This window comes from Pelodiscus sinensis, chromosome 1 (assembly GCF_049634645.1).
Source record: "Pelodiscus sinensis isolate JC-2024 chromosome 1, ASM4963464v1, whole genome shotgun sequence".
Classification (NCBI taxonomy): Eukaryota; Metazoa; Chordata; order Testudines; family Trionychidae; genus Pelodiscus; species Pelodiscus sinensis.
In genome coordinates, this window is record NC_134711.1 from 163,910,989 (window position 1) to 163,981,167 (window position 70,179).

A 70,179-nucleotide genomic window follows, 5' to 3' on the forward strand; every position below is an offset into this window, starting at 1 on the left:
GCACTATTTTGGGGAACCCGTTGCTCACCCCATATCTATCACTAAGTTGTTCTCTGAGAACCGTGGGAACACCCTGTTTTCTGGTTAGATGATAGATCTTGTCTGTGATGTACATTCAGTAGCTGTTTTTCAGCAGAGACAATCTAGTGCAAGGACAGGTGGTTCAGAGAAACAAATTATTTTACATTTTCTCTTTGGCCTTTTTCAAATAGCCCTACTTTTTCTGAATCTGGCTTTAAGGCTATTGTCAGCTTTAATGCAATTATGCTCGTTTTTATTCAAACCCCAGTGAACCAGACCTTGGCAGCAAGACCTAATAAGCCTCCTATATGTTTTAAAAGGCAAACCACATTGTGTTGGTCCATGGGAAAGTGTCTTCCTTTAAAATCTCTTAATCTCTTTCTCCTCCTCTTTTGTGTATGCTACTATAGCTGTTACCATATATGGTATATTCTGACAAGTAGTTAATATGTGTCACATACCTAGTAAGACAAGTACTTTTATTTGATACATGAGTATAATATACCAAAAAGGTATTTCTGATTACTTATAGTAAAGATATTATTGATCTCATGGTTTGCTTAATTATACTGTAAATAGAAAGTGTCTCAGTGATTTTCAATTGAGTTATAAAGAGCTTTTTGATGAAGGGAGATATGACTGCTCACTATAAATACATCAGAGGAACAAACACCAGAACGAGGGGAAAGAGGAGGAGTTTGTTGAGTCAGTGCTGACACAAGGACAAATGTGCCATCAATAAATTTAGGCGTGAAATTAGAGGAAGGTTTCTAATCATTCTAGTGACATTCTAGAACAACTTTGCAAGGGGAGTAGTGCGTGTAAAACCCCTACTTTGTTTCAAGACTGAACTTAATAAATTTAGGAAGAAGAGGTTATGAGATTTCCTACAATGGCAAATGGCCTATTGTTGAATACTATTAGCAAATATCTCCAGTGGCTGGGGAGTGCTCTGAGTAACTACAGAGAATTTCTTCCCAGGGATCTGCTGTGGGCATCACCCATGTGCTCAGGATCTAACTGAATACCATATCTGGGGAAGTCAGGAAGGAATTTTCACCCAGGAATTTTTATGTTGGCTGAGACCCTGTTTTATTGTATGTATGTATGTATGTATGTATTTGCCTTCCTCTGTTGCTGCGAACAAGAGCAAATAGTGGATTCTCTATAACCTGAAATCTTTAAATAATGATTTTATGATTTGAAGGCTTCCGTAACTCAGCCAGAGGTTATGGTCCTATTACAGGAAAGGGTGATGTTGTGGTACCTGCAGTCAGACTAGATGATCATGATGGTACTCTTTGGTCTTAAGTCCGGGACACTCCGCACAATTCATACACTCTGACAAGAAGCAATGGGCTTTAACTGCAGCAAGGAAGGTTTAGATTGGACATTAGGAAAAACTTCCTAACTGTCAGGGTGGTTAAACACTGGAATAAATTGCCTAGGGAGGTTGTGGAATCTCCATCTCTGGAGATATTTAAGAGCAGGTTAGACAGACATCAATCAGGGATGATCTGGACGGTGCTGAGTCCTGCCGTGAGGGCAGGGGACTGGACTTGATGACCTCTCAAGCTCCCTTCCAATCCTAGGATTCTATGAATTAAGTAGGCTCTTAGCACCTTTCAGGATTTGGCTCATAATGTTCAGACCTTTCATAATAAACATTTAAAAAAATTCCTGAAGATAAACTCCAACTCCATGTTAATACACCTAAATAAGTGGCCTGATTTTCAAGGTTGCCAGGCACTCAGAAGCTCTACTGAAGAAAGTTGGAGCTCTGGTTGCTTGGAAGTTTTGGCCATCAGTTTTACCCCAACTTATCCATATGCAGATATGGATACATAATTGTAGACACCTATTTTGAATCATCTTAAATGTATTCTACTCCAAGATATATTGATTTAAAATAGAATTATTATTCTAGAGCATCTGCAGATACTATTCCTGCCCCAAATGCTCTTTTATATTTTTACTTCTTGCAAAGGTTGTGTTCTTATCATTTCTACCTCCTGTGAAATAGAATCTCAGTCCTGTATTAATGGTAATAGTTTCTCTTTTCCCATGTGGAGTATATTACAAACACAAAATATTACATTTATGACCTTGAAGAGGTTGGAGGAAGCAAACAGAATTATTGGTTGGCAAGGTAATATCTGAACAAGTTTGCCAAGAGTAGAATTAAATAAATACGTCAATTATGTATAGTATAACATCATTGTGTTAGTAGGCTATTCATAAATAGCAGAAATTTTCCCAAAGTAGTATCACACAATGATAGAGTGGAGACTGTAGAAACAGCATTTGTATAGTATCTGCTGTTAGCAATGTTCAGTTCTGCCAAAGACATCAGTCTTGTGTAATTATCATGACCTCTTTCAAGGTACAGTGAAATCTTCTACAAGCTTGATTTTTGTTTCTGTAGCACTGAATACCCTGCAGCTCTCATTGACATAAGTCACATTTGTGGCTGCTAAGCAACTCTGAAAATAAGACCTAAAAGAATGAAGTTCACACATGGTACAGAGAGCCAGAATATAGCCCTACACTTAATAAGCTCCAAGCTCTGCTTGTGCTTGGTTGGCTAAGTAGCCACATAGGGTACATGTACATCCTCTGTAATTCATAGGTCTGGTCTCCTATGAAGGGATGGTCATCTCCTTGTGGTGAAAAATAAGTGTCATGTCATATGGTACAAGGTTACAAGACATTTTAACCAGGAAGAAGAGATGGATGAGGTTTTTTGATGTTGCTTTTTGTTGTATTTTTTAAACAACCAACAAAACTGTTAAAATCATAACCCTTTGTTATGGGCATGGAGAATTTCAATTAACATCTACTGTAAAAATAATACAGCAGGGCACAGATTGTCTGACAACTTCCTGGAATGCATTGGATGCAACTGTTTGTTAAAAAAGGTGGATAAAATGCTGAGGGGAGATATTGTTTTAAATTTGATTCTAAGAAACTGGGAGGAACCAGTTGAGAATTTGAAGTTGGAAACCAGATTGGGTGAAAGTGATCATGATTCTAAGGAATGGTATATGGGAAAACAGCAGAATAAAGACAATGGACTTCAAGATGGTAGACTTTAGCAAACACAGAGAAGTGTTGGGTAAGCTCCTATGGGAAGCAAGTCAAAGGGAAAAAAATTCAGAGTGGTTAGCAGTTCTGTAAAGAGCTATTTTTAAGGCAGAAGAGCAAACTTTCCTAATACATAATAAAGATCAGAAGTATGATGACAGACCACCCAGGAGATATTCAATAATCTGAAGTTCAAAAATGAATTATACAAAAAGTGGAAACTAGGTCTAATTATGAAAGATATATATAGATAAACATAACCATGTAAGGACAGACCTAGAAAGGCTAAGGCACAAAATGAGATTATACTGAGTATGGACATAAAGGGTAACAAGAAAATATTTAACAAATATATTATAAGCAAGAGGAGCGACAGAATAGGCCAATTAGTCAATGAGGAGGGAAAGACAATCACAGAAAAACAGCAATGGGCAAATGATTACATTCCTTTTTGGCTTGTTTTAATGAAAAAGATTAGCAGTAATTTGATAGCTAACCTAGTGAATGTCAGTGTAAATGGGGTAGGATCTGAGGTTAAAATATGAAAAGAACAATTTAAGAAAATATCTTCAAATCTACAGGGCCTGATGAAACTGGCTGACGAGATCTCTGAAGCATTGATGATTATCTTTGAGAACTTGTGAAGACAAGAAAGATCCCAGAGGACAGAGGAAAAAGGCAAACACAGTATCTATCTATAACAAGGGGAATGAGAATAACTCAGGGAATTGTACACCAGCATCTGGAAAGATAATGAAGTAAATAATCAATCAGTTTGTGATTACATAGAAAATAATAAGGTGATAAGTAACAGTCAGCATGGATTTGTCAAGAACAAATCATATCAAACCAATTTCCTTTGACAGATTAACACTCCTGTAGAAGGGTAGCAGATGTGATATATCTTGTTTAGTAAGGCTTTTGATACTGTCACACATGACCTTCTCATAAAGCAGCTAGGGAAATGTAGCCTAGGAAAACGTACAGAAAGGGTGAGTACATGACTGAGTTGAATAACCTTAGTGAGACAGTAGTTATCAGTGGTTCTAATTAAACTGAAAGGGAATACTTAGTGAAGTCCTACAGGTCCAAGGTTAGTATTCAATATTTTCATAGGTGATTCAGATACTGTCATAGAGCATACATTCATCAAGCTTGTGGGCAATACCAAGCTGGGAAAGATTGCATTCACTTTGGAGGACAGAATTAAATTCAAAATGATCTTGACAAACTGGAGAAACTGTTTGAAATAAAAAGAATGAAATTTCAAAAGAAGAAATGCACAATACCTACACTTAAGAAGGTTGCACAAATGCAAAATAGGAAAAGATTGCCTAGGAAGGAGTAAGGCAGAAAAGAATCTGGGGGTTATAGTTTGCCATAAGCTAAATACAAGTCAACAATGCAATATCGTTACCACAAAAGTGAACATCATTCTTAGAAGTATTAGCAGGAGTATGGTAAGCATGACAGGAGAAGTAATTCAAGACTAAAAAGATGTCAGTTGGAGTCCAGTTCTGAGCCCCACACTTTGAGAAAGATGTGGACAAATTGAAGTAAGTCCAGAGGAGAGCAACAAAGATTAAAGATCAAGAAAACATGTCCTATGAGAAAATATTAAAAGAACTGTGTTTGCTTAGTCAGTGGAAGAAAAGACCGGGGAAGGAAGGGAAATGGTAACAGTCTTCAAGTATGTGGTTACAAAGAGGAGGTTCTGTTTATTCCCTGAGGACTAGACAAGAAGTAATGGTCATAAATTGCAGGTTAAACATTAGGAAAAACTTCCTAACTATAAGGATAGTTATGCACTGGAACAAATAACCTAAAGAAGTTGTGGAATCTTTGCCATCATCAGTTTTTAAGACCAAATTGGCCAAACTAGGCCTGCCAAGGGGGCGGAGGTGGAGGAGAAGGAGGGGAAAGAGCAAAAAAGGCTCCCAGCAACCAGAGCCACAGGCCCTTTAAATTGCCATCAGAGCATCGCTCCACATGGCCCTGAGGCCTGGGGAGAGAGCACAGTCATCTGGGTGACACTCAGAACTGGCTGCTGGGCCCTGTCCTCCTGTCTGAGGCCCTGGCCCTTCCCGGAGCATAGAGCTGTCCCCCCGCACACCTTGCCTTGGGGGGGGGGGGGGGGCGAGGAAGTTGTCATCTCTCCTGTACTTTGTCCTGCCTCAGAGTAAGGACTTAACTAGATGACCTTTTGACATCCTTCTAATCCTACATATCTGAAGGGCCACATATCAAAGGGATGGATTGTGGCTACTGTTCTAGCGGCAATTCTGTTGCTTCTGTTACAGTTCTCACTGAGGAAAGCATTCATTTCAATATTTTATTCACTAAGCAGAAATTCACTTTAACCTATGTGCTGGAGTTGCAGTTATAGAAGACTTGGGTCAGAGGAAGTGTATTTCATTTCCCCCACCCTTTGTACTTCACCTCTACAGAGCCCAAACATTCAGGTTTTTCTGTTCATGAAGTGAATTTCTGCTTAGTGAATTAAATATTGAAATGAATGCTTCTCTCAGTGAGAACTGTAACAGAAGCTGCAGAATTGCCGCTAGATTATTACAAAATCAAAGAATATTTTATAAATTCTCCATTATTCAATAAATTGTTTTAGAGCCCCATTAACTCCGATGATAACCATTTTGATGAGCCAGGATATTACACATCAACTGCTGAGCAGTGAAAAGTCAGTTAAAACTACTTTTCTTAAGACAGATGCCCCTTCACGCTGTTAAAATGACTTTAAGCATTAAGGTCATATCTGCTGGATGTAAATTATCTTCTGTCTTAGTTTTCTTACAGCACTATGCTCTGGTCCTGTGTCTATGTGGATCATAGAAATTGCTTTTTTTTTTAAAGCAGTTAAATAAATAAAATGCATAGATTTCTGATCCAGTCAGTACTTGTCAGTCAATGTGAAATTATTCACTAATTGCAAGTTGGATCAAGCTGAGAATGAATTAACTTAGATGACAATACATTTAATTTAAATGTTTCTTATACTATCACAACACTTGTCCTTAAAATTTTAATATTTACTGCAATGCTTACACATAGATTTATGTGTAAAAACTACTTAAGTAGTTACGGGCTTGATTCTGTATGTTAGCTGAATCCCATTACTAAATTTTCCTTTATGCTATAATACTTTTTGAAATGTCTTAATACTAAAGACAGACTTATGAGAAAATGTGAACTACAGTATCTACAAATATGAAATTGTTTGGAGGATTTTGGAGATTTTTGTCTACATGACCTTCCTCTGAACTTGTACATACTCTAAAACATAATGGTATGCTACACATCTGAAATAGGCACTTTTAGGGGAGATATCACATATTCAACATATTGATGTTCAGCCAAGTAGCCTACATACAATTATATCCTGGCAAATTGGCATGCATATATATATTGAAGCAATATGAAAGCTCTGACCCACCCACATCTATTCTTAAATTCAGCAAACAAGGATTAGCCATGTGTTTTTTAAAAAAGTAAAAACTTCTAAAAATCTTCAGAAACAGCTTTATAGCATCAAGAAGGTGAGATCATTAGCTTCCCAATGAGACGACCCAACATTTGCTTATTCTAGATCTGGAGGAGCTTAAGAGAACAGTCATGGCATTTTATGAAACCACAAAGCTACTAAAAGTGATTTTTAGACTTTTGATGCATCTCTGAGCCCTGACCTGTTGGATTAGGGCAGTTTGGCATAGCGGCATTGATTTCAATCTGTTTTCTGTAAAAATATGGACTATACAGAACATAGGCTTGTGTGGTTTGGTATGAGGGCTTTCTCTGCACTTTTTATGGGATGATCTGCCACAGTCCCTGGGGGCTTTACTACTCCTGAGTAACGTGGCCATTCCAATGTCATGCTAATAAAACAGATTGCAAAGGTGGCTTCTGGGGCAAGATTCATTGTTTAGTTCCATATTTCTATAGAGCCTAACACAGTAGGGTTGAGATCCTGGACTAGGGGTTATAGGCAATACGATTATACAAATATGTAACAAATAAAAAATGTACAAGTGCTTAAATTTCTAGTGTTTGTTGTTTTCTTTCGGAATCTTAGAACAATATGTTCACACATTTTCAAGAGCAGATATACGTTAGCTTAGATCAGTGGTTTCCAAACTTTTCTAGCATACAGACCCCTTTTCAGTCAAGTAAAATTTCATGGACTCCCACCTCCCTGGGGGAGAAAAAGAAAAGAAAAGTACGGATCGGGCCCGTTTTAATCTTTCCTATGACCCCCCTGCAGTACCATCACAGACCACCAGAGATCTGCAGACCACTGGCTTAGATGAACAGTGAGCAGCCTATGCTTACTTACGCAAAGTTCAGAGTCTCTTTGCTGGATAGACTCATCCTATGGCACATAGCACTGATTTAGGCTAACGTGACAAGTCAGCTGCCATTCATGCAGCTTCTTGGTATCTGATTAGTTGAGCTATACATTCTTTCATAGACTTTTATTTGATTTCTCTGCCAAGTAACCATCAAAACAATTCCAGTGTGAGGTTTTTGGAGCAGGTGTTAGCTATAGAAAGCTACTTAGTATTAACCGTACCTGTCTCACCCCTAGAAACTTTGTAGACACCTTTTCTTTTCCTGATTATTGTTCTTTCACAAAAGGCCTGATTTAAAGTATCTGTCAAATCAAGTCTCTGGTTTCCCTCTTCTTCCCCCATTAATTGGGCATCTATTGTGTTTGGGTGGGAAGAAAGGAGGCTCTTGGCTAATATAGCAATACCGCTGGGAAAATAACATTAATATGGATAAAAGGATTTCCTAGGGGTATAAATACCTGCACACGACCTCCCTGTTCTCTGGAGCCCTTGTTTATGTATATATGCAAGTGAAGAGAACTGGAATAGAGTCTGAGCTGCTGTTAATCAATAAGGATACATTTTGTTAGAAAATAGAGGAAGGGACGGTGCTCCTTTGTCTTTTCTCCGTTTGTGGGAATGAGTTGCCAGGCATTTACTTCAGCTGACGCCTTCATCCCCTTGAATTCTGATTCTTCTCCTGCTCTGCCTTTGATAATGCATCATAGCGCTGCAGAATGCTTGCCCGTCTCCAACCATTCTACCAATGTCGTGTCTACAGGTACTTTTTTACTAAAACAATTACACTCTCATTAATTTTCTTTTAAAATGCTTTTTCCTCTATTCTGTAAATGTTGCCAAATTTAACACTGTGTTAGGGAAACCCAGGAGGAGCTATTTCATATCAACTTTGCTCTGGTTGGGACTACCTTTAAAGCAAGAAAGTTTTCACAAGGCTATATACAAATGAATACATCAAGAGTGACCAACATGTCTGCATTTTAGCCAAGTTTGTAGCTATCTCTATATTTTGTTGGGTGAGGTATTTTACCAGCACGCTGACTTACTGGCTACAGATACTATTAAACTTTTGTAACGCCAAATAGACCTAAGTGATACACATCTCCGAAAATAAAACAAATTATATTTTGCTTAAGAAATTGTAGTTTATAAATATCTTAAATATATGGTTTCAAACGAGTGAATAGTTAAAATGGAGCAGATGCTGATGCATTACTTGGTGGAAATACCCATTAAGCGGAGAACTGATATTTTATTACACATAATAAATACTGAGTAAAGACCCTAGAATTTGGGTGAGATGCTCAAAAGCACCAAAGTAACTTAAGGGTACAGGACCCATTCTTCTGTGTTTTGGAATATGGTACCTTTATCTGACCAGGAACTTTACTATGATTATTATTACACTGTATATAATACATGAGTATGTTCTGGGGTAGATTTTACTTTTAAAAGTATCTTAGCAATGTGAGACTTCACTCCAGTGTCTGCTATTAAAATATTGCCAGGAAGTTGGAAATGCCAGTCTTTTATGTCTGAGAAACATGGAATGTGTGGATTAGCAAGCAGCAGCTTGGCAAAATGTAACAATAAACAAGTGATTCAAATTAAGTCTTTAACTTGGACTTTGTCTAAGAACAAAAGTTGTACAGGTTCAACATATATAATCTGGGACTCTCTGATCTGGCAGGACCACAGACTGTTGATGGACCAAGGAGCCCCAGTGCATGGCCGATGGCTTCAGGGGAGCCGCAGTCAGGGAATCCTCATCCTGCAGGGATTCCCGGTCACGCTGACTGCAGTTGGGCCAGCAGTAGCTGGGGGTCCCCAAAGCTGGAGATCCCTGGCTGCGCTGGCAGCATCAGGGTCTGAGGCAGCTGTGGATTCCCGGGACCAGGACTCCCTGCCTGGGCTGGCAGCAGGCTGGGAGGCTGGTGTCAGGAAACCTTTGCTCGTCCGGCAAAATCCCTTGTTCAGGACCAGTCAGGTTCCAAGAATGCCAGACCAGGGAGGTCCAACCTGTATACTGGTGTAGTTAGAGCAGTGCTGTCCCTAATGTGGATGCAGTTATGTTGGTGTGAATGTGCTTTACTAGTATGGCTTATTCACATATAGAAAGGAGAATAAGCAATCCTTATCTAAGGTCCCTGTATACCAGTATACGTGTGTCAACACTAGCTGCTGTACTGTTATAACTATATTGGTGGTAAAAATGACACTGTCTCCTCCCCTAACTAGCATTGTTATACTAGTGCACATCATGTGTTTACATTTTAAAAGTAAAGTTCTAAATCTCTGAACTTTGATGACCATGACAGCAACAATGTAGTCCACCATTAAAATATCATAGATCATCGAGTTGACATTTTTTCTATACCAGATAATTTCTTCTGTGTATACAATTCAGAAGAATCAATGCATCCAGCATAGTTCTATTGTCTTAATGACAATTCATATGCAATCCATGCTTTAAAGAAACCACCTCTTTGTATCTATTTTTTATTTTTAGTCCCAGAGCAAAAGGGAAAACAGTACAAATTTCTCCAGACTGTTCTAATAACATGCTTTAACTTTGATATAGAAGAATTAGCCATGAATAGTCAACAAGTCATGCCGTTCTCATGTCTTCCTTGTCTCCATCTCTCTGCTGAGACAGCCAATGTAGGAGACTTTTTGTGACTAGGTTTTCTGTGATGTAGACGCATGTCCAATAAGAAATGAACAAGTATCACAAACTCAGTTAACTCATCCCGCTGAATTGCCATCCCGGTACTAACGTAACCAATATTGAAATTACACTTAGGGCTACCCAGCTTGAGTTGTCATAAGTTCCTGAAGAAGCCTTGTTATGGAATTCAGTGTTATTGGGGCCATTTGGAAGCTAGCCGAATTTCTGAAAGGGTCAAAAGCACAGCTTCTCTATTGTTTGAGGGAGGTGACTAAATCCATTATTTGTCATTAGACTCATAAACCTCTTTCATGTATCAGCTACTAGAGGGAGATAATATATGGTCTCATTTTGTGTAATTTAGCACATCTCCACATGTCTTTAATATACATCCTTAAAAAACAAACTTCCTGCTTTGCATGCATGAAGAAATGCATGCTTTTTTGGAATGCTGGCACTAAACACTATAGAGCAGAGTTCTAAATCTTCAATCTCTTCTTTAGAGTCAGCCAAAAGTTATTCATATTTTTCTTCAGAGTTGACCACAAAACCCCAACGTTTGGGGATACAGAAAACTTTACAGAATGTTTTGTCAGTGTGAAATGTTACCTTTTAAGGCCAGTCATTTTATTATTGAAGGTTATGCTGTTTCTTAACTCTTTACATGGCTTTCTGAGATGCCTAGTACATAATAGTGTAGTCAAGCAAACAGTGGACTCAATTTTCTTGTTTTTGTCTTCACACTTTGGCCAGCCATCCTGCTACCTGCCAACCCTCTGTGCAAATTGTGGAGACAAAATGCTTGTGGGTTTACTGCAGCTACTGTCGCAAAATGATGACTTAGGACTGAATTTTCAAAGGTTTGGTGTCTCTACTTGTGAATGTAGATCTGGAGACACCTTAAAGGTCCCTTGTTTTCAGAGGGTGGATGCTAAGCATATCCGAAAATGAGACTCTTTTAAGGTACCTCCAGCTCAGTGCCCCAAATCACTACATGCACAATTGTGGGCTTTATCCTAAATAGAAAATTGTCCTCTCGGTTATAGAATCATAGAACACTACAACTGGAAGGGATCTCGAGAGGTCATCGAGTCCAGTCCCCTGCCCTCATGTTATATAAGCTTCTGTTAGAATTTCCATGGGGGGGGGGAGGGATGGACTTTTCTAGAACTTACAAAATTATTAAAGTAAAAATAGATGGAGCCATACTGGGGGCTTTAACTCCGTATGCATGTAAAGAGAACTTCTCAGGGTGCCCAAATGATTAGACTTCAGATATTAAATTAGGAACTTGTCAAGAAAAATAATTGATCTTGGTTAAAAGATAGTTAGCCAGTTTTCCTATAGATATAACTTTGAGAATTAAAAAGCAGTGTTGAATAGTTAGCATGCAGACAGAAAGAAAGTACAAAAATATACACTACCTCTGGACTGAAAGGATGTATCTTGAATCCTCATAAATTTTCTTACCAGTCCCGTCTGTTTTGTCTTTGGTCCATACTCCTAAATGTTCCCACGTGCACTTCTCCATGGCGACTTTGGGAAACACATCTACAGGTCTTCATTATTCAGTACCTTCCTGTCATTATGGAAACCAACCGTCTACCTATGGGGTGATGGCAGGTAAGCTATATTCACTCTAACAGGATAGTTATTCGCATGATTATTTGGGGGGGATTTTCCTTTAGAGGGGCTGAGGAAGTGGAAGTTAATGAAAGGAAAGATGGCTTCTTGCATTGGGGCTCTCAAGAACTGGGTTCAGTTTCATGATCTCCCACAGCTTCTGTCTGGGATCCAGAGCAAATCACTCTCTCTGCCTTACTTCCCTGGATGTGACACTTCGATAAAGTTTCCTTTCTCTAACTCACTGTCTGCCTAGTAAACTTAGATTGGAAGTTCTTTGGGGGCAGGGATTGTCTTCTGCAATTTAGGTATGTAATAGTGTAGTCGATTAACCGATAAGTAAAAGCTTATTATAGGTTAATGCTATAGACTACTAGCATTTTCACCTGTTCCCCCACCAGTAAATATTTTAGCAGACTGGGCAGCAGCCTGGCTCAGTCCCGGCTTGCGCCGGGTCCGGGACCTATCTCTGCAGCAGCTCTGCATTTAAAGTGTATTAGGAGTCAAGCGGGCAGTCAGCCCAGTTAAGTTCTGACTTGCAATAGGTCTGGGAGCTCAGACCTCCCTCATCCCCCAGACAGGGGCTGCTGCCACCCCGCGCTGCTGCCTCTGTATCGGAGGCAGCAGTGTGGGGTGACAGGCAGCCAGTCTGTGAGGGGAGCTGGTTTTTAAACTGGCTTCCCTCGTGGACCAGCTCCCACCTGGCACCCTGTGCTGCTGCCTTTGCTACAAAGGCAGCAGCACAGAGTGGCAGGGGGCTCCTCAGGAGTGGGGCTGGAGCACACTGGCTGACAGACTCACCTCTAGGGACCATAGAATAGTCGAGTAACCAATAAGAATTCATGAGGTTAATCGACTATTCAATTAGCCAATATTTAACATCCCTACTGTGTATAGTGCCCAATGCAAAGGGGAGCTAAATTCAGCACAGGGGGAGCTGCTTCAGAATCATTCACCCATGATGAATGCAATTAAAGAAACAAATATAGTGCCATAAAACTTGAGATAAAAGAGGAAACATTCAGTTAATTATAACTCAGGTTTTGGCTTATGGACATTCTATTTCCCAATCTAGAATCCCGACTCATTTCTCTGAAGCTGATTTGAAGCAGGTGGGGAAGAAAAAATGAAAAGTATTTTCTAGAGAGTATTTTTTCAAGTTGTTTTTCCCTCCACTCTCTCATGATATTAAGGAAAGAGTCTGAGATCACACCCTAACACTGATAGCTGTGGGCCATCAGGGTTGTCCCTTATGCTCATAATTTTTTAAAAATCACATCATTGGGTGATAGTGGGGCTACTGTATATGTGGCATCATTATGCCTTTGTTATCAAAGAGGAGTGTCCGGTTCCTGATTTAATAAATATGAGAAGCATTAGACTTGCAGAGTCTGATGCAAGCTTTAAGATCAATGAAGGGATGGCTAGCTTTGAAAAAAGAGCTTATGTTCAGTAACAGCAACTTGTTTTCGATGAGAGTAAACACGTCAGAAATGTTACAGATGTTAGTCTGTAATGGAATAAACTTAAACAACAAATAGTCTTGCAGCACCTTAGAGACTAAAAAAATATAGATGGTATCATGAGCTTTTGTGGGCACAACCCACTTCTTCAGATGAATGGAGTTAAGAGTTCCAGGGGACAAATAAATAGCAGAGAAGAGAGGGGACGGGGAAGGAAAGAGAAGGAAAAAAAACATATTGTCAGAGTGTTCGTGGTAAATGAGGCTAATAGAGTGGGTTCTAAGTACTCTAAGGGTGTGTCTAGACTACAGGGTTTTTTCGAAAAATCTTCCCCTGCAACTAGACTGCTGCCGCGTTCTTTCAAAATCGAGAGAATGTGGCAGTTTTTTTGACCACGGAAAACCTCGTTTTACGAGGAAGAACACCTTTTTTCAAAAGTGCTCTTTCGAAAAAAGGAGTTATGTAATGCAAACTGTGCTTTTTCGAAAGACAGAATCCAGACTGCCTGGGTACTCTCTTTCGAAAAAGCAGCTTGCTTTTTTGAAAGTACTGGTTGTAGTCTAGAAGCTTTTTTTGAAAGTACCTTTTGAAAAAGCCTAATTCGAAAGAGGTTTGCAGTCTAGACGTAGCCGAAGTTTCTTTTCACAGAAATACTACAGCTGACGTGCAGGGATGTCAGTCCTTCAGAGTGAAAAGAAATGTACGTGAAGGGCAGAGAGAAATCATTTAATTCAATGCACACTTTTCCAGATCTCATTCACCAATATGGAGTGTTTTCACACAGAGGCTCAATAGACATTATGGTATAACTTGTAAAAGATTTTTAGCTCCCAATGTAGCAATCCTCTAGATACCACTGGAAGAGGGAAGAGAATTTGTTCAACAGAAAGGTGTTAAAGTCTAATATCAACCAGCAAAATAATACAGTGATGCCAGGATAAGAGTCTTCCCTGGAAATAATTATGGCTCAAAACAAATCCAAAATCAAATACAGGAAACCCCTGTGTTACAACGGCCCGAGTTGTGGCCCCCCCGTACTTATGACCATTTTTGTAAGTGCAGAAGGGGCTGAAAACCCCCGACTTATGTCGTCATCCTGTATTTACAATGGCGTACAGCGCCTATCATAAATGCGGATTCGAGTTACGACACCCTGGACTTGCGATGCTTCTCCAGGAACTGATCACATTGCAAGTCAGAGGCCGCCTGTATACCATTTTACTTCATTAAGAAGGAGGGAAACGTAAAAATAAATCAGCATAGGTAAAACTTTCCTCATGATGGATTTTCTGGAACAGCACATCAGACTCTTTCTTCACATGGAACAAATGCTCCTGGTTTTCTTTCTTTTCTTGTGTCCTTGGTACAGAAATTCTTGTTCAGATCTCTATAGGAAGTCTACAATAGAAGAATCATTAGACAAGGAGGAATGGATATTTCCATTCAGAAATATCAACCTATTTCTATATCAAAAGTATTCCATGTGCTGCAAGCTTTTCTTTTTTTCCCCACTTTCTTTTAGGCATCAAGCCTGCAACTCCAGAAATGCTATCAGCAAGTCTCTCTCAGAGTCGCATTTTACAGACCTGCAGCATGTCCCATCCCAATGTGGTGAATGGTGTTAGCACTCTGCAAGGCAAGTCCCTCCCCTTTTTTAGTCATACTGCATGTAACAATATACCAATAGGGTTAGAACCTTCATAATGCTCCCAACAACCAGGAACAAGACCAGAAGAACAAACAAGTTCAAAGAGAAAGGAAGGATGGTCTTGTGGTTTAGAGGCCAGGCCTCCAAAAATGTAGGTTCAATTCCAGACTTGATTAGAGAATGTGATTGGGCACACAAATTACTCTCTTGATTCCCCCATCTCTAAAATAGAATAAATATTATTCTTTTCTCCTGTGGTTCATCTGACTTGTCACTTCAGAGAGAAAAGGTGGGTGAGGTAATATCTTGTATCGGCTCAATTTTTGTTGCCCAATAAAAGATATGACCTTATGCACCTGGTCTCTCTAATATTCTGGGATCAACATGGCTACAACAACAAACCAAACAACAGTGGAAGATGTCACATTTTGCCTTTTCAGGACAGGGACTCTCTCTGTTTGTTCTGTACCTACCGGAGTCGGTACCTCATCTTGGTTAAATGGCATGGTGTAGTCCAATAGAGAACCACATGTTGCATGAAGTAGTTCATCCCTGTGCAATTACTTTCAACTCTAAAATTATAATGTACAGATAATATCACTCATTGGGCTTTACCCTGCATCTTTACTCTAGGAAATTTCTCATTGAAATAGGTTGCATAGAGCACTGCATCTTCCTATCACATCTAGTTTATAATGTAATATTGTTAGTACCAGAAAACAAATACTGACATAGGTCCATTGACTTCAATGAAGCAATGAACTAGTTGATACTTTGGTACAATATAAGGCCATGTCTTCACTCTGGGGAAGATTGAGACTGCCACGATTGATCTTTTGGAGTTCGATTTAGCAGATCTCGTAAAGACCCACTAAATTGAACTCAGAAGATACCTCTGTTGGCAGTCAGTACTCCTTCTCTTGCGAGGAGTAAGGGAAGCCAACAGGAGCATTTCTCCCATTGGACTCCTGCTGTGGGGAGCAGCAGGGAAATTGAACCAAGGTACATCAATTCCAGCTATGTAATTAGCATAGCTGGAGTAGCGTATCTTGATTCAACCTTCACCTTTAGTGTAGACCTGGCTTAAGTCTATCTAAGGTATGTATATGGCCCTCAGCACGTTCACTCCCATATTATAGATTAGGAACTGAGGCAGAGAATGACAATGCAAGGAATTGGACTCTGGTCTCCTAAAGTCCATGCTGATGCCCAAACCACTGAACTATCCTTCCTGGATATAGTACATAATATTTCATTGCTTAACAGTTGATAGATGGCCCAAAGGTTTACTGTGCAATGCTGGAGAATTATTGTATCAAGTTCTTTTATTTGGCTTCATGCAGGTGGCCTGACCCCTTGCCTTTATAAATTCCCTGAACATGCTTTGAGTGCCAGTTCCTGTGCTCTGGGGCATGGCTTCACACCTATGCACCAGTCCATCCTTGGAGATGATCCTGTAACCGCTGACTTCAAGCAGGAATTCCGCAGAAAAACCAAGTCTGTTGAAGAGCCCATAGACATGGATTCCCCTGAAATCAGGGAACTTGAAAAGTTTGCCAATGAGTTCAAACTAAGGAGAATTAAGCTAGGTATGTATTTTGTACTAGCCAACTATAGCCTGAAAATCCAAATGAAGGCTCAATTATTTCTGTATATTTTATATTCTTTATATGCTTTATAATTCAAAACCTTCCTCACATTTACCTAGAAGACTTGTTTGGAATTAATGACCTCAGACATTTTATAACTTAGAACAGTAAATGATTTTAAAACTTTCTACCACTTCTGTCTTCCTCAGAGGGCAAATTATTGTTGATTATCTGTATTCCAGGGCAAAGAGTGATCAGTCACATAAATCATACTGTGAAGTTGCATTTAATTCAGCCTTTCAGGATTGTGATGAAAATTTTGCCATATAAGTCTCAAAATCTAAATTTTACTATGATAGTGAAACAGCTAAGGATACTTTGCCTGTCAATAATTATTCACCATGGCAGTTGTACAAGTTGGAAGGCTGATGTAATGTATAATTTACATTAAAAATGACACATTTTGAAGTGATTTCAGTGGAGCTGGACAGGAAATTATTTTTCCCCATGACAGAAATGGATGAAAATTAAATATTCATTTTCATCAAGTTTTTGGTTATTTTCAGGGCTGTTCACCACTCTGGCACTCCGAGTGCAGAAGGTGGGGTCCACAAGGGACCTTAAAAATACTTTGTGTCTCTAGGCTCCGCTTACAAAAACTTCCCAGAGTCACAGATTCTCTGCCACCATCAAGTGAATTAAATCCTGGAAACCAGGAAGAAACACTTGAATTTCTTCCCCAGGGGTACTCCAAGCTCTTTTGCCACAACAGAGCTTGAAAAAAGACACAAAAGAACACAGGAAACAAATTGTGTCTCTGATAGCTGACCTCTCAGGCTAGGCAGGCACACACACAGTTCTCTTGTTACCTTCCACAACACAAGAATCAAATCATGATCTTAAAAAAGGTAATTTTATTAACAAAACAAAAAGGTATGCTTGATAAAGCATACTTGATTGCTAATGTTACAGAGCAACTAAGAAAAGAACAGATAAAAACACAAAGAAACACAGTCTCTTGGGCTGCAGCGAAGGGGGGAGGAAAGGCACATGGAATTCACATGAAGACGTTTAACCAAGCTTAAAACAAAGAAAATTACCCGATCACAACTAAACATACATTCTCCTCTTTACTCATGATCCGTACTGATCTGTACTTCAAGGACCAGTCCAATCCCATGTCCAATATGTCTTGTAGGCATGGTATTTCTGTTGATTACTTCATCTTGCTCGCTCTAGCCCTTAGAACTCACACACACAGAGAAACAGCAAGGTATATGTTTACAATTTAAATTTCAGCACAGTATCCCATCATTCTTCTGGCTTCTTGCCAACACCCTTACCTACTTGAGTTTACCCCTTGAGTCACTGAGTGCTGGCCAGCACGCCTCCTATCCATCACAGTTGTCAAAGCCAGAAAAAATTCATTTTAAAATTATACAGCCCATTTTTAAAGAAAGAAAATAGCTGTTTTAGAAACAAATTTCCATTTAGTCATAAAGCCATTTTAATTTTAGATGGACAATTTTCAATTAGCTCTGGTCTTCAAACCTTCCTTTTAATATTGTATCCCCCATTTTTTACCCTATAAATTTCTAATGTATGCAGATAGGATGGCTCCCTCTCCTTACTATGCCTGCTTAATCAAATTCTAGGAGAATGATCTCCACAGCTTTGATCTCTTGGTATGTGGAGACAAGGCCTAACTTCCTGTGGGGAGTCCTGTGTTATTACACTGACAGAAAAAACTCCTTCTATCTGTCTGCAATGCCTCTACACTATGATGTTATACCAGCATAGGCTCTGTAGTATAGTGTCAGCCGACGGTCAGGGCAGTGTGTGTGGGTATGTCTCCTAAGTCTTTAACTGCTAAGACACGAAGTCTCGTCGTAGCGGGCAGCCCAGAAGGCTGAAAGGAGCCCCGAGTGTTTAACGTCCGTGACTTTACTGCTAGGACCAAGGTCCCGTCGCAGAGGGTAGCCAAACAGGCTAACAGACGCCCCAGTGTGTAGGAAGAGCTTATTACACCTTAGATTTTAACTGCTAGAACACAAAGTTCCTTCGCAGCGGGCAGCCTAGGAAAGGCTGGAAAGGTGCCCCAACGGATCTTGTCACCTGGGAGTGACACAGATCCAAACGCCCAAGCTCTCCCTATGTCTGTCCCTTTATGACTGGCTGAAGTTCTTTTAAATTGTGCTTGGTTCTATTACAGCAACTGAAGGAGTCAGGTTAAAACTTAAACAGTTACAGGTTTATTAAAGGAACTTATAAATCATATGGTTACAATGGCTATTGCTCTATTTCTTAAATGCTAACAAATATAGATCTTAAAATGGTTACAGGAAAAAGGTAAAGATAGAAAATAGAAAATAATGGTACCAAGTGACAGCTTAATCTTTAAAGAGCTCTAATACTAAGTATATATACTTAAACAAAGGACCACATCCAGGTACAATTTTTACCCCCTTCTGTGCCTCTCGACTCCAGCGTGTCAGGCCAGGGCCGGTCTCTCAATTCCTCGGAAAGACGAATACGAGGTGGGCATCCCCTCTGGAACCTCGGGAGGTCAAACACCAAACCTGACCAGCAGATAGATGGTAGATTGACACACAAAGCAAATGTGCTGCTGGACTCATCTTTATACCCCTGGGGGCCCGTATTCTCTTTCTTATCTTCAGAGGCCAAATTTTACTGGTCCATTTTGTGGTGCCAGTTCTTACAAGCAGGTTACAAGTTAATTTACACTTGTAAGAGAGGAAGATAACTAAATTAGGACTGCCGGATGTTCTTGTTGGGCGGGAGATTCCTTCCCCCATGGACGGGTATGTGTTTGTATCAATATGGGTTTCAGTCAAGGGCACGATGTACAGCCTCTTGGTCAACAATTAGTTTGACCACCCTCCTATCTCTGCTTACAGTTGGTCACGGTCACTGAGCCAGCATATCTAAACCTCCTGCTCCAAGGTTTTCAAAGAATATGCTGTTTTCCAGCTCTTATGTGCCCTGCATGGTTTTAAGCAGACAAAGATGGATGTTAAAATGGGGCTTTATGTCTGGCTACATATAGACATAGCCTTGACTACAAGAGTTTCTAAATAGATCTGGTTTAATCAGTACCACTTTTTCATATACAAAGGCCTTAGTTAAATCGGTGTAACTGTGGATAGATGAGGCCTTTGAAAAAAACATGGGAGAACACAGCTGAAAACTGAGGGAGAGGCCTCTTTCTATTTCTTGGGAGAACTGAGGTCTCCCTTCTGTCTTTTCATGGGCTGGTGAAATTATTATACCTCACCCAGAATAATTGGATTTCAAAATCTGAGAGGAAATGGTGGCTCTCTCTCAGTAGGTGGAGTATTGCCGGCACTTGACAGACTAATTGTTCAGTCTGAGACACGCCTATCAGCATCTGCCTGATTCCTCATATCTGACCTTCTCTTAATTCCTTCTCCTCCTATAGAAGGCAGAGAAGAAAAGGGAAGAACCTCCTGCTTTTCCAGGGAAACAGGGATGGCCTGCCAGCTGCTTCCCCTTCCTTAGCCGAAACCAAGAAGGCACAGAACGGTCCTACCAGTTCCTTCTTTCTTCTCTTCCTGGAACTCTATACTGGATATGAGGGGGAATTTTAGTGCCCTATTTTACACATACACATGCACTTGTATTTGGTTCTTTGGGAACTTTGACTTCTCTCAAATACATCTGTTACCTTGTTACCATTTTCTTCCCCATGCCACAACCCATCACACAAAATAATGCAACTTCACTAAATTATCTCAGTGTACAATGTGCAACCAACAAAAATGAGCAACTTTCTCCTCCAATTTTAGATTTACTTTAGGCCATCCATGCTGTATTATTCCTATCATCCTTAGAGATTTCTCTCCATGACAGAGTTGTGGCATGGTAGTGGGAAAGTAGGAGGAAGTTTGATCCTGTCTGTACTGCACTGAAAAAAATAAATGTGTGTGTCAAACACTGCAAATACAGTCTCTTCACGGGTACTAAATTCACTGTCAATTATGAATTGCCATTTTTACATTCTCCCTTATAACAATATATTGCATCATTACAGAATATGGCATGACTCTATAAAAGCATGTAATTTATATATGACTGTAACAGTCATCTGTATTATCACTACAGCTACAGGGACATTTACATTTACATTTACATCTATTTAAAGAAATGAGGGCCAGAACAAGTCATGCTGTCTGAAATAGTGTATACAGCCTGTGAGGTTTTGTTGTATGGCATGACTATTTAACAGTCAGTCATACAAAGGGCAAAATTGCCTATGCACTAGAGTACTTCAGTGGCTAGATCCTGAATTTCTGCACAGTCAAAACTCATGTTGACTTACACAGATGTGACAGAATAGAGACTGCGGGATTGGGTTGAATGCCATTAATAAAGATGGGATGTATGAAAAGCCTAACCTGAAGTGGACAGTGCCCTGCTAGTGCAAAATGTTCAAGTTAATACAGACATAGGGTTTGACATGGTGAGGTCCTTAGCACCCTCCACACCTACTAGCATAAATAGGAAGAGAAAACACTCAGGACCTTGAGGATTATACCCAGTAAGGGGGTGTCTGCAGCAGGGGTTAGGCTGAACTAACTACAGGCAGTCCCCGAGTTACACGGATCCGACTTATGCTGCTCCCCGTCTCCCTGGTCTGCTGGGGGAGCCAGCAGACAATGGAGACGGGGAGCAAAGCGGCGGAGGACCCGGGGCCGGACCCGCGGCGCTTCCAGCTGATCTGGAAGCGCCGCGGGTCCAGCCCCAGGTCCTCCACCGCTTTGCTCAGCGTCTTCCTGGTCTGCTGGGGTGGGGACGCAGCTAGTGCCCCCCCCCCCCCAGCAGACCAGGGAGACGTGGAGCAAAGCCCGGAGCCTGTGGTAGAGCAGGTGGGGTGCTGCCGATTGGTCCCGCAGCACCAATCCTTGGCGCTATTGGACCAACCCGGCAGCACCCCAGCTGATCTGCCCCAGGAGTCCTGATTCAGCCGCTGCTGATCAGTTTCAGCAGTGGCTGAATCAGGACGCCTGGGGCAGAGCAGCTGGGGTGCTGCTGGGTTGGTCCAGTAGCGCCGAGGAGTGGCCGCGCTACTGGACCAACCCGGCAGCACCCGAGCTGCTCAGCCCCAGGCGTCCCCAAATCAGCCGCTGCTGAAACTGAGCAGCGGCTGACTACAGGAAGCCCGAGGCAGAGTTGCTCTGCCCCGGCCTTCCTGGAATCAGCTGCTGATCAGTTTCAGCAGCAGCTGACTTGGGGACGCCTGGGTTTCTTAAGTTTAATCTGTATGTAAGTCAGAACTGGTGTCCAGATTCAGCCACTGTTGAAACTGATCAGTTTCAGCAGCGGCTGAATCTGGATGCCAGTTCCGACTTACATACAGATTCAACTTAAGAACAAACCTACAGTCCCTATCTTGTACGTAACCCGGGGACTGCCTGTACAACGCTCACTGAATGACATTTTATGCAAGCCCTGAATGATATTTTATGCAAGCAATGTAGCTGGGTGGATCTAATTTTTGAGGTGAGGACCAAGCCTTTGAGACAATAGCCTAACTCTGGAAATGAGATTGAAAATTGTTTTATTTTGTTTTTTACATTCTTCTTTGAGTAATGGGAGTGCCTAACGACTCTCATAACAGATCAGGGCTCTATTGTGCGAGGCACTATACAGATACATAATGAAAAGACAGACGTTCCCCCACAGAGCTTATAATTCAAATATATGAGGAAAATGAGAAGGTGGACACAAGAAACTGAGGGTAAAGGAGCCTAAACAGGATAATGATTACTGTGAGAATGGCAGTCACAGCTGTTACAATGATTTGAGTAAAAATAAGAGTATACTTTTAGATTATTTTAGGTCTTAACTCTAAATTGTTCTACTTTTCTGGGTTTAAATCAGACTCCTAGCCTTAAGATAAACTTGTAACTCTATGTGCAGAATTACTGAATGGTCATTAGCAGTTGCTTTCTGCCTGCATTATCATACTGGTCAAATGGCATATGTATCATGATAGATATGAGGCTGGATGCTCCTCTCACCAGTTTTACACCTGTGACCTCCACTGAAGTCAAGAGAGTTACACCAGAGTAACACTGATGTCAGATACAAAACAGTCAAAGAAAATACTAAAGCATGTCAGCAAAAAGTGTGTTTTGGGGCCAGTGTCTGAGGCAGAATGTGTCTGCATATAAATAAACCAGGTTAGGATACTCAAGATTTTTTTTCTCTTCATTGCTTTTTGACAGGCTATACACAAACAAATGTTGGAGAAGCCCTTGCTGCTGTGCACGGTTCTGAGTTCAGTCAAACAACAATTTGCCGATTTGAAAATTTACAGCTGAGCTTCAAAAATGCCTGCAAACTGAAATTGATATTATCCAAATGGCTGGAAGAAGCAGAACAAATAGGAGGTAAATATTTATAATGCCTCTGGAATTTAATCTGACTGCTACAAGAATCTCTTTAATATAAAGGGTGACAAGCAATATATAAGTGCCACTAATCCAGTTTTTTGTTTAGTTAGGTGGGGAAGTTGATTGTAAATATTGTATGATAAGTACTTGCATTCACTGCATTAGGAGTGATGCCTATGGAGGGAAGCAAACCTGCCAAAAACATGTGGCAGGCACAAAGAGATGTGACTGTCTTATATGTCTCTCATTTCGCTCAAGACCATTGACACAAATTAGCTCAGATCTTGAGAGGTAGGGCAGCTCCTTTTTGATACACTGCCATTGAATCCTAGTCCAAAAGACAACATAGATGGCTGTGAAAGGATTACTGATATAAAGGAGATTTTCCAATGTGGAGTGCTGATGTTGACATACTCTTATGACAACTTGCTCCCTACTATTAGTGGCAATGGAAAAAGAGATGTGACGAGCCAACACAACACCTCCTGTAACAGTGGTAGGGAGGGTGATATCATGGGGATTTTGACATCTGCTCTTTGCCATTGGAGGGTCTCCTTTACTATGCCCTGCATACCTCCAGTTGCTGGATGAGCCTCTGGGACTCTATGGCAGAGGCATGAGTTATGACATGATTTACAATAGGTAAGCTGCTGTAAATTATATTGGAAGATCTGCCCGGCACATGATGAGGAGAGAGAAAAGCACCTGGCAGTGTGCGGTCCTTGCCTTAATCAACAATCTAAGCTACCATGTAGCTGAAGTTCTGCAAAGCAACAAATGTTATACTGGGGGTTAGAAGCAGGGTTTGGTCCTGCTTTTGGCAGAGGATTGGACTCAATGACCTCCTGAGGTCTTTTCCAACTTTGTGTGTCTATTAAAGCAGATCCAAAGCTTCTCTTACTGCATTACTCTCCTAAAAAACAAACCATTTGAACATATGACTCTCTCATAAAATAGCAGACCCCTTCCTGATGAGGATTCTACTCAGTTTTGACAGAATTTCTCATCCAGGCCCCAAGATGTCTGGTCCCTTCTAATCTCAACACCAAGCTTCTCCTTTCAAAGGCATGTAATATGTTCTGAAATGCCACTGAGAGAGGACCTAGTACAACTATATTGGATTAAATCAGATGATGTATATTCTATCATTGTCAAAATGACTTTACTGATCATTAAGAGACGAGAAATGATGTGTAAGTTAAAAGATACTTCCATTGTGATAGTAATTTTTACCAATGCTATTTAATCCCTACATTTTTATCTATTCGGTGAAACTCCAGCTTTTCCTGCTCCAAACCATAAACGTGCCACAGATGATTGCCATAAGAATGATTTTCAAAAGATACTGAGCAGCAAGCACCTGCTGTTTTCACTGATTTTTGGTTGGAATCATGGGATGATCAGCATGACTTAAAATCGGACCTCAGCTCTTTGCATAGATATTCTAACTTCTAGCCAGATGTCTTTTACAACTAGATGTCTAGCAATTCCTACTATGTCTGAAACATTTGATAAGTACTTATAGAATTATAGAAATGAAAGAGACCTGGAGAGGTCATCGAGTCCAGTCCCCTATCTTGAGGCAGAACAAGGTAAACCTAGACCATTTCTGACTGTTGTTTGTTCTTAAAAAGCCTCCAGTGATGGGTTCTTAACAACCTCACTTAGAAGCATATTCTAGAATTTAACTAATTTCATACTTAGTTAATATCTATCCTAAATCTTGCAGCAGGGTAAGCCCGTTACTTCTTCCAGTAAAGGGAGGACAAAACAGCTGCCCACCATACTTTTTATAACAACTTTTAACATTTCTGAAGACTGTTATCCAGTCCCTTCTCCTACCCTGTATTATTTTCTCAAGACTAAACATGCCCAGTCCTTTTCCTCATAGGTCAGGATTTTTTAAACCTTTTCTCATTTTTGTTGCTTTCCTCTGGACTCTCTCCAATTTGTCCACATTTCCTAAAATGTGGTGCCCAGAAATAGACACAGTACTCCATCTGAGGGCTTGTTAGTGCCAAATAGAGTGAGACAATGACCTCCCATGTCTTATAAAGAGCACTCTTACTAATATGTCACAGATTGAAGTTTGCCTTTTTTTTCAACTCAATTATATTGTTGACTCACATTCAATTTGGGATCCACTATAATCCCCAGATCTTTTTCTGCAGTACTGCTTAGATGGCTACTCCTCATTTTGTAGTTCCACATTTGTACTGTAATCCTTTGTACTCATCTTTATTGAATTTCATCTTCTTTTCAGACCAATTCACTAATTTGTCAAGATTGTTTGGCACTCGAACCATGAAAATATGGAAAAGTACCAGACCCAAGACTGACACTGTGGAACCCCTTTATATAATGTGCACCCCGTTTGATAGCAAGCCATGGGTAACTCACTCTTTGAGTATGGTTTTGCAACTAATTGTGCATCCACCTTCCTGTCAGGGTGATTAAGCACTGGAATATATTGCCTTAGGGAAGTCGTGGAATCTCCATCATGGGAGATTTTTAAGAGCAGGTTAAACACTTGTCAAGGATGGTCTTGGTCCTGCCATGGTGCAGGAGACTTAACTTGATGACTCTAGAGATTCCTTCCAATTCTATGATTTTTTAAAAATAATTTAACTTATGTACTAATAGATTCATTCTTCCTGTTTATTCTCTATACTGCCTCCATTTGTGAATAGGCATATCGTATATTGTGCATATTCCTCCATTAATTTCTTGTTGTGTTTGTTACCCTAGTATAATTTTCCATGTCCTACACAGCACCTAGATTGTTTATGCTTAATTGTGAGCATTTGGCATCTACCCCCTCTAACTCTAGTTTAAAGCCCTCACTATGTTGATGAATGAGTACACAAAGATGCTCTGGCCCTAGTTGGTCAGGTGGACTCCTATCTCTTCCCAGCAATCCTCCTTCCTGGAACTGCATGCCATAATTGAGAAATTCAATGATTTAATCTCAGATGCACCCAAAATCAGCCCGTGTGTGAGCTCAACCTGCATTCATGAGCCAACAATGGCTGCTTGGAACATGTTCATAATGGGTCCATGTTCTTTTGCCCTGTGGTTGATATCCAGGCCAACAGACTAGGTGTTCCGCCAGTGCATTTTGAAAATGAACTTCATCTCTTGGAACAAATCATGTCCAATATTTCCCAACATGAGCACTAAACCCACTGGCATAAAACTGCAAAAAAAAAAAAAAATCAAAACAACAATCTGATAAACCATGCTTGTGATTAAGCCCTGGAAAACATTGCTTGGGGTTGGACCAGAAACTATTTTATGTACAGACTGATTCTGACACACTCAAAAAATGAATTTGCCATGAACCAGCATAGGTTCTCTCAGCTTTATTCACAGCGTAAATCTTTTCCTATGCCTGAAGAGTGCAGTTACAGTATGCAACCACCAGATGTCCTAGAGAGAAATGTTTCAAAGTAAACCATTCAGCAACCATGTCTGGCATGCACTCCTGGTATTCAAACGCAAGCTGGTAACAATAGCTTCTAGAAATTATTGTATTTGTTTTTTAACGGTATTGAAGGTAATACCTCCTTTTTTAATATAGCTTTATACAACGAAAAAGTTGGAGTGAATGAACGGAAAAGAAAGCGCAGAACCACCATAAGGTAATAAAATACTTCATAAAATTATGCATTAGAAGTCCTTTTTTTCAGATCACTGTTAGGTTTGAAATCTATGTAATACGACTTACAGGCACTATCTAGGACTGGTTGAAAAGTAAAATTTGGATAAACAGGGACACATTTTGTGTGACATTTTTCACAGAAAATGTCATTCCATTTATCAACCAACTAAGGAGTTGCACCAAAAGCTTCAAAATTTTATTTTTTTCAACCTTTTCCTTGTAAAAAACATACCCATTAATGACCTCTGGTAGTCCCAACCTTTATGATGTCAAAGTCAGTAAAAAGCTTCTGTACCCCTCTTAGCCCCAACACAGCCTCTCAACTTCCTTTGTGGAAAGTTCAATGATTTAGGATAAATTGCCCTACTTTTGCTATAACTTGTGGTAGTTAGCTCTCATGAAATGGGGGAAGGGTTTACTGCCAAGATCATCTGTCCCTGCCCTCGGCCAGGGATCTGGGTCCTGCGGAGCTTCTGCAGTGGGGCTTTCACAGGCTGTAAGGAAAGAAGGAAGGGGCAGCGTTGCCAACTCCACATAGAAAGAAGTTGTCAGAGAAATCCTGAGAAATCACATGTTGCTATTTAAGCATTCAAAAGACGTAACAAATGTCACTAAACAAAACATCCACAGAATTCAACAGAGAATTTACACACACACAATGATAGATTTGCATTGAACATAATACTGAAATAACACATTATTGAATTTCTATATACACTAATCACAGAAAACGATTTGACTAAGTCACATTTCAATTGGTATTTGTCATAGAGTTTTGAAGTGTATTCCAGGAGTCCTTGGGATGAGAGACTGTGAAAAGAGGAAAGGGTTTGACTAGAGCTCCTCCTTGCAGAAAAGCTTTCTCTGAGTTTTTGCACTTACTGGAGGTTCTTCAAGAGGTGTTGTCCCTATCTGGATTCTAAATGTGGGTGCGCATGTGTGCCTTGCACCGAAGCTGGAACTGTACATAGTTGTATCCATTGACCAGCATGTGGGTCATGCCTCAACCGTGTGGCATGTCCAGGACTTTAAAAAGCTATATGGATCAGTGCTGTTCCCTCCTACCACTAAGCAATGGGACTTGGACTGGAGGGAACAGTGGGTGGGTGTTGGAATCCAGATGAGGACTAAAGATTTTGAAGAACTTCTTGTTACAGTAAATAACTGTCTCTTCTTCAAATCAAGGTCTCTATGTGGAATCCAAGTATGGGAGATTTGACAGCAGTATTCCGTGCAGAATTGGGAATGAGGGTTCACCATAAGTTACAATCTGAAGGACAGCTCAGCTGACTGCTGCATCTGCCCTGCGGCAGGGGTGTGGGCATAGCAGACAGTAAAGTATTGACAGAAGACCCAGTGGTCTCTCAACAAATGTACTGACATTGGCCTTCTCTGAGGATGTTCTATGTGATGATGGCTCAAGCATGCAAGGAGTGGGCTATGACCCCTGCTGGATGTGAGGAGGAGTGAGAGAGAGCAAAGCAGTCCATGATACAGAAAGATCCAGGGCAGAGACATTGTGAAAAGAGGGTACGGTTCTAGCTGTGTTCTGTAATGGTGAGGAAGAGGCAAGGCAAAGTGCAGAAGGTGCAGGGGTGGTGCAGATAAAAGGCAAGTGCTTGGTGAACTTTGAGAGAGTGCAATGTGTGTTTCCTCGAGGAAGCATGTGGTTAGGTTAGAATGTGGGGACAGTCTCTTGAAGCCGACTTCCTTTGATTTTGTGCCTTTCATGGCCGAGATCTGTGGGGGTTAGCCGCCTCCTGCTGTGAAAGTAGAGTGGACACAGGCCCTCTTAACACAGTTCATTTACAAAAGTATTTACAGATATAAATAAGCAAACCAGATGGGATGTAGATACATCAATAAAAATATGTATTTCAATTATCGAATAAAGCCTTTTCCGAAAGATCCCTTATCCCTCTTAAAATAAGGGGATAAGGGATCTTTTGGAAAAGGCTTTATTTTCCGAAAGATCCGCGTCTAGACTGGCGCTTTTTTCCGGCAAAGCTCCGTGCCAAAAAAAAAGCGGCAGCCATTTTTATGCTAATGAAGCGGGGGAGATTTAAATCCCCGCTTCATTGGCAATTGCGATACGTCTAATTTGCATCCCTTTTACAAAAAAGGGATGCAATCTAGATGTAGCCGATGAGAATTGTGGTGACCCACCTCCCCCACCTAGATCATTCCAAACTATTACCATGTGGAATACACCCAGAAATTGCTACAGTGAACAGATCTGTCCTAATACCTGTAATGTAATGTATACAGTCCCAGTGTCATTGCCATGAGTAGTCAACTTTACAGCCTGGGGTGGGGGGAGTGGGCTGCACAAAATTTTGTTAAAACCAGCATGATTCTAGATTTCTAGCTTAGGGGGAGAGAGACCATCTGGCATAATCATCAGAAATGAGTGGTATTCAGTGTTCGCCATCAAAGACTCTTTTTCTAAATATTGAAGAGACCATCGTTTTGGAGATAGCATCTCATAATTGGATTATGTGACATGCTGCTGCTTCGCTCTCACATTCCTAATACATCAATGTAATGTTGGCATCAATGAAACACTTACACACTAGATGGGTTTTGTACACATGCACACACGGTACAAGGAAAGTGTGGGGCATTCTGTGGATACAGCAAGAAAATCTTCTCTGATCCCGAAGAGATCTTGTGACCCCAGTTTGGAAATCTCTTTAAAAATGTGCTGAAAGAGAACAGTACCTTATCTGCACTTCACTCTCATTGAAGACAATGAGAATTGTTAAGTAGGTTTACTGTGGACAAAATGGAAGCTGGAGATGGAAAATGGTATGTAAGTTAGCCTACTCAAGTACAGGAGCTTTGTATAACTAGGGCAAACCATCCATAATGTGGATGTGGGATATATTTTATTTTCAACTGTTTGACCAACTGAAAACTTTATTTCCATATACTGATTGTCAGCCGTGCACCAGTAGAACACTCACCATTCAGCTGACTAGTATCAGTTATCAACATGCATTACTAATGAAATTACACTAAGATCATTCTAACGTTATGTGCAGAGTTGTTCACGAATTCTAGAATTTCTGCTGAAGTGGCTTGAACATCATAGAAATAAATATGCTTCATATTTAGACTAAAGCTTACAGTGACCCCTTATGGCCAAAAAATGGTACAGCTACTGCTAAATTAGATGAGAGAAAAAGAAGCATTTCATCCTAATTGCTTTTGTACCTTTCTGGCACACTCATTCTTTTGGGGTAATAAACAGCTTAAAAAAAATGAGACACAAATTTCACCTATATTCAGCCTTTCTGCCTGAATAGGGGAATAAAATAGCATTTTTAACTTTTATGTGCCTATACCAGCTCAACCAATGCTTGTCTTCGGGTTCTACGGCTTTGCAAATAGGTTAAAACTGATTTTTTGAAAGAATGTGATTGATGGAATAAGTTGCCATGTGCTATATAAAATGTACATGAACATTAATGGGTTACCAATGCCTACAATTATTATAAAGTCCTAAAGATTTACAGTGTAGACTGAGGGGAAAAGATAAATCAGATTTTTGCAGCCTGTGGCACCATAGATCTCTAAAGCCTTTTAAACTCAGCTGTTTACTGTAAGGGAGGGAAAACAAAGTAGTTTCTTGCCTTTTTTGTGCAACATTATTAATGTTCATATAATCAACGTTTATCTTAAAATAGCAACCATGATGCAAGAATGTTGAAAAAAATCACTAAAAGGGGCATTTTATTCCTTCTTCTAGCATTGCCGCTAAAGAAGCTCTAGAGAGAAACTTTGGGGAACAAAGTAAGCCTTCTTCTCAAGAGATTATGAGGCTGGCTGAGGGGCTCAACCTTGAGAAGGAAGTTGTGAGAGTTTGGTTTTGCAACCGAAGACAGAGGGAAAAAAGAGTGAAGACAAGTTTACACCAGAACACCTTTAGTTCTGTCATGAAGGAGCATCACGAGTGCCGGTAAAATTTCCTGTCTTAGCTGAGGATTTCTGGGCCTTTAAGATTTTTTTTTTTATAAAGTATTTTGTCAATCTGAAAAGCAGTGCGCCAGAAACATTTGTTTCCTTTACAGATTAGCCAATTTTAACTGTAATGCATCTTGGATGGACTCAATTTTAACATAGTTACTATATGTGTTTATGCAGGGGAGACTGTTTAGCTGTAAGCTAGTCAATTTGCATTAGCGGATTATTAATGTGTTACAAATTGCACAAATCCTACATTTCATACACCATGTCTTTCTTGCATTCACAATATACCCACTATTTAATATGGACTTTACCAAAAAGATCTGGAATGGAATGCTATGTGTTAAATTAAGTAGAGGTTACTTACTAGTACTACAGCTTAAGAAAGAATGTTGATACATAGCCACGCTTGTGTGATGCACCCCTCAGCAAGGAGCTTCACAAACCTTCTAGAAAAGCTACAGCCCCTCACAAGTGTCCCTTTGCAGGACCAAATATTTAGAGCTAAGGGATGAGGCAGTGAAATCAGCTGCTGGTCCTCCTGCTAAACTTCAGCTTGACTGAACTTTGAGGAAGGTGACCAGGTAATTGAGACTGCTATCTGTCTTAAAAAAAAACCTGCTTAGTGGCAGTCTTTCTTCTTTAGCAATCTTTACATCCATGGTGTCTAACATGCTAGCCATTAGCCACATGTGATTATTTGGCCGGTTGAGTGTAGCTGGTTTCCTATAGCAGTAGCCACTGCTTCAGAACTGGTTGGACACCATGGCATAACACCTTCCCCCATGGGAGTCTATCTGGTCATACAACCACACGATTTTCAGAGGGGTAGCCATGTTAGTTTATGATTGAAAAAACAACAAATACAGGCAGTCCCCGAGTTACGCGGATCCGACTTTTGTCAGATCCGTACTTACGAACGGGGCTTTTCTCGCCCCCGAGGATGCGGGCGGCGGGACCGCCCAGATGCGCCGCAGTCCTGCCGCCTGCGTCCTCCAGGGCGAGAAAAGCTGCTCCGCGTCTCCCTGGTCTGCTGGGAGGGGGGCACCAGCAGACCAGGGAGACGCGCAGCAAAGCCGCGGAGGACCTGGGCGGCGGGACCGCGGCGCGTCTGGGCGGTCCCGCCGCCCGCGTCCTCCGCGTCCTCGCTCCTCGTCTCCCTGGTCTGCTGGGGGGGGGGGAGGGGCCCAGCAGACCAGGGAGACCTGCAGCAAAGCCGTGGAGGACCTGGGCGGCGGCACCACAGTGCATCTCGGTCCCGCCGCCTGCATCTCCATGGTCTGCTGGGGGGGGGGGGGGGGAGCGCAGCTAGTGCACTCCCCCTCTCCCCCCCAGCAGACCAGGCTTTTCTCACGGATGCCTGTGGTAGAGCAGCTGAGGCGCTGCCGGTTGGTCCTGCAGCGCCACTCCTCGGCGCTACTGGACCAACCCGGCAGCACCCCAGCTGCTCTGCCCCAGGCGTCCCCAAGTCAGCCACTGCTGAAACTGACCAGCGGCTGACTCCAGGAAGCCCGAGGCAGAGTTGCTCTACTGGACCTACCCGGCAGCGCCCCAGCTGCTCTGTCCCAGGCGTCCAGATTCAGCTGCTGTTGAAACTGATCAGTGGCTGATTCCAGGAACCCCGGGGCAGAGAAACTCTGTCTCTGGCTTCCTGTAGTCAGCCGCTGGTCAGTTTCAGCAGCGGCTGAATCTGGATGCCAGTTCCGACTTAAGTACAAATTCAACTTAAGTACAAACCTACAGTCCCTATCTTGTACGTAACCCGGGGACTGCCTGTAGACCCACAGCACCTTAGCGACCAACAAAAAATGCAGATGGTGGTATGAGCTTTTGTAGGCACAGTCTGAAGAAGTGGGTTGTGCCCACCAAAACTCATGATAGCATCTACATTTTTGTTAGTCTCTAAGGTGTTACAAAGGCGGGATGAGTTCTAATTAGGCAAGGACTGCAGAAGTGTCCTCCAAAAAGGAACATCAGATGTAGCTGCTTGATCAAAAGATATCGGTTATGTACAACTTTCCTAGCTGGCATGCTGGTGGAGTGGGTTCCAATTAATCAAAGATTCTGGTTAATTAAGAGTTCAGAGTGTGGGAGGTAGATCTGGGCTGGGGAAAGGGGTTGGGTGTAGAAGAGGATAAGGACTCTGTCTGGGGGTACAAGGTCAAGGTTGGGATGAGGGGTTCGAGGTGTAGAAGGGGGCTCCAGGCTGGGGCCAAGGGAGTCAAAGTACAGGAGAGCATGCAGAGTTCAGGCTTTGTGAGGGAGTTGGATGAGTGAAAGGGCTCAGTGTTAGGGATTGGGTTTGGGGAAGGAGTTTGTGTGGAAGGAGGTCCAGGCCCATGATCTGGGCCTTAGGAAAGGTTTTGGGTGCCAGATGTGGGTGGCTCCTTAGAAGTGATGACATGATCCTGATCCTCCTAGGCAGAGGTGTGGCTAGATGCACTACCTCTGCCTGCAGATGCCACCTTTGCAGTTCCCATTGGCTGGGAACCACGGCCAATGGGAGCAGTGGAGCCTTTGCTAGGGGTGGAGGGCTGTGCACGGAGTTCCCATGGCCATTCTTCCACCTAGGAGCAGCAGGGACATGCCGTGGCTTCAGGGAGCCACACAGAGCCAGGAAGGGTGTCGACAGCCCTGCACTAACCAGACTATAAATTTAACGTTCACTAAAGATCAGAAATGCCAGTTTGTAGATGTCTGTTTGGACAAGGCCAGATAACACTTCTTTTACTGTGAGGCCAGGACTCCAGGTAACAGCTCAGCAGATTTATAGAATGGAAACTTTACAGAGGCTGTTGCATTAGCCTTGTTTGAATGAGCTTTAAGACCACTGGGGTACTGACACTTTCATTAATGTGTAACATTTCTCAATACACAGCCAATCCATTTAGACAGGTGCTGAGCAGAAATAGCATTCCCTTAATGCTGATTGCCAAAGGCTATAAAAAGTCTTGCTGACTTTGTAAATGCTTTAAACCTAGTTAAATCAAAATTCAAGTATAACCTCATTTGCCCCTGGGGAGGATGAGGTTTAGAAAAGAATAGGCAGAAATCATTTATACTCCTCTCTTCTCCTGTCCCACAGAGATGACAAAATGAAGCCAGGGATTGTGGTGAACTGGAATAATGCGACTTCAATCCTCACATGGGCTGGGTAGTAATCATAGCAACAATACAGTTCCCATTATTAACAACAATGATACTAATTATTGTGTCCTAGTTCAAGCTTTTTCTCAGGACTAAAATTACAGAAATGCACATTACTGGCACTGGCAAAAAAAAAAAAAACAAGTGTTGTATGAAACAGGCTGGATGATTTAGAAAATGACTAGATAATATATCCAGAAAGAGGCTGTAATATTTGAGGTCACAAAGTGTATATCAAGTAAAATATATCCATGTTGGTGTGCTTTAAATAATTCATAAGCACAGGCAGGAAGGAGCCGTAGGCATGTAAAACTAAGGAATATAGGCTCCTGTATTAAGAGAATATATCCTTATGAATGAACTGCATCACTGATTTTCCTTTTATCCTTAGGAGAGGATTCTGAATTAAAACTAAGGGGAGGGAGAAGACATCTCTCTTCCTCCTTACTAATGCACATTTTACACAAGACTTGAACTATTCTAACCCACAGACAGTCTCAACACTAATACAAAGCAAGAGTCCAGTTTGTGGAACTAGACCTCAGGCTTCACCATTAACCAGAGGGGCTGTACTGAGAGAAATGCACTTTCTAAAAATCTCAGAAAGCATAGAGAAATGAAGGTGATGACTTGTAATTTTATTCCTTGATTTCTTTTTTGTTTGAATTTTCTTGGGATGTATTATGCATAGTTAAGCTTTGAATGTAGGCTATTTTTAGATTTTATTTATTTTCTAAGTTATTTAACTGTTTGAAGAGGGTTATGATGAAAAACTAATCCTACTGTGTGCCAAAAATAAAGCATTGTTCAAATAATGAATACCAAATATAATTGTCCACTTTTGTTTGGTTCTGATAGTATTTTCATTTTACTTTAGCTGTTCCACTCTGCTGCCACTTGCTTGTTTTGTTTTTGCATGTAGTACATGGTGAATGTATCAGAAGCATCTTGTCCTCCAAGAGTTTCTATGGGTAAAGGACTATTTCAGAAGCATGGCAAAATAGAATGAAACCAGGCACTCTGCCATGTTCACATAAGGGAATATGAAGGATTAACTACAGCAAGCAGTTTGTCCAGAAACATTTGGATTACAGAAACACTGACACAATAGGGCACATTTTGGGTCACGAGACTGACAGCCTCAAGATGTCCTACAGCTTGATCCCTGGTCGTCAGAAACGTTGGGGTTCAACCCTTTGTCTAGTACTAGAGCTACTGTTTATGACAGTGTAATTTCTCCCTCTTCTAGGCATTCTTTCCAGAATGATACCTGATCCTTTAAACATGGGAGACAAAACAGTTGCAGTTTCATATTAGCCCTATGCATTAATGCCCTCGAGGGGAGGGTAGCTAATACAGGATGAACCTTTGAAAACTGGTTCTCTGTGGTCTGGCAGGTCCAGGAATGCTCCTGGACCAGAGAGAGCCCGGGAGCCTAATGGCAGGAGGGACAGCAGCCCAGATAGGGACAGCGGGGTCAGCACCCCACATAGGTGCTGGGATAAGGCCAGAGAAAGCAGGCACTTTGCTCTGATCATGACAAATATAAACTGCACACAGATGGTTTGTGAGAACGGAGGGTTAAACAGTGAGGAGGGAAGTGGACTGGCGCAGGATCATTATTTCTCAGCTTTTTCTTTTTTTTAAGCCGAACAAACCAGTACTAAAGTTAAGTGTGTACAAAAGCCTTCGCCCACAAGCAATAACAAAGTTAAAAAAAATGAAATTCACAACTAATATTGCTAACTTACTCAAAACTTATGAGGTCCATTACTAGATAATTCATATGCAAGACCCCACCATCAGCACAGCTGTTGTGGGAATAAAAGTTTTTATTAGATTTTTACAAAATAAGTTGTAAAAGAAAATTCACCCCAACTGTCAGGGGTGTGTGTATGTATTTATTATGTACACTTGCACATTCCAACAATGAAGAGTCAGGGTTTGGCCCCAGGGTTTCTAGTGAAAACAGCTCTGCATTTCCACACCTAGACCTGGGCTCACAAACTGATAGTTATTTACAACCTTTTGTTTCCCTGCTCAATCCCGCATTGGCAGACAGTATGACAATAGCAATTCCATTCAGAAGTTGCTTTCCCACTTTGAGACTAAGCACACCTTATTTTTGATTAAATCGCTTCCCCAATAACACCAGTGCTAATCTATGGACTGTGACAGACAGGCCAGAGGGCAGAAATACAGTGGGAAAAGACACCTCCTAGAAGGGTATAAGATTCAGTCCCCAGTTAACTAGAAGTGGATTACTGCAGGTCAGTCAGGATCAGCTGACGGGTTGCCTCAGGCCAATTAGGTCCAGCTGATCAATTAGGGTCAGCTGATTCCACTTCCAGCCTGGCTGAGACCTTTTAAAGCTTTCCTTTTCCAGAGAGAAATACACCCAAAGCAGCCATCAACTGAGGGAGAGCAGGGGAGTGAACAGCTCCAGGAGGAGAGACTGAACTCCCTACCCCAGGGAGAGACTACAAGCCTAATCCTCTGCTAAGGGAAAGGCTATTGGCTGCTTTACCCAAGGGCAAAGAAGGACCCTTGCCACAGTTCCAGATAAGATAACTCAGACACCATGAAAACGTTAGAATCTGAGCTTGTTCTTATTATGCTGTCTTCCAAATCACTTGTCTGACCATACATTGTACGATAGAAGTTAATACCCATTTTTTAACCTAAAAGGCTAATCAGAGAGAAGGCAGCCAAGTCATTCTGATCAGTTTCACTTGCCAGTATTCAATCACATGAACCTTAGTAAACAATACGGTATATTTAAAGAGTTGTTGTTAGAGGATAAGTATTGCAAAATATATACAAATGAGATGCCAGGTAGGATTCTTTGTGCAAGTGCTGATATAATCTGTATCAGCTTCAGCATGGACTGCTATCAAGCGTAGATGGCAGTAGATAACTGCCTTAGCAGTAGTTACTTCATCCTTAAATGATTAATACAATTTTGAAAACTCTAGAGATTACGGCAAGGTTTTATATACATAAAGGCACAACAATTCTGTTTAAGTTAACAATGTTATAGTACAAGACAGTTTCAGTGCCTTTCATGCAAAATATTCACTAAATATTTAGTTCAAGCCTCTTCCACTGAAGTCAACAAGAGCAGATTGCACCCATATCTTTCAGTAAGTAGTACAATTGTCTAAAAATCAATCAACTCAAATTTCCTAAAGACACCTGAAAAACAAAGCTAGGTGCCTACACTTACAAGGGTGTCAAGTTTATATCTTACCAAATGAAAAATGTCATCTCTTTTCAAACAAAGCAGTTGTAAAGTCAATATCATAAAATATACTAAGAACTTTCCATGTGTAGTGACTTTATAAAGAAAAACGCTGTCAACAATCCTAGGATGACAATTCCAAAACAGCTAAATGACTGAACATCTTACCACTGTTATTTTTCCAAGTCTGTCAGCAGACATTTTGTAAATTGAAAAAAGCGAGCACTGTTTGAGCAACTAACTTGTGGGTTTAAATCTTGAGTGCAACACAGCCAAAAAATCAGACCTGATGTAAATGAACGTACCTATTTTAAACTAGCTCTCAATTGGGTGTTAAAAAAATCTCACATGCTAAGTATCTATTTAGGTCATCTGATAGCAAAGTAGTTTTTCAAACAACTTCAGGAATTCAGTGCTACTGATAATGGTTCTCTGGCTAGAGATAAGCCTTTTTTTGGTGTGAATCAGATTATTTATGAAGTCTTCAGTTCTCTTAAAACCAAAGTATATCAGTTATTTTGAAAATGTGTACACTTTACACCTGTCTGTAGTTATTAGGAGGCAGGTTGTGTATTGCCATCCGGCTAATCTACTCCCAAAGCCTTGAGTTGCCGTTCAATCTCTTCATCTGAAATGGTGGTACTTTTTGATGCTGATGCAGATGGTAAGCCTCTGGCAGCGGACGGTGCTTTAGCCATCTATTAAATAAACATACAAATATCACAGTGAAAAGACTGTGACAATCTGACTTCTAGCACAGAACAACAAAATGAAAGCTATTAAGGTACCATTTAAATAAAATTAGAGGAAAGTGTTTGACCCCTTTACCTTTCCTGAGATTTCAATTCCAATTTCATCAAGCACTTGGTTCACAATATCCTGGCTTTCTTCCTCTTCATCAGAGCCCTCAAAGATATCATCCAAAGTATCATTAACTAGGAAAAAATTTAAAAAAATACACCCATAGAGCTGCATTAGAGTACATTAGTCCAAAATAGGAGAATAACTAAAAGCCATCATTCTTCTACACACCAAGCAAGTAGCAGTAGTATCACTGAAAGAAAAGGCAAGAGGATGGAATGTACACTGTGTGCTGTTCTGCATCAAATTCTGGCAACCCAGATGTTCTGTTTTCTTATGCACTTTAAAATCTTGCTTCTGAAATAGTGCAAACAAACACTTAGGGTATGTCTAGACTACACACTTCTTTCAAAAGAAGCCTTTTTGAAAGAATCTTTTGAAAAAGCTTCTTTTGAAAGAGATCATCTAGATAGCCACAACTTTTTTCAAAAAAGCAACCCGTTTTTTTGAAAGAGAGCACCCAGGCAATCTGGATGCTCTCTTTCGAAAAAGCCCTGTTTGCATTCAAGAATGTATTTTTTCAAAAGAGCTCTTTTGAAAAAAGGTGTTCTTCCTTGTAAAATGAGGTTTACCGCTGTCAAAAAAAGCTGCGTTCTTTTGATTTAATTTTGAAAGAACGCAGTGGCAGTCTAGACGCAGGTGAAGTTTTTTTTTAAAAAAGGCCACTTTACAGGGTTTTTTTTTTTTTTTTTTTTTTTAGTCTAGACATATCCTTAATATTAATGTGTCAACACATTAATTTTGCCATTTTTCAGACAGGATTTAGTTTCAGAATGTTTATTCCTGGATTTAAAATACAAACCAATTAAAACACCCTCTACATCCCCCTTAAAGACCTTGTCTCCCCTCCCCTTGCAAAAGCAGCTAGTAGGTGACTCTTTGCCCCCACCCCACATTGCAGAAATCCAGCTACAGGCTAAACCTCTCTAAACCAGGACACACTTGCCCAGCAACATCTGTGGCCTGCCAGAACCATGGATGTTCCAGGACCAGACAGTCCCTGTGATGGACTGGTGGCTGGGAGCTCTCTGGGCTGTCAGGGCAGCAGGATGGTAGCACACCATTGCTGGGCTGCCCAGAGGGGTCGGGCAGCTCAGTAGGGCTGTCAGGGAAGCAGAGCTGGCAGCAGGTTCCAGCCAGTGGCTAGGCAAGGCCTGGGGGCGAGGGGGGAGGGAAGGAGAAGAGGTTAGTGGGGGAGGAGGTGGTGCAGAAATGACCCCCTCTCATCCGGCAAAAACTCCCATGAGGATAAGGGTGCCAGACCAGCGAGGTCCAACCTGTAAGGAATTGGTACACCAATGACTAGCACCATGATGTGATTTTAAAAATCCTATTCCTTTCCCAGACCAGAGGCAATGCAGTGGCAGATTTTAGGATGAGATGGCAGCCATGTCAACAGTAGCAAGGTGAGTATGGCATCATTGAGACACTAGTAATTACAAACAAATTGATAACCTTTATCAAAGCCACAATGGTTAAGTTAAAAGGAGGAAGGAGAAGGGAAAACAATCTACATATGGTTTGAGAAACTGAGTAGTCCTTAACTGGAGTTCCAAGGTAAGGCTCTATATCAAAATGTAGTAGCCAGAAAGCTTGTCCATTAGTATCCAGACTACCATGAGTTTAAACTTCAATACAGAGAGCTGCTCCTATCCAGCACTAAAGTCACTAGGCACACGGGGTCCCAGGCTCTGCTTGACTGCTTTTTACAACTCTCTTGTCCATTCTTGTTGTATATTAAGAAACGGTTGCTGGAAGTGTTGTTCTAGGACTCCTGCTCTTCCATCCCAAACATTTTACAAGTTCTACATACTGCTATGCATGAGAGGCCTTTCAACTAGTCTCATTTATAGATCACTGTACACACAAATAACAACAGGCAAGCCCAAAGCTCTAAATATCATCCTAATGCTCAGACCTATCTTCAGACTAGAAAGAGGATTTGCTTACCCCCACCCCCATTCCAATACTAAAGTATTTTTTTCCCTAGAATTCCCATATCCAGTAAACATCCTTCTTTGTGAACAAGTATATTTGTTGACTACATATTAATAGTTGCACTCTAGTCTTCCCTTCTGAAAGGGAAGAGGAGCTTGTATGATTTCATCTCTTTCCTGGCAAAAGAGCATCAACTACCCATGTCACTTGCTCCTGTGAAGATTCTTTCATGATAGCGGTTTTCAAATATCTAAAAGGGTGTCACAAGGAGGAAGGAGAAAATTTGTTCCTCTTGGTTTCTGAGGACAGGACAAGGAGTAATGGGCTTAAAGTGCAGCAGGGGAGGTTTAGATTGGACATTAGGAAAAAATTCCTAACTGTCAGGGTGGTCAAATATTGGAATAAATTGCCAGGGGAGGTGGTGGAATCTCCCTCTCTGGAGATATTTAAGAACAGGTTAGATAGACATCTGTCAGGGATGGTGTAGACGGAGCTTGATCCTGCCTTGAGGGCGGGGGGCTGGACTCGATGACCTCTCGAGGTCCCTTCCAGTCCTATTATTCTATGATTCTATCTCTGGCTAGGTCTACACTATAGCCTTTTTTTGGAAAAAGCTGCGCAAATTACGCTCCGCAGCTTGCGTAGCTTTTTCTGATTGCTTTTCCAGAAGAGGCTTTCCTGCCATTGGGCCCTGTCTAGGCAGGGCCCAATGGCAGAAAAGCCTCCTCTTTCAGAAGAGCCCTTATTCCTTGTAGAACAAGATATACAGGGCTGCCCGAAAGAGCGCATTTGCTCTTCCGCACGCAAAAAAAAAAAAAAGGCCGAAGAACAAACGCGTTTCCTGGACGTGGCAGAGTTTTTCCAGGATGGTATCCTGGAAAAACCCTGCAGTCTAGATGTGCCCCCAGAAAAGCAGACTGTCATTTCTGTTATTCCCCAAGAGCTGAATGTCTAATGGTTAGGCTAAGAGGCTATTATTTTGGTTTAGTCAATTCTAGTAGTAATAGTAGTATTAAGTATTACACCTGTTCTTCAACTCTTCCACTGAGTCTCTTCCAATTTCTCTGTTCTTATTTCTGCAAGTCTTTCATACAATGGGGGAGTAGACAGTAGTTTGACAAATGTCCAGAGCAACCATGCAGAAAGTGACATTTTTCCCTTTAATAATCACTTACTGATAGCAATTTAATGAGTTAGTGGTAATATTTAGAAGTGGGATTAAAGTGTCTGACCACTTTAGTTGTCTGACAGTATCAATGTTCGCTGAAGTTATTTACTGGAACACATGACTTACTCATTTCCTCAGTCATTTCCATCTTCATGTTTTCCTTTTGGAAATTCTGCATAGTTTGTAATGTCTTCTGAGGGTCCATCTTCTTGTTAACAACTTGCATTGTCTAACAACATTAGAATACATTAGTCATAAAATTGCACATATTTGTCTAGGTAAAGTTAAGTGATTTCTAGTCTAAAACCTGTTCTGTGTTTTTTGCATATCTAGACTTCCACTTTGGTGGGAGCTTCAGGTGCATATGGAATATGCATTTGGCTTCTTGACTAGTAATTAATAAAGATCTACTACTGTGACTAGTGTAATATAAATAACGTGCTAGACTGACCTTAAATAAAGAAAAAAAAATGTTTCTGGCTTGCAAGAAGAGCACTGATAGAAATGGCAATGTTTAAGGCAGGTTAAGAACATTCTTGTCAACCACGACTAAAAAGAAATCCTTATGCTGCTGCCATTCCAGGGGAGGCTGCCATGAAGCAACCCGCCAAAACAGAAGCTGCTCCGCAACATGAAGTAGCCTCTGTCCATGGTGAGCCTGGGCCCTGGTCCATAGGTGGTCTAAGCAGTGTTTTTAGTACTGTGTATTTTTTACTGTATAAATGGGAAAAAGTTAACCATTAGGTGACCAAAATAACTCATATTATATAATAATGTTGCATAGAACATTTATGAACTTGCTTCAGTTTAAAAAAAAAAAATTAAATCCTGATGGAAATTAGAAAATTTTTCAAATGGAAATTAACATTTCCATTGATTTTGTCACTTCTCAACATGGAGTTTTAAAAAGCAAGGTTAATTTCCTCATATGTGAAGCTGCTATATGAATGATGGGAGAGGAAGTCACCAAAGAGAAAGAAGGTGCATGCTAGCATAAACTGTCTTGTGTAACATTGACTTAGCTGTACCATCTCTTGGAGCAAAAAGAGACCTACTGCATAGCCACAGCTTTATATGGTTCAACTGTTTTTTTTTTTAAACTTTATTCTTTAAAGAGAGGTTGTTGGTAGTAGCCCTCTAAAGGAAGGTCTTCCTAGCAGCTTCTTCCTGCATCAAATCAAATTAGTGATATATTGAAATTTTATGAGACAAGAAGCAAAGCAATTTAACACAATTTCCTTGGTGTACAGAGGGTGAAGATGAAGGCGAGTTCTAGCTCACTGAGCTCTTTAGAAATGTCAGCCAGAAAGTAAATGCCTCATTTTCACCCAAGTCAAAGCTAGGTGACATATTGCCTTGATTCCTAGAATCAATCTACCCTACTTTTGCTTTATCTACCAGAAGTTATATGACAGACTAAGTTTATAGGAAAGACATTGCACAATAAGCTGTTTATTTGTTAGTCTACTATAATAACCCTTTGCATCAAAACTTACAGGATCAATTAAAAACCCTAGACACTAAAACTAAACAGCTTTCAGGCTATGACTAAGATACTGTAAGTCTGCTGTGACACAGAGTCTGCTAGTTTAAATAGCAGATACTGACCAGCAAGATATGAATGGCTAATTTAATGTTTTTCAAAACGTGAATTAATATTCGCCAGGCACATGTCATCACTAGACAGTTTTTACAAAATAACACTGAATATGTCAAGATTTTTGCAATCTATCTTTTGTATTTGAGTTTCAGTATGAAAGTGCCTGGGAACATGAATTGCATTTAGACATTTGTATGGATTTAACTACTCACTTTTGCTGTGGTTGACATAGCTCCAGCCATCTTCATCTGGGAGTTCATTACTTTAGTTTGAGTTGACATGGAGGTGACCTTTGAACTAACGGCATAGGTTCGAGTTTTCTGTTTTCGCAGTTGTACAAGCTGTTTTGCTAGAACCTTGCAGGCTTCTTTGTTACCAGTCTTTGCCATTTTTTTTATTTCCAGTTCCTATGTTTAGAAAGGCAAGTAGTGTTTAGAGCCACATTAAAAGAACAAAGTTATACAACTAACTCACACCTTTAATAAATGCTAGATTGGATAAATTAACTGCATGTACAAAATCACTCTGAGAATGAAGGAATTGGCAAAGGATGTAAGAATATTTCCCCTTTACCTATCAAGCAGAAGTCTATACTAAGACTATAGAATATTGTCCTCTATTTAGCTATCACTGAAAGAATGACTCACATTATAGTGTGGGAGTGTGCATTTCCCTGATGTACTATTTCTTACAGAAAGGTAGATATTATTAGTGCATTCTGACATGGAGTCAAATGTACAGAATTAAAGTGTATTTTTATGAGATCTTTTAGTTTACAGGCTGATAAAATACATGTGAAGATCCAACTGTGATTTGTACCCCTGCCAAGTCATCTTCTCCCGAGTCTTTTAGGGAATGTCTACCCAGCAAAGAAAAACCCATGGGTGGCCTGTGTAGTCAAATTGGGCCCATAGGGCTTGGGCTGAAAACTGTTTCATTGCTCTGTAGACCTGGATTCTAGGCTCTAGGACCCAGTGGGATGGAAGAGCCTAAAGGTATGTTTACACTGCATCTAACACACCTGTGGCTGGTCCATAATAGCTGACTTTGATTATAGGGCTGTTTAATTGTGGTTTAGACATTTGGACTTGGGCTCGAGCTCCGGAACCCCACAAGGAGAGGGGATCCGAGAGCCCAAACAGCTACGCCACAACTAAACAGACCTGTAATCTAAGTCTGAACCAGCTGCCATGTTTTAATTGCAATGTAGATATACCCTTAAACTCTCCTTTTGCATTCATCTGTTGCAACCTAGTGGCTATATAATCAACAGAAGAAAGCCTGATAAAGCTTGAGGCTACGTCTAGACTGCAAGCCTATTTTGAAAGATACTTCAAAAAAGCCTCTTTCAAAAAAGAGCATCTAGATTACCACCAGTACTTTCGAAAAAGCAAGTCGCTTTTTCGAAAGAGAGCACCTAGGCAGTCTGGATTCTCTCTTTCAAAAAAGCACAGTTTGCATTACATAGAGACTTTTATCGAAAGAGCACTTTCGAAAAAAGGCGTTATTCCTCGTTAAACAAGGTTTTCTGCAGTCGAAAAAACTGCTGCATTCTTTCGATTTACTTTCTAAAGAACGCAGCAGCAGTCTAGATGCAGGGGAAGTTTTTTTTCAAAAAGAGGCCACTTTAAAAAAAAAAAAAAAATACTCTGTGGTTTAGACACACCCTGAGTGGGCAGGTTTTAGGTTCCAGGAAAACTTTACCCATCAGCACCTCTCCTTAAAGATTATGGAATTTTATTTTTTGGCTACTTCATGTAAACAGTTGAAGTCCAAGTTCCCTTTCCAGGATTTAACTCAATCTTAACACATAATAAGAGCAGTGTGACTTGTCTATACTGCCACAAGCTAACATCATACCCTAGGCAAGGCCTATGCACAGATAACTCAATAGCCCGTGTGGAGAGAGAATACAAAACTAATGAAACCCTTGCTTGTTAACAGCTCTTCACAGAACATGCTGATCAGTTTGATTTTTGTGACTTGATCACTATCATGAAATCCTATGAAGTGATTTACTGAAGAGGGAAAAAAATAGGGCTCTTTTCTTTAATTTGCCGTAATGTTACTGGCTGAACATACACAGTTAATACATCCAATTATGTGATGACATTGTCTTAGTTTTACTTTCTGCCTATTCCCAATGTGTAAGCACAGCATAGCAGCTGTTGGTGGGAAAGCTCCTACTAGAAAAAGAGAAGTGCTTTATCCTCACCTCACAGCAACAGATGACAAAAAGGCTGCTATAAAGTGCAGTGTTAGCAAATAGTGGCCATCAGACAACAGCATGTAGACAATGAAGACTCAACAGCAGGGCAGATACAAAGCTCCAGGATATATCCCAAAAGCAAATATTTTAACTAATTAATTGCCTTGGTTTTTCCACTATGGTAGAGACAGCATCTTGTCACCAGTGTTCCCTCTAAGATTTCCATCCATAAGCGGAGTGAGTTGTGTCTTGTGCACCAATACTGAGGTCACGTGCGCTTGTTTGAATGTGTGCCACTGTGGCACCCTAGTTTAAACCTCTCCCTTTTCCCCTCTGCTGCAATGTCTCCTATCTTTCCCTCATCCCATCTGCTACCCTAGTGCCTGCTGCTGCTGCCCCCAACCCCATAACCTCTTCTGCTATCCTGGATCTTGTCCTTCTCACTCCCCCCAGCTTCCTGGACCTGCCCCCTCCCCAGCCTCTCTGACTCCTGAACCCATCCTTCCCTTCTCCCCTGTGCCTACCTCTCCTGTAGCCCCCTTCCCTATCCTCTCTCCTAACTCCTCCCTCTACCCATCTGCCCTGCCACTCTCCTCTGCCCCCTGGTGCCACATGTCTGCCCTTCTGCTTCACCCCCACAGTCCCATGTCACCTGCACCTTCCCAGTGCCTTCCCCTTCCCTCACTGCTCTTGCTCTCCCATCATCTGCCCCCCTTGCCCTCTTCCTCTCTGGTACCCACCCCTCACCACCTTCCGCCCCAGTTCTCTTTCCACCCCTCTGCACCCTCACATGTGACTTGCTCCATCCTCTACCTTCCTCATGCCCACCCCTCCTTTCAACCCCTCTTCTCCCAACATCCACTCCTCCCCTTCTTCTTCCTCCCATTGTTCTTCTCCTTTCCTCTCCCAGCATCACCCTGTCCCCTCCCCTCTCCCACTGACACCTTCCCATCCCTCCTCCCGCTCCTCCTGCCTTTTCTTCTCATTGTCTCCTCTTGGCCCCCTGGCATTTGTCTTTCCTCCACACTGCCCCTTGGTGCCTTCCCCTTTCTCCTCCTGCCTTGGCGCCCTCCTCTCCTTTCAGTGCAAGCCCCTTACTCTCCTCACCCCCCCTTTTTCCTTAGTTTCCCCCACTGCCCCTTCCCTCACCTTTTGCCTTCCTGACACCTGCACCACTCACCCCCCTCTAGCTCCCTGGTTCCGGGTGGAGCCACATGGCAGGTGGCTGCTCCACATGCTGAGACTGGAGCCAAGGCTGCAATGATATTTTTAGTACCATGGCCCAGGCTCCAGCTCTGACAGCTGCCATGTGGGCCATATGAAATGGGGCAGCCACCCACCATGTGGCTCACCCCCGCGAGCAGCTGAGGCCATGGCTGCATGGCTCTGCTGAGGGGGTGGGTGGGACTGAAATTCTTTGTGTGTGCCCGCGCAGGTGCACTCCTTACAGGGAACCCTACTTGTGACCATAAGTGATACTTCATGTGTAACAAAAAAACCCTCTATAAATACTGATAGGAGGAGAATATTTTGAGTCTATATGTTGGACCTTGCTGGTCCAGCACCCTGGAGACCTGACTGGTCCCAAACGAGGGGATTTCCTGGACCAGGGAACGTCCCTCCCCTCCTGGCCCATGCTGTCACCAGTCTAGGGCTCCAGCCTGCCCCTGCTGCTGCCTTGGCCCCTGCCCCCACTACTGCTGGGACTGGAGCACCACAACCAGAACCGCACAGCCAGGGCAGAGCTCTGCAGCTGCCTGGCTCCTTAGCTGGGGCCAGAGCTTCCTGGCTGCCACTGGAGCTGGAGTTCCCCGGTCTCTGGAGCCAGAACATGGCCAGAGCTCCATGGCCAGGGAAAGGGCCAGACTTCTATGGCTGCTGCCGGAGCCAGAGGTCCATGGCTGTGGCCAAGCTAGAGCTTCCTGGCCACTGGAACGAGGGAGTTCTGCTGGGGCCAGAAATCCCACCCCTCCCACGCCCGCCCGCCCCCTCACTCATTCACTCTGGGCTCCAAGTTGACGGTGCCCCTTATGGTGCTCCTGCTCTGCCACCACACCTCCCTCTTCCTGGGCTCTGATCCAGGAACATCTATGGTACATACTGGAACACGGATGTTACCAGACCAGGGAGTCCTGGTTAAGGGAGGTACAACGTGTAGTACATTATGTTGACAGAAATTGCTTCATACAAACCCCTTCTTTGATGAAACAATTTGATGAGACACAATTTTACTGAGAGAGTATAGCTATGCAAGTGAAATACATGAGCTCAACAGAAAGGTATTGTGGGCATGAAATGGAATGGTAATCCCGTTTTTGTAGCCTACTTGTAAGAGAGGAGGGCAGTTTTTGACACAATGCTCAAAAATGTCATGGAGGTTTTCATGCTTTTTAAATTAGGGATGTTAAATTTCAATTAATCAACTAATCGAGTAGTCAGTGAAATTTCCACTGACTATTCTATTCATCAACAAGGGGGGCACTCGCTATCCTGCTGTGTCTCTGCCTTTGAAATGTACCAGAGCCCTCCAGCACCAGTTCTTGCTCCTCCCCACTTGCTGCCTCTGTCTGATAGAGGCAGCAAGGGGGACGGCAAAGTGACTCCTTGAGTCACTACTCGACTACCCGATAAACATATGCTTGTAGTCAACTAGTTGCTAACATCCCTATTTTAAATTATGTATTTTGTGGTTGAGATAAGAGCAACATGCATAATTTGGACACGTATTTCCAAGTGTTATAATAGCAAATGTTAGGAAGCATTAGTTTTCCCAATTAAATATAGTAGTTCTTGTAACCCATCTCTCTCATTATGGTATTAAAAACACAGTTTTAAGATTAAACATTATATACTGTGAATACCAACTATTACTAAACTATTAATTACAAGCTGAATCTGTGCCAGTGAACAAAGTAGCGATATGGCTGATGTAGTCATCATTAAAATTAAAAAACTAGATTAATCCACCGTTCTTGTACTGAAGAAATTTTAAGTCGGTTGATTTCAGCCTGTCATGTTTCTATCAAAATACAGTAAGTGAACAGGATAGTAAGCAAGATACATTACTGATCAGACATATATAGTGTCCACACTATCCAAGTAAAGACCAATATAAAAATAGTAAGTAATTGTAACAATGCTATTACAAAGCAACATCTACTTTAAAGAATATTTGTTTTGCCTTTCTATGTAGCAGCAAAAGGCCATTGTTACAGAACAATGTTCTGATTCATTGACAATTTCTTGCTCTTTTCAAATGACAAGCATACCAGGCTTTGACAATTCACATCTCTTAGGTGTTTGAGCAGCAAAAAATAATAAAAGACAAAGTCTTTCAAAGATTTGTTCTTTTTACCTCTTCCTTCACAAGATAAAAACAAACAAAAAATGCCCACTGACATGGAACAAAGTTTCACAGTGAATTTTTTTAAGGAAATCAAGGCACTAAAAGAAATACTGGTACCATCCCCACCTACTCAATGTCAGACATATAAATCCCTAGCAAAGAATAAGTTTTCCAAGAAAAGTCATCTTTTGAAGCTCTCTTTTTCTTGTGTCAAAACGGATATCCCCAAGACCTGCAACTATACAAAGCAATGTCTTATTAACCACCTAAACAAGGAAGTGGACTGTCACTGAGTTTTTTTCCACACAGTTTTTACATCATCTATAAAGGCATGTAATTTATCTATGACTCTACCAGTATAAATATTAGGTGACATAAAACGCAATATGATGTGCTAACAATCATTCAATGAGAGAGTTATCAGAGTTATGTTTAATAAAGGCAGTTGACTGTAGGGAAATTCTGCAAAGAACATAGGAATAACTACATCCAGATGACAATTTTACATGTGGATTTGTCCTTGTCTGCAGTTGCCATTAAGTCATGTTGTATTTTGAGATGATCAGATGTGCTACAGAACATAAGTGCTAATATTCCCTCTGAAACTCTCATCACTGATGTTCATTTAAATGAGCATCAATGACTTATAGTAATGCTTCCATCTGCTTTCTAACATAAGAGCACTGTCCCCAAAGCTCATAGCCCTTGTTGTGTATTATAAAATGGTTATGAATGGGGTAGAATTCCCAACAACCCACATTGGAATTCAAAGCACTAATAAACTGTTTTTTAAAAATATTTTAAAACAGGTTTGGAAACATTGGCTCAAATTTACCCATGCTACTAGACCAAAAGAAGAAGAAGAAGAAAAAGAAAAAGATTTAGGTTATATAATAAAAGCCAGCCTACCCTCTGACCTTGCACTCAGTAGAGGTTCAGGAACACTTAAGAGACACTTTCTCCTAAAAGCATAATGGTGAAACACTAGAAACTTCCCTAATTAACCTAACTAATGTAGATAGGGGGTAAAGCCAACAATACTTTGAAGAGTGTCTCAGACTTAAATAAATAGCAAGAGAATGTCATTTAAAGGCAAACACACACTTAATTATGGGTTTTAAAAAGGTAAAGTAAAATTCTCTGTTCTACTTACCAGCTGCTTTTCCTGTCTCTCCAAGGCTGCTCGATCTCTGGTTATAGTCCTCTGTGTACCTCTCAACTCTCGATTCTGCTCCTTTATTACATCTGGAAAGGAAACATTTAAAATTGGTAAAATCAATCTTCAAGCCCAATTCTTAACAGTATTGAAACATGTAATAACCTACAATTTATTGGACGATAGCAAACTTCCCTTCATTAATTTGATTTTTATCATAAGAGAAAAGTACTCTCCTCCTACTGGGACAAATAATATCAAATATATGCTAACAATATCACATATAAATGTACATGTCTGAAACACTATATTAAATTTCCATACTCTAGGCCAAATTCTCCTTTTATACAAGTATTGGCTGGTGGTCCATGGAAAAGTCTGCATTGAGTGGGATAGGCCGTGGGCCAAAAAGTTTGGGAACAACTGGAACTGTTAAGCCAACAGCTTTTAACACTAAATTTTCTTTTCTTTAAGGCTACGTCTACACTGGCCACAATTTCCGGAAAAGCCATGCAAATCAGGTAAGTCAGGATAGGGAAATCCGCGGGGGATTTAAATATCCCCCGCGGATTTAAATAAACATGTCCGCCGCTTTTTTTCCGGCTTGGGGAAAAGCCGGAAAAAAAGCGTCTAGACTGGCGCGATCCTCCGGAATAAAGCCCTTTTCCGGAGGATCTCTTATTCCTACTTCAAAGTTTGAGTACTTTATCTTCTTTGCAAGATATTGAAAACAATTTGCACTAGGTGCAAGAGAACAATTTCTTCATACTACTGTTACATGGAAGCCTTATGGAATTTTCCTGATAAAGTGAACCTATTAAAAGCAAATTTCAATTTATAATTTAGAACCAGTCATTTCATCTTCCATTAAAGATTTGTCCTCTTGTTAGGCTATGTAGGTCTTACAGTGAGTATTAAAATGTACACAGAAGGACTGATTACTGAAGAATAACCCCCTTTCCTTGGTGGAGAGAGAAACAGTTATCTTGGTTATAGGTTGTAGACTAAGGATGTTAAGAACTAGTCGACTATCCAATAAGAAAATGCTTATCGGATAGTCAGTCGACTAGTCAACTCCCCCCCCCCTTGCTGCCAAGGCGGTATTCAAAAGGGCAGTGCCGCACAGCTAATCCTGGGCTCAGCTATGCGGCGCTGCCCCCAAACGCTGAGGCGGAGTTTCAAAGCGGCAGCGCTGTGTGGAGCCCAGAGTCAGCAGGTGACTCTGAGTTGCTCAGGGACCCCAGGCTCACGAGGGTGCTTCCACTTTGAAATGTAGAAGAGCCACTCCTGGGGACTCTTGTACGTTTCAAAGCTGGCATGCCACCGTGTAGCCCAGAGTCAGCGGGCTGCAGGTGGAGTTCCACATTCCTCCTTTGAAATGTGCAAGAGCCCCCACTGGGCATGTGGACGTGCCTATCAACTAGTCAAGTAGTCAATGGAAATTCCATCAGCTACTCAACTAGTAAATTAACCTCTAGTTAACATCCTTATTGCATACTCAATGCAAACTCCCATATTGTTTTAATGTTTCAGAATTCCAAAGAGTAAAACAGTCAGCAGGAACCATACTATTCTGTATATTATAGTGTCTTACAAGAATGGTTTAACTACAAATAGTTAATTTTTGGTGTAGTTAGAAGGCTTCTACTATAGACTTAAATCGCTTTAGTCCGGCACCCTCGAGACTTTACCAGAGCCGAACCAGAAAATTCACCAAACCACAGAAGGTCAACATTGTTTAGCAGCATTACCAACACTTCCACTGCTTACTTGGATTTTATAACATTTAGAGGTAAACTAGAGCTAAACAACAACACCGAACATTGAAAGCCACAACTAGTCACTGTAAACAAACTGTGGGACTTGGGCTCAATTATTGTCAGATGACTATATCATGAACAATAAACAGAAACTGCAGCCATAGACATCATTTTAAAGCATACATCAATCTTTTTGAAAAAAAATGGAGTATAATATATAAAAATAAAAACTCAGAAATAAAACCAACCTATTTTGGCCCAGCACAGCAATGATGGAAACAATTCAAGAGATAAGCATAAATCATAAGATCTATCAAAGAGGACTTTGCCTTGGGCTGGGGCAGGGGAGAGAAGAGATTTAAAATTTAATTATGATAAATATAGTTGAGTTTAAGAACACTGAGAAGAAACAGTAAATATATTTATGTATGAGACTAGCATTGATAGTTTTATTTTAATCTAATCAGAAAATATTCCTTTTGTTAGAAAACTTGCAGAGTAGAAACTGAACCTAAAGATAATAAAGGCAGTAGCATTTTAAACATGTTAAAAAGTCAGGAAAAAAGTCAACAGCATTTTCTTTGTATTTCCTGTGCCACAGGAGATTTTCAGCTACTTTAAAGAAATACAGCAATAGATAACAGATAGTAACTAGAGGTACTTAAATTTGTTTCTGAAAAGGAAGGCGAATCCGATAGAAAATGAGAGCTTGTTGCAACACTGAACTGCCACAGAGGAATAAGACAAAGGATCATATATTGGCCCAACTAATGCACAAAAGGGAGAAAAGATTTTAAATAGCAGAATCTTCCCTCCCTTTGCATATAGAAATCACCAGATAGCATAAAGGGACAACTCTATATCACCTGTTCCTATCACTTTCATGTCCCACTGTATGCATTCAATAGATATGTTTGAGGGGCATGCTTGTAAATGAAGCCCCAAAACAGTAAGTAGTCCCTCATGATCAAGACAAAAAAAGATGGCACAATACACTTCTGCCCTCCTCCCAACCCTGTGCCCCAAAATACTAATCTTTGCTTCATGAAATACAATGTGACTTTTGGGGACCAGTTTTATTTAGAGTGACACTCCACACAGTTTACTTAGTGAATGTATTGTCTAGTCGGTTTCAAAACTTTGGCTGATAGACAAGCAATTCTCCATCAATTAAGCACATCTACCTACTGGAGAATTTATGTTGGTGTAAGCAATGTTCTTATAAGGGGAGGTAACCTGCGCCTTTGTATTACTCGTGTATTTGAAAAGACTTATTTCTACATTGGATTTAATACTTTGTCAGTAAAATTTCTCCCCCCAAACAACAAGCTGTATCCCGACGTATGAGCAACAGGTAGTAAATGGCGATCGGATAACTAATGAACACCAGGTGCTTTCTTCTCAGGCAGACACCAGTCTCTTTGAATCTGTAGCAATGTTTATCTGCTCCTCTCTTCCAACAAAGAGAAAAGTGTTCTCAGAGAAGCGAGCAATTTGCTTCCGTAGCACTGCTAATTCTTTAAGCGAGAGATATTTTGTATCGCTTCGAGCAGAAAATAAAAGATCCCTCCCGCAATAAAACCCAAAGAACAAAACCCCAACCCAACCCACCCTTTAAACCAGGCTCTCGGTAGGTTCGATCTAATCTCACGGTCTCCAGGCCCCACCCGTACGAGTAACCAACTTAAGAGACCAGGCACAGGAGTCCCCACACACGCACTGAGCAGACCCAAGTTCTACTTTTACTACCGACTCGCTTCCTGCTGACAGCGCCGACTGTGTCAGCTGCCCCTGACGCGCCCGGGGAGACTCCCGGCCTCTCGCTCGCGCTTGCGGATGAGTCACTCGCGCGCCGCTTCTTGCCCTTGTTTTGCAGCCACAGCCCGGGGACCGGGCCCGCGCTCTGCCCTCGGCACAGACACCCCGAGGGGGCGCGGAGAAGGCTCCGCTGGAGCCCGCCGGGGCGAGCTTTGCCCGCGGCAACAAGGCCCTTTCCCGGGGGCCGAGCGACAGACCGACCGAGCCCCGGACACAGGGCCGGACAGACTGACACCCCCCCCCCCGCACAGGGCCGGACAGACTGACACCCCCCCCCCCGCACAGGGCCGGACAGACTGACACCCCCCCCCCCCCGCACAGGGCCGGACAGACTGACCCCCCCCCCCGCACAGGGCCGGACAGACTGACCCCCCCCCCCCCCCGCACAGGGCCGGACAGACTGACACCCCCCCCCCCCCGCACAGGGCCGGACAGACTGACACCCCCCCCCGCACAGGGCCGGACAGACTGACACCCCCCCCCCCCCGCACAGGGCCGGACAGACTGACACCCCCCCCCCCCCGCACAGGGCCGGACAGACTGACCCCCCCCCCCGCACAGGGCCGGACAGACTGACCCCCCCCCCCCGCACAGGGCCGGACAGACTGACCCCCCCCCCCCCCCGCACAGGGCCGGACAGACTGACACCCCCCCCCCGCACAGGGCCGGACAGACTGACCCCCCCCCGCCGGACAGACTGACACCCCCCCCCCCCCCCGCACAGGGCCGGACAGACTGACACCCCCCCCCCCAGGGCCGGACAGACTGACCCCCCCCCCCCCCCGCACAGGGCCGGACAGACTGACACCCCCCCCCCCCGCACAGGGCCGGACAGACTGACCCCCCCCCCCCGCACAGGGCCGGACAGACTGACCCCCCCCCCCCCCCGCACAGGGCCGGACAGACTGACACCCCCCCCCCGCACAGGGCCGGACAGACTGACCCCCCCCCGCCGGACAGACTGACACCCCCCCCCAGGGCCGGACAGACTGACCCCCCCCCGCACAGGGCCGGGCGCCCCCGCTCACCATCCACCGTCTTCTTCTTGAAGAGCGAGGCCATGGCGGCGAGAGGAGGCGGCGAGAGCCGGAGCCGCCAGAGCCCAGCACCGCACCCGGCTCCGCGCCTCCTTCCTGCTTCTCGGGTGACCGCCGGCAAGCGGCGCAGAGACCCGCCCCCCCGCCGGGCCCGGCTCCGCCCCCAGGTCGGAGGGGGGGAGGAGCGTCCCCCCCTCGAATTCCCGCCCCCAGCAGCCGCCCTCAGTGCCCCCCCCGCGTGCGCACCCCCTCCAGCATCTCCTGTCCCTCGCCCCCTTCGCCTAGTTCCCCCTCCCCAGCTCAGCCCCCTGCCGTCCTCCCCTCGGGCTGCAGTCCCGCCCCCACTTTGGTGCTCAAGGAAACTTCTTGCCAAAGGGGGGACCTGCCACTCGCTGCCCCAGCGCAGTGTTAATAGGGGGCAAAACAGCAGGCGGGTAGACTGGGAAATGGCCTGCACTGCTGGGGTCATTGGAGAGGGCACAGTGCTGATAGCCCAGGGTGAGAGGAAGCAGTGGCAGACAGTATAGGGAGAGGGGTGCAGTATTGCCTGCCTGGCAGCAGGGCTGGATTACCTAATAGGCAGACAAAGCACCACTTTAGGGCACCAGCAAAGCAGGGGCGCGCACGCGCGCACACACACACACACATGCACACACACACACACACACAAAGAGAGAGAGAGAGATTTTATGGTATAGTATTGATTTTATTTTGAATTACATGGGGGCACCATAATCTTTTCAGTGCTTAGGGCCTCTAAAGGTCTTAATCCGGCCCTGCCTGGCAGGCAGGATGGGCACACAGGTACAAAAGAAATCACTGGTTCTGATCAGCCTGACCATAGAGAAAAATAGCAGCTTGCTCTTCCCATAACACTAAACCCCAGCTCATACAAGAGAGGTGGCTCTCCTACTCAGACTCAGTGCTGCCTCTGTAACCAGTCTCTGTGCTCTATATTGAGGAAAGATAGGGAGGTGCAACTGTTTCAGTCACAAGTATGGTGCCCTTGGGGAAACCTCATGCCAAAACCCCCTGGTGGCTGACACTTATGCCCAGGAGAGACAGCAGTATGATTTACTTACTTGAATGGAAAGAAGATGGAAGTTGTGGGAGCCCTTTGGCAAAGGTTGGGTGAAGCAGTTGGAGTACTCTGGTGCATTAAAGGGAGAATGGAGAACTGAAGGAGATGGGACTTGCCTCTGGGTAATTTTAGAATGGTCACAAAAATTATGTAAATCAAGCCCTTCTCTCTCCTTAACTCACACAGAATTAATGTAGTTAATATTGAATCTGTAGTTGTGTGTGTTTTTGTGTATCTATATCAGTTGGAAATGGTCCTCGTCATACTTGTCAAGGGTCCACTCCTGGGGCCTATTTAAATAATAAAAACACAAAGAATGCACTTTGTGGATTTTCATATTTCACATGTTACAGACTTCTGTCTCTACATCTTTTCAATGGGTTTATAAATGTTGCACAATTCAAGAGGGAGTTGCAAATTTGAGATATTATCATGTGTAAAACTTTCCTGGGTATGATTTATAAAATCCTCTTCTACAATGTTGGCATATTCATGATACTCTCAGGTAATAAGATGTAACACTATATGAATATTAACTAAATGGAAGAAACAAACTTTAAAATCTGTGAAATCTTTACAAATACAAAGTAATTTTAATTAAGGTTCCCCCTAACTTTTAACCCCCTTGTTCCTAGACATTGCTGCACTTAAGATATTTACTAATTTTCTCCTATTTAAGGATTATACATACTTCAAGATATAAAATATATGGGTATACAGTATTTAGTAACAATTTTCTTGTTTTTCAGCAACAATTCAGATCCATAATTCTTAATAACATGGTTGTTGATGTACGATTAGTGTCCATCATGTACAAGCATCTCAATATGCTACATAAACATAAAAGATCTTGGTGCTATTGTACAGGCTGTTGAGTTATTAATATGAATAAAAGCATAAATATACCTTAATTCCTCATTTAACAAAAATAGTGGTTTCTTCATAGGCTTCTACAAAGGAAGCATATTATCATAATACAGCAGTGAATCCCATCACTATATCCAAATTTGCACTGAAAGAGATATAGCATTCATTTTCTAATTTTTTGTTTTCTAATAACATAATTCACCAGCTCTGTCTAACCTTTCATGGAAATAATTTTTCTATTGCAGCTTCACATTGTGTAACCATAGCATAACAATGCATATGGATGAAGGTAGACATGCTGTTTATTTTATGATTTATGTTTAATTTCTTGGAATAATATTTTGATTACAACTGACAAGATTTCATTGTTCTTTACGTGGCCTTTTATTAATACATTACAAGCTATCTTTAACAGCTTCCACTAGGCTAGGATTTCGATTGTGTGTAATGTCATCACCTCCTGAGAAGATTAAAGAAATATGATGAAGGGATGAAATGGATCATCTAGTGTATGTTCACATTTCAAATTTTTGCTCTATTCTTGCTAATACCCTGCCAAAATTTAGTCAAAAACTTCTGTATTTCTGATTCCACTCTTAAGTGTTTGTCTTATATATTTGTGTATTTGCATGCTGGCTATGAGAGAGAACAAAAAAACTAACCAGGATATTGGGCCTGAAAGAAAAAACAGAGTTTGATTTCAAATGTTTACATCACTATAATGAGTAGAACCAATACATAGGTTTTGAACAGTCCAGGATTAGAGGGGCCCATAACTTGTATTCAAATCCAAATTTCCTGTTTGGAATCAGCCATCCAGCCACTTTCTCTCCTTTTTATTTATTGACATCCATCTGTCTACACAGTTGGTTTCTCTGCAGCTGTGTATCTTTATCACTGGGTATTTCTAAACTAAACACATTACCTAAAGGAAAAAGCCAGGCAGCTAATATTTCTTTGGTTCAATAATCCTATTGTCCTGCTGTGCTAAGGTGAAGAAGGAGGTTTTAAGATGTTGAGGTAGCTGCAATGTTTAAAGTACCTATAGGTATCCATTGACTTATTCATACCACAAGCCTAAGTAGTAGTATATTATCACATGCTTTGTTCACATATATAGAATCTACATATAAGAAACACAAATAATGTGTTTAAAACACCATCACCATTTTGTAAATCTTGGACCTCAGTTCAATAAAGCACTTATGTATGTGGTTAACATGGAGGGATAACTGTTTATTCAGTACATTATAGTAAGATCGTTCCTTCTGTGCCCATTGTTATAGCCTAAATTATTGTTTTTAGGATTTTTGTTTTTATTTAGGAATGTCATATCCTTTCTGAAGGATGAAAGTGTAATCGTGTTGACTCTCACACAAACAAAACATTTCTGCCATCTTTGAAGTATTTGAGTGAAATAGTTGTTAAAAACTAGAGTTTTAAACCATCTGAGTAAAATTTACTTCTGCACTCAGTAATTCACCTTTTATTTTCTTGATGCACTATAAATAAGACCTGAATTTAAAATGTAAAAACAAGTAGTAGTAGGGAAAAAACCCCAAAGAACTTTAAAGGATAAAGACTAAAAAAAGATACTTATACCCTCTCCTTAACCATTGAAGGTCATGTTTAAAGTCACACGGGGAACAGTAACCTGTCTTATGGCTCTGTATGTAAGTTTCAGTAAAACAGAAAGCAGAGATTGCTTATTATCCTTATTTGCTGGGTGCCAGGTAAAAACGAGTCATGCAAACTGGTTTGGGAAGATGATGCAATATACACATGTTAATCTGAACACCAGTGAATCAACCTATTATAAAAAGGGGGCGGTAACTATGAAAGGCAGAGACTTTGCTGGCCATGGAGTCAGCTGCACTTCCCAGAGAGACACTTCCCAGTGATGGGTACATTAAAAGATTTTATTGTGCCAAATGCTGAATACTGAGCCCTTGGTCCATCCAAGCACTTAAGCTTATATTTAACTTTAACCATGAGTACTCCCACTGATTTCAGTAAAGCTACTCACATGTTTGTAGTAAAGCATAGGTTTGTTTTCCTGAGCATGTGCAGTTATGGCTGCTCCCAGATCGTGGTACACTGTTCTCGACCAGTAGGAGCTGCAAGAAGCAGTGCCAGCTGGTCCACCACTTCCTACAGCTCCCATTGACCAGGAATGGTGAAACATAGCCACCGGGAGCTGAGAGTGGCTGTGCCTGCAGATGCTCAGATAAAGAAAGTGTCTCGTGACCAGCTATCAGCTTACCCTTATAAGTTTAAAAATCCCTACAGGAAAGCATGTGCTCAAGTGTTTGGATGAATCAAGACCAGAGTGCTGAGCTCCTTGCAGTGATAAACCCCTATATGAATCGGTATACGGATCAATATAATGCGGTGGAGAGATGTGAACCTTAGCTTAGGAAGCCAAAGCATACTAAGGGGAGGGGAAACAACATGGGTTACCATGAGCCAAACACAGGATTTTCTTCTATCCATGCTTTAGGTTCCATACTGGCTGTGTTAAACTTGTTGCACACAGACATAATAAAACTAGAGAAGGAAGAGATAGAGAAATAGGTGAGCAAGGAAGAAATCAGGCAAGGCTGAATGAGAGGAAATATTAGAGAATAAAATAAATAATTCATTATGTATTATACATACAGAATAAAATGTGTTATTCAAAATATCAAAGTCTTGTCACTAGCATAAGAAATAAAAGGACATAGTCCCTTATCCTTGTACACTACTTAAAGAGTCAAGTAAAGAAATAAAAGGACACAATCCCTGTCCTGAACACTGATCCTGCAAATTGCTACCATGAATAAGTCTAACTGTATCACAGGGTGGGACTCACCACAATGACACCTGCTACTGGTAGCTCCTGGGAATTAGTTCTTTCATCAGCAAGGTGCCTCCTCCTGGCTGAAGCGGCAAGGAGTCCTGTGGCACCTTATAGACTAACTGATGTATTGGAGCATAAGCTTTCGTGGGCAAAGACCCACTTCGTCAGATGCATGTAGTGGAAATTTCCAGAGGCAGGTATAAATATGCAGGCCAGAATAAGGCTAGAGCTAACGAGGTTAAGTCAGTCAGGGAGGGTGAGGTCCTCTTCTAGCAGCTGATGTGGAGGTGTGAACACCAAGAGAGGAGAAATGGCTTCTGTAGTTGGCTAGCCATGCACAGTCTTTGTTTAATCCTAAAATGATGGTGTCACCTCCTGGCTGGTGTCTCTCCCATCCTCTCTCCACACTCCTAGTCCACATCTGTGTTGCTCCCTGACCACTGCATCCTCTTCAGGACACTGCCCTCTGGCAGTGCCTACTCCAATTGTCTGTTGCCCCCTTCTAGGTGTTATCAGCAGTCTTTAGTCAAGCACTTGCCATGATGGTCACCAGCAGCCTCAGTCTAGCCCTCCACTCCCAGGGAAAGCCATAGTCCTTCCAGGTCACATGTCAATAGTGGCTAGAAGGGAGGGGGACAGGCTGGCCCACTACTCTGGGCTGAAAAATTAAGCACATCCTTAGATGCTTTGGTGAACTGGGGCAATATGCATGTTTTGATGAGGTAGAACCATTGTTTAATTTATTGATGTACTTTAATATTGGATGGGTGTTCCAGAATGGGGAGGAGAAGAGAATAAATTTAGAGGAACTAAAGCTGGAGGCATTAGAAGGAGTTGAAGAGGAGAATGTAGATATGCTTAAGTACCAAGATTAAGATAGGGGTCAGCACCACACCGGAAGAGGAATCCAGGGTAGGTCAGCAAGGGTTTGAACACTTGGGAGAGAGAGAAGGGGATGGGAAGAGAGGGTTAACAAGAGCAGAAGAGAAGACATAAAAGGGGTAAAAGGGAGATAATGGAGGTGAAAGGAAGGTAAAAAAGACAAGAAGTGCTGTGTGGGGATGTCACAGATAAGTGATGCTGAGATCACCAACTACCAGAGTTCTGAAGTTTCTCTTGTCCTGGCCACATAGAGTCAATCCTTATTAATGTTTGCCTTGGCTTTGGTGGAATAGGGCCCAACAAGAAGCCCCTGATGCAGTGGTGAGCAATAAGCAACCCGCAGGCCAGATGCTGTTCACCAGGGTTAGCCCTTCATGGGCTTCCAGATGCTTTATTTATTCACATGTCTGCAGTTACGGCCACTTGCAGCTCTTGTTGGCTGTGGTTCGCCCACCATTGTCCTCATGGCATTTGCAGGTTTAGTTGCTATAGAGCAGCACTTGGATACAACATCTAGTAGCTTTATTTAATTAATGTAATGCTAATTAATTTAACATTCATATTTGAAACAAGGGGAACTGGAAGGAGACTTCACCTAAAAGATAGACCACAGATTTTATTTAACAGAAAAATACCAAAATCTTGTCACTAACACAATGTTTACTGTTTGCTTGATATTGTTTCAAAGTGGCTTCCATCTATTTTCTAGGAACTCAAATAGTGTTGAGTGTAGTTCATCACCTTCTTATCTTACAGATTGGACAGCTTCCCAGAAAAGAAATTTACAATATTGAAGTACTGGTGAAAGCTCATAAGAACTGAAAACTACCACACCAATGAAAAACGATATTTAGTAAATGTTAGGGTAATCAAATACTTAGACATTAAACGATTCTTAAAAGTAAACTTCAGTTGTTAAGGATCACAAGGCCTGATTCTCTTCTCACTCCCACTGATTTCACATAGGAGTGACACCAGTTATGGGATTGAAATTTGACCGATAATCTGGATTTCATCTGTTTGGAAGTTTCACAGAATTTCCAACTAATTTTGGTTTTTCTGAAAATCGCATTTTAATTAATTAGTCATTTAAAGAAACATGGTCAAGATTGTTTGGGCTTGACATTTGTTTGATTTTTATATATCAGCAAGTCAATTGAATTTATTAAATGTGTATGTCTTTTGTAGGTATTTGTGACAAATGCTTAATTGTTCTTTTTTCTTTCTAAAAAGGAATCACTGGCATGAATCCTGCATTCATTAGCAGCCTTATAATAACAAAACAAGATGTTTGGTCCTGGCATGTGGGCAGAGGACAGGATTGGATGACCTCTGGAGATTCCTTCCAGTTCTAATATTCTATGATAAGATGTGCAGAATGGAGAAGGATACAAATTTGGGTAAGGAAGCATATTTAATTATTTAATGTTGTTTTAAGTGAATGCAATGCTAGAGATAGTGACTGATTTGACATCTGTGGAGAAATCTTCTCTTTATACACAGTCAGTTGTGATGGTATTTTCTGTAATGTAGGCATTCATGTGTCTACTAGGAACTGGTCTGATATATGTTAAGCTCACCTGAAAAGCTTCTTTAAGTAAAAGTGACTCAAAAAATCTTAACAAAAATATGACAGTTTAATACAGGTATAATAGTTAATGTGGTCTGTCAACAATTCGTGATGTCTAGTCTTTTCAATATATGACTCCCCTGAATATTTGGGCCATACTTCTGCAAATCTTTATGCATGTAAGTAGTTCCGTTGAAGTCATTAGACTATTCAACTGCATAGAGTTAATCATGTATATAAATCTCTGCAGGAATGGGATCTTGGTTTAAAGAGTCTTCCAACAACTTTCCTTAGCAAAAAATCAGTATTTTCTCATTCTTTATGGTATGTATACAGTGCAGTACTTCATAAACACTTTAACTATCTGGCCACTATGGAGTATCTCCTCCTTTAATAATAAGAAAGCAATATAATAATAATAATTACTAGCCTCCTTTAATAATAATAAAACAAAACTCTCAGGTTGTAAAATGTGTTTTCATCTGTAACCTTCAATTTTATTTTAAGTTTCTTCCTTTCTAAAAAAGAGTGAAAAAAAGAAAAAAAAACCTTTTAAAACATTCAATTTTTCTGAACAAAAGAGATTTAGTTGAGCTTCAGCAACTGGATACAGTAGGAAATCTTATTTCTGTAGGGCATTTATAATATCAATGGGTATATTTTTAAAGGCATTTACTTGCAAATACTATGTCTTTAAATGACTTTGCCCAAGGAGAAATGGAAATCAAGAGTATCACCTAAATAGGCAAATGCTGTTAGTATTTTATCACAAGCTTCAAGAACTCCTTAAGGCATCAAGTTTAAAAAGAGAGAGAGAGATTATGTGGGGGGATATTTATTATTACAAACTGCAAAGTCAACAGGGACTGCTGCTAAATGCTCTTACAGTCATAATAGCCTGTCTTGTGTTAATTCTAGCCTGAAGCTCCACTACTCTTTATGTGCAGAGATAATGGGGGGTAAAACTACATATTTTTGGTTGAATAGCAGATTCTTTCCAACCATGTCAAACAAATTAAGCAGCCTTGTAAACTAAAAAATGGTTTGGGCATTGAAGGAATTCCCAGCAACAATATGCAAGAGTTATTACCCTTGGTAGATAGCGGATGCTGTATTTTATGGTTGATAGTAGTTGTTTTGATTGAATATTGCCTCTGTAAATTGCTTGCAAATAATGTGCTTTCAACCTCAAACTTCACGGTCCAAAAGATAACTTATTTTTCATATACTTCTTCTTGTTTATATATAGTCTGTATTTGTGTGTGTTAAACTTACTTTGATAATGAATGTATATAAAGGCCTGGCAGAAATCAATTTTTTATTTTTTATATTTTGATGAATAATATGACTGTTTATTCTCAGCATATTTTTTTCTTTGCATTTTCAGTTCTGGGAAATGATGAGAGGATTCAGGCAATAATTATTTAATGATAGATATTCAAGTTTAAAAAGTTAAAGAGTAATAGCTGCTAAAACACAATTTTGTAACACACAATTTTGTATGTTAAAATATACAAAGTAAATATCCTTAAATCAAAGTCTGAGTTATCCAGCAGCATTTTTCTCACTTTGGCTATCTGTAAATTGCAGGGTTTTTTTATGGAAATATTTTTGTCAGTTTGTGTACATAGACTGAAATCAGCATTTGCTGACCAATAAAAAATCATATCCTTCGAAACTTATGAATAGTGGATGTATTTCTAGACACAAGCTATATTAAGGAGAAAGTGATGAAACAGGGTATCTACACTGATCCTGAACTCCCCCAGTCCCATTAGGAGGGTTAATTGATCACTCCTACTACTGCCCTTCCCGGAACAAAGGGTGAAAATAAAATAGAGGACCCAGGATTTTGAGTACGTTCACTGCCTTTGATGGAGCTTGAGTAGTGGGGAGAAAGTGGGAGAGATGTGTGATTTCAAACCTTTTCCTAAGTGACCAAGTCTGGTTCTTTTATCACCAAAAGTAAGAAAGGGACATCCCAGGGGGGAACGGTCCAGGCCAGGCTCATTTTATATTCCCCACTGTAGGTTCTACTGCCTCTGGAAGAGCCAGAGTCAGGGACTATCCCTTTCCCCTGCACCCGTGAGACCTCACCTGGCACAGCCTGACAAATGGGGGCCAACAAGTGGTAGCGTAAGTGCTGGACATGGGGAAGGAGGCGAGTACCAGCAAGCCTGAGTTAGAATCTGTCACTGAAGTGTGGGGAGTTACAGGGCCCTGCACCCCCATCCGCAGCAGGCAAAACAGAAGGTTTGTTAGTTGACAGGAATTCAGTGTAGAGCAGACTTGTCAGTGCAGAAGCAATCAGTATAATGGGGTTACTATAGGACAGTAGAAATCACATGCAACATAACAAAGCAAACAGAGCGAATACAATCCCCACTTCATCACAGAAGCACTGTGAGGTATGATGGCAGCTCCCACCACCAGCCTTCAGGTTTCTCCTTTATGATGTTTAGGCTGAGCACCACTGATCCTACCCACAATGGGAGCATGTACCCCGCTGTTTCCAACAGATGCCCCCTATGGGATTTCAGCGTGATCCAAAAAAGTGGTTCTAATACATGTGAGTATTTCAAGGGTTTGGCCTCCCAGCAGGTTATATCACACATCAGCGTGTGAGCAGTGAGACTAATGAGGGTTTTCAGGAGACAGGGAGAATCCTATTTACAAGCAAAAACTCCAGACTCCTAATTTAATAATATTATTTTGTATCTCAGCAATACTTCCTCTTCTGTTCTGCCTCAAACACATCAGTCTCTTTCTTTTGTGTCCATTCTTTGGTTGGGACGGAGAAGTGAATGGGCTACACTATCTATTTGTTGACTCTGTTACCACACACACATGTCCCATGTCCCAAGCACCAGGCCCAACCCCCCAATCTGAAATAAGAATGAACTTCATAAAAATAACATTGTATTTTTGAAAGATAAAAACACCCCACCTTAATTGAGATAAGAGCCCAAGCAATGTTGGGTAAATGTGTTACAGGTTGAACCTTTCTAGTCCAGCACCCTCAGGACCTGACTGGTGCTGAACCAGAGAATTTGCTGGATCATGGGAGGTCAATATTTTCTAGCAACACTTCCACTGTTTACTGGGCCTTTAGAAGACATTTAGGAGTAAATTAGGGCTAAACAACAGCACAGAACACTAAGAGACAGTAAACAACCTTTATGGGACCATGAGAAACTTGGCCACATTCATGATAACTGAACATCCGGCTAACTAAAATCATGTCGGGCCATAGATGTCGCCAGACCAGAGAGTGCCGCACTAGAGAGTTTCAAACTATAGTACATTATAATGATGTTGTAATTATCCTTAGATGAAGCATTATACATCTAATAAAAATTCACAGTTAAACATGTCTATCTATCTATCTATCTATCTATCTATCTATCTATCTATCTATCTATCTATCTATCTATCTATCTATCATTAATATTTGATTGTGTTGTGGTAGTACCTAGAATCCCCATTCATGGATTGGACCCCATTGTGCAAGGCCCTATACAAACAGAACAAAAAGATACTAATGTCCCAAAGAGCTTCTCATATAAGGCTATGTCTACATTGAAGGAATTTGTCGGCAGAGGCAATGCAAATGAAGCACTCATTAGCATTTCTTGTGCTCTCATTTGCATAGTCTCTTCCGATCCGTTGTGTGGAAGAGGTTTTTGCACACAAAAAAAGCAGTGTAGACATGGCCATTTTGTGCAACCCCCCCCCTTTTACGCAAGATCCTTTATGCCTCAAAAAAGCAGGTATACAGGATCTTGCTGTCAGCCGACGGTCAGGGCAGTGAGTGGTGTGTGTGTGTGCTATACACCCGAGACTTCAGCTGCTGAGACCGGGGTCCCTTGCAGCGGGCAACCTGGAGGAGGTTGACGAGCGCCCCAATAAGTTTACAGGGAGAGATTATTAAACTTCAGATTTTAGCTGCTAGAATCTGTGATTCCTTCGCAGCAGGCAGCCTGGGGGAGGCTGAGAAGTGCCCCCAATGGATCTGCCACCTGGGAGTGACACAAATCCAAACGCCCAAGCTCTCCCTATATCTGTCCCTTAAGACCGGCTGAAGTTCTTTTAAATTGTGCCTGGTTCTGTTACAGCAACTGAAGGAGTCAGGTTAAAGCTTAAGCAGTTACAGGTTTATTGAGGAAGTTTATAAATCATATGGTTGCAATGGCTTTTGTTCTATTTCTTAACTGCTAGCAAAATATAGATCTTAAAAATGGTTACAAAGAAGATAAAGATAGGAAAACAGAAATAATAGTACCAAGTAACAGCTTAATCTTTAAAGAGCTCTAAGTCTGTGTACACTGAAGACAGAGGACCACATCCAGGTACAATTTTTACCCCCTTCTGTTCCTCTCGACTCCAGCGTGTCAGGCCAGGGCCGGTCCCTCAATTCCTAGGAAAGACGAAAATACGAGGTGGGCGTCCCCATAGAACCTCAGGAGGTCAAACACCTAACCCGACCAGCAGGTAGAGGGTAGATTGACACTCAAAAGTGAGTGTGCTGCTGTACCCATCTTTATACCCATGGGGTCACGTATTTCTCTTTCTTATCTGTGATGTCAAATAGTGCTGGTCTGCCTTTTGTGAGACCAGTTCTTACAAGGGAGTTGTGAACTTAATTTACACTTGTAAGAGAGAGTTGAGAGGATTAAATTGGAAGTGCTGGAGATTCTTTTCTCAGTGGGGGATTCCTCTCCCAGGGATGGCTGTGTGTTCCTATCAACATGGGTGCCAGCCGGGCACTTCTCGCAGCCTCGAGGCTAGCTTATTGCCTTAATCGCTTTCTCCTCATATCTATGTTTTCAGCTTCTCAGGATCAGATGAGCCAGCATAGACTATTCTGATTTTATTGCTCCTTCTCTGCCCTGTATGCTTCGGGAACCTCAGAGAGGCAAATAAGATGGATGAGATGGAGGGGGGGGGGGCTGTCTGGCTACACTTGCGCAAAAGGTTTTTTTGCCCCGTCTAAATGGTGTTTTTTCCAGAAAAATCTCTTTCACAAAACGGATCGGAAGACACTATGCAAATAAGAGTGTGAGAAATGCTAATGAGCGCTTCATTTGCATTGCCTCTGTGACAAATTCCTGCAGTGTAGACGTAGCCTTAGTGTAACACAAGAGACTACAAGTGGTTAATAGAGTACAAGGAAACAATGAGGATACATTATCAATGGTAGGCAGTAGTCACAGCACACCTGCTGTCTAACTATAATAGTGAAACTCAGGAGAGTTCTAAGAAGAGATTTAAAGGAGAAAAAAAAAGTAGATTTGTGGATGTATATGGAGAGCTCCTCCAAAGCATGAAGAACAGCATGAGAGAAACCATAAAAATACTTTTCTCTACCAGTGGGTAGAGGAGGCTGGCATTATTGGCTGATTGGTGGTGGGAGTCAATATTCTGAGTGTGAATGAGAGATAATAAAGTGGGAAAAAGACCATGAACGTATAAAAAGGTAGAGCCAAGTAGTTTTTACTTGATAATATAGAGAAAGGAGAGCAGGTTGAGTATTGCTAACGAGAGGTGTGACCTTATCAAGGTGAAAATGAAGGGTCCCGTGGCATCTTAAAAACTAACAAATTTAGTTGGTTGTGAGCTTTTGGGGACACCTCTTTTTTTTTCTGAAACAGACTAACATGCTGCCCCCCTGAAACAGGGTCAAGATATTGAGCTAGTAAAATGATCTTTATTGCAACATTCTGAAAGGATATGAACAAGAAAAGATTTTGGAAAGCCAGAGGCACTAATCTGGAAGTAATATGATGATGGCCTGGTTGGAGGCCTATCAATGTAGCTAGATAGGAAAAGCCATTGTCTAGAGATGTTACATAGCAAGAATTAGTAAGATTTAGACAGCCTGGCAGCTCTGGAGTAGGGGTGGGCAATAAGCTAGATGCAGTTTGCCAGGGCTAGCCCCTTGCAGGCCACCAATCTTAGCTAATGGGAGCTGTGGGAAATAGCTCAGACCGGGACACCAATTTCTGCAGCTCTCATTGGCCGGGAACAGTGATCTGCAGCCAACAGGAGCTGCAAGTGGCTGTACCTGTGGACACACAGGTAAATAAAGTGCCAGTGGCCTGCCTGTGGCCAACCCTGGTGAATTGTGTCTGGTCCATGGGCTTCTTCTTGCCCACCCTTGCCCTAAAGAGAGGGCTTAGTCAAACATGTCACACAGCTTATAGGCCTAAGTAATAGGGAGGAACATGGTGGTGTCTATAGTGATTGAGAAAGGAAGGAGAAAGGAGGGATTGTGGGGGAAATACTACAAATTCTGGTTTGATCATATTACATTGTAGCTGATGGTTTGACATTCACAAAAAAATATATGAGAGACAGAAGAAGATTTTATTTGTACAGAACAAGAAAGAAGGTAGCTCTATGAGGTGCCAAGATGGGGAAGGTTGCTGAATGAGTTTGTGAATGTTTGTGAATGATGTTACTCAGGGTAAGACTAAATTGCATTCCTCCTTCGAGAGAGGAATGCAAATACAGACAAATGAATTTGCAAATGAAGCACGGATTTGAATTTTCTGTGCTTCATTTGCATAATCGCATCTGGCCGCTTTTCCAAAATACCGTATTTTGAGGAAAAAAAGGGGCTATTTTGAAAAGAAACCCTTCCTTAAAAATAAGCCTTAAACCTCATTTTTCAATTTTCTTTTCGAAATAACCCAATTTTTTTCTCGAAATACGGTATTTCAGAAAAGCGGCCAGACATGATTATGCAAATGAAGCATGGGAAATTCAAATCCACGCTTCATTTGCAATTTCATTTATCTGCATTTGTATTCCTCTTTCGAAGGAAGTAATGTAGACATACCTTCAGAGACACAATCATAGCAGAAGAAAGAAAGGAACCTCTACTGAGTGCTGAAGGGAAAAGAATTAATATGTTGTCAGATTTTATTAGTATTGCCACAGCCACGGTAGTTTTTTGTTTCTGTGATTATTTAATAGAGGAGTGGGGTTTGTAAGTTTTAAAATAATAATAAATTTTATTAGTATTTAATTCTTTTTATCTAACTTAGTCTTAAGTTACAAAGCCCATCCTTCTTAAACAAATACACAATAAACAAAGAATACTGTTGCTATTATAATACTACTAATTTAAAAATTCATGTTTTTATTAAGAACAATGGACATTTATTCATAGTAAATTGAAATGGAACTTATATAATTGCATTTTAAAAACACAAAGAGAGTAATTTATTAACCATGATTTTTGCCTTCCCAATTCATAGTAAGCCTGAAGATTCTAACATCCACACAGATATATTTTGGTTGAAGATGGTAGATGGATCTTACAACAATAAGATTTTAAGAGTTTTGCTTCCTGATTTTGGAAAAGTTGAAACAATTTTTTTTAACTTGGTCTTTGTTTTAACGATTAATTATTTCACAAGAAATTGGAACTCCGGTCAGCTTTATTATCTTTTGAGAGTAAAAATAGCTACCTGAAGGACTAATTCAATGAAAAATATGTTCAGCTTTTATACTCTAGAAGTGCACATAAAGCCACAGAAATCACTAAAAATCAGCACTCACAACATGCCCAGCCAGAAAACCCGTTATATTTTATTCTGGATTGGGCCCTAAAGTATTATAAAAATGGCTTATTCCTTTTTTTATCACCTTGTGTCCATGAGGGCAGCATTAAACAGTTTACAGCTGATTCTATTTTTTATGCTTTGCACAGTGCATTCTAGTAGGCCCGTGTGCCTGATTTATTATTTTCAGCACTAACACTGCAAGTAATTTTTAATCTAATTTGGTTTCATTTTAATCCATGTTCCCTTTGTTCTTTGTTTTAAAAAAATGGCTCAACACTATATTTACTGCTTAATAAGGCACCAGATTTATTGTAAATTACTTCTGAATGTGCATAGCTATAGCTTGTTCTCTGCTTCCTTCTTAACTGCTTCTTGTCTGCACTATATGTCTATCCGAAAAATTTCATATGTAAAATATGGATTTCATGTTCAGAAAAAGAACAGTTCAGCCCACATACAAGTGCGAGCTGAAAGTTACAAAGCCAATGGGATGTAACAACAGAACCCCTCTTGCGCAATGCCGTTCTTCCTGAAAAGTAATCGGCGTAATGGCATTGCGCAAGAGGGTTTTTGTTGCGCAAGAAGGGGCAGTGTAGACAGCTCCGTCTGGCGCAAGAGCCTCTTCTGCAAAAGTGGTGGCTCATTAGGTATGTAAATGAGGCTTGGCGATATTCCATGCTTAGCCTCATTTGCATATTTCTGGCATAAGAAGCCGCGAGTGTAGACATAGCCCTGGATTCCAGTCCCTGCTGCAAAAAGTATTAGAGAGGCCCCACTGCAGAATTCCCTAAAGATTAGGAGGCTCATCTATACTGTGGGAGACCTAAGACTAAGCCCCTGCTCTGCCTCAGGCAGAATGGGGACTTAAACCTGGGTTATCCCAGGTGAGTACTCTAGCTAAAGGGTGTAAGAAGGTGCCCTACCCCCTCTTCTGGTTTTGTGAGTGGTACCTGAGTTCTCTTGTGACTGCAGCATGCCCCTCTCCCAGTTTTTTGACAGAAACTGGCAAATGTGTGAATAGAATTAGTCAGCCAAAAAATGTACTTAGGTCTAAGCATAGCTGGAAGTAGAATGGGGAGCAATAGCACTCTGCAGTATGCTTTCCTATAGGGCTGAACAAATTTCTGATCAGACAGCTACTGAGGAGTTACTATTGGTTGGCTTGCAATAACTGCCCCTAAATAGCTTCATGGAATTCTGAAACTGAGGGTTTCATTCATATTTCTGCAGACTTCGATCATTTAACACAATAGGTTTTTCATTATTAATTGCTTAATCAAATCAGTGCCATATAATTTGCAATGTTAGCTGAATTTTGAAACCACTGGTGAGTTTGAAATTCATTGTCACTGCTGTATCAATTACATTTGGTTCTTGTGGTGATTTTTCATGAAATGCCATGAAAAGGGTAATAAAAACCAACATGTATTTTCTGTTGTCTAAAAACAAATGGCTGCAGCCAAATATACTGTTCCTATCTCTCTTATAAATAGCTTCCAATAATATAATGAACTGTAGAAAGAGAGCTGATTGATTCAGTCATAATTTATCCAAAGAATTTAGC

The 70,179-nt window shown here is 41.4% G+C and overlaps 2 protein-coding genes across 3 annotated transcripts; one reads left to right on the plus strand and one right to left on the minus strand.

The window, feature by feature from the left end:
- The first annotated feature begins 8,084 nt into the window (after positions 1-8,084).
- POU1F1 (POU class 1 homeobox 1) lies at positions 8,085-30,601 on the plus strand. Of its 2 annotated transcripts, none has more exons than XM_075909550.1 (6): positions 8,085-8,226; positions 11,608-11,757; positions 16,212-16,457; positions 22,727-22,891; positions 26,475-26,535; positions 30,307-30,601. In XM_075909550.1, the coding sequence occupies exons 1-6, from the start codon at positions 8,085-8,087 to the stop codon at positions 30,518-30,520; spliced, it is 978 nt and encodes a 325-aa protein (XP_075765665.1). In that variant the 3' UTR covers positions 30,521-30,601. The 2 variants fall into 2 exon arrangements, with proteins under 2 accessions (XP_075765665.1, XP_075765676.1); XM_075909561.1 differs by having other exon boundaries at positions 11,686-11,757.
- A 4,884-nt stretch (positions 30,602-35,485) lies between these two features.
- Positions 35,486-53,954, minus strand: CHMP2B (charged multivesicular body protein 2B). The gene is made up of 6 exons (XM_075909575.1): positions 53,797-53,954; positions 49,188-49,279; positions 42,692-42,886; positions 41,006-41,108; positions 37,741-37,847; positions 35,486-37,610 (listed from the first exon to the last, which is right to left on the minus strand). Exons 1-6 carry the CDS (start codon positions 53,828-53,830, stop codon positions 37,497-37,499), a joined length of 645 nt encoding a protein of 214 aa, XP_075765690.1. The 5' UTR covers positions 53,831-53,954; the 3' UTR covers positions 35,486-37,496.
- Between the last annotated feature and the right edge of the window lie 16,225 nt (positions 53,955-70,179).

What these genes read in the sequence shown, in the direction of transcription:
- POU1F1 (XM_075909550.1), top strand. Translation starts at nt 8,085, where the DNA reads ATGAGTTGCCAGGCATTTACTTCAGCTGACGCCTTCATCCCCTTGAAT. An exon ending in AGAAGCAGAACAAATAGGAG is followed by an intron (nt 22,892 to 26,474) that starts GTAAATATTTAT and finishes TTTTTAATATAG; the next exon opens with CTTTATACAACGAAAAAGTT. An exon ending in AAGCGCAGAACCACCATAAG is followed by an intron (nt 26,536 to 30,306) that starts GTAATAAAATAC and finishes TCCTTCTTCTAG; the next exon opens with CATTGCCGCTAAAGAAGCTC.
- CHMP2B (XM_075909575.1), bottom strand. Translation starts at nt 53,830, where the DNA reads ATGGCCTCGCTCTTCAAGAAGAAGACGGTGGATG. An exon ending in CAAGAAGAAGACGGTGGATG is followed by an intron (nt 49,280 to 53,796) that starts GTGAGCGGGGGC and finishes TTTCCTTTCCAG; the next exon opens with ATGTAATAAAGGAGCAGAAT. An exon ending in AGAGACAGGAAAAGCAGCTG is followed by an intron (nt 42,887 to 49,187) that starts GTAAGTAGAACA and finishes TTCTAAACATAG; the next exon opens with GAACTGGAAATAAAAAAAAT.